Genomic DNA, 72,089 nt, shown 5'->3' with positions numbered 1-72,089 from the left:
TTCTATTAGAGAGAAGCTTCCTATTTCACACTCTAAGATTTATTCATTTAACACTATTTACTGAGGGCTTACCCTGTGCTGAATATAATGGTGGTTTCTAACACAGTAGTTAAAAACAAAATGCACTTTCTGCCAACACGGACGTAGAATTTTTGTGGGAACTACATGCAGCTGAAACAACAGGTTAATATCGTATTTTTCTGCTACGAAGCGTGGCTGGAAAGTTGTATGGTAACTGTGTCAGCTCAAATTATTTTTATAATTGACGTCTGTGGAAGCAGATTCAAATAATTTCCCCAAATCCAATACTTTCACTGTAATAATTTAAACTAAAGTCACTCTGGCTACTTTAATGCTACCTTCAATATTACTTTAGCACTGTAGATGCTAAGTTAATGAGTAAGAGGAAAACATTACTTTTAGCAACATAGCAGGTAAAGAGCAAAGAGATTTCACTGAGGGGTGCCTGGGTGGCTCAGTGGGTTAAAGCCTCTGCCTTTGGCTCAGATCATGATCTCAGCCTCCTGGGATGGAGCCCTGCACAGGCTGTCTGCTCAGCGGGGAGCCTGCTTGCCTGTCTCTCTCTCTCTGTCTGCCTCTCTGCCTACTTGGGATCTTTGTCTGTCAAATAAATAAAATCTTTAAAAAAAAAAAAAAAAAGATTTCACTGAACAAATGAAACTATGGCAAGAAAGGCAGAGGCTCAGGTAAACTTGGAGCACCACAGGATAATAATGCATTTCCTCAGAGCCTGTGGAGAAACGGATGCTCCTGAAGTCCTACTTTTCTCTGAATACATTAATGCCTTACTCAAAGCATACTGACTGTTTCCCAGTCCACATATCATAAAGATTTATGGAGTAAATGAATGAATGTCCATGGTACTTATCATGACCTATACTTCATTCTCCTTGGCCTGTGGTGACAAGTTGAGTATGCAACCAACCTAAGGCTTTATCCACTTTCATTCGAAATTTGTATCCTAAGTACATTCTTTTCACCATCCTTCTGTTTTACTTGGTCATTAAAAGCTTTGGAAAATAAAAAGTATTTTTTCTTTGATAAGAGAAATGGTCAGCGAACTGCAGACTACAGAGTTAATCAAGACTTTAAGTTCTATTGAGTCTGATGAGGCTGCTGCCTTCAGCACACACCAGCCCGTCTTATTGACAATGCAGCAGACTGAACCATTCAGAATGACTGACAGCTCCATTTGCCAGGCAGCCATCATGAGTGGCAGTTTCACTAGCACAATGTCCATTCTGAGTGGCATCTCAACACCAAGAATACCTAGTTTGATTGACAGCTTCATATACAAAGAAGTGGAGCCAGATATCTCTGAGAAGCTGAGGAAAGGATGTGGGAGAGTTATGTCCTTTGGGCCTTAGGTTCTTCCCCACCCTTTTTTTTCTGTGAACATTTCATCATGATTGTTAAAATAGCATAAATACACAAATGTAAAGAAGATGGAATTTGATTTATCACAGCTGCGGTTCAAATCAACACTGTTTTGTGTTGTGCCACATAAAATGTTTGCATCTCTCCAGATGATATGAAACACAATCATATTCTTAAGTTATTATTGAAATTTTAGGCATGCGTACTAAAAAGGCTTATTAACCGGCAAAGGAAACTGATAAAACCCAATGCTTTCTATTTTCCGTGTCTGTGGCATAATTCCCATTCTATTTTGGTGAACATTTTTGACTTTAGAGTTGTGTTCAATGCAAAACACAAACACAACAGGGACCAACAACAAAAAATGGGTGCCTGAAATGTTTGCCTACTCCACGTGAAAAACTAAAATGATTTACTTTCTAAAAACAGGCTCCACACCCAACATGGGGCTTGAACTCATGACCCTGAGATAAGAGTCCAATGTTCTACTAACTGAGGCAGCCAGGTGCCCCTTAGGAGCTGGAAGTCCAAATCAAGGTGTTGGCAGGTTTGACTTACAGATGGCTATCTTTTCATCTTGTCCTCACATGGTCTTTCCTCTGTGTATGTACATCCCTGGTGTCTTTTGGTGTGACTAAATTTTTTCTTTCTTCAAGAACACCAGTCAGATTGAATGGGAGCCCACCCTAATGGCTTCTTTTAGCTTAATCACCTCTTTAAAGGCCAGTTTTCCAAATATAGTTATATTCAGAGGTACTGGGGATTAGGCTTCAACATCTGAAATTTAGGGAACACACAATTCAGCCTATAACTGTCCCCTAACCATAACCTACACTTGAGCCAGAAATGCAGAATTCCTATTCCCTAAATAAAACCTGTATCTCCTCACCACCTCATTTCTGAACTGAGTATCTTTGAGATGAAATATACGGATTACATAGGTCTAGTCAACTCATTAATAGAGAAGAAACCCATGGCTTTCTGAAAAGAAAAATTGACTGACTTACCCAAGGACTCAGAGATGGTCAATCAGTGGCACTGTGAGAATTAGATAATGCCTTGCAAATAGGACAGGGGCTTTGTCCCAGTGGTAATATTTCCTCTCATTTTATTCCTTCCAGCTGAAATGGGGCACCCAGTCATTTTTACCAATTGGAAACGTACCTGTACAAAAAGATTCTGAATGCGGTATCTTTCAGATGAAGACCTTCTTGATTCCTCTAGCTAGAAATCAACCTTCTCTCTTCAGAACATTTAAGGCTTCGCCATATAGTGTTTCCCATGTTATAGTTAGCTAGGTATTTGTTTCAATCCCCCATCTGATATTGTAGGTTTTTAAAGTTGTGAATGAATAAAAAAAAGTGAGTCATTTGCTTCCCATGGCAGCACTTAATATCTTTACAATTATACATACAAGATGTTCCATAAGCATTTTTTCTTCAGGGGCACCTGGGTGGCTCATGGGTTAAGCCTCTGCCTTTGGCTCAGGTCATGATCTCAGGCTTGGAATCGAGCCCAGCATTGGGCTCTCTGTTCAGCAGGGAGCAGGCTTCCCCCCCTGCCTGCCTCTCTGCCCACTTGTGATCTCTGTCAAATAAATAAATAAAATCTTTAAAAATAAATAAATAAGTCAAAAAACATTTTTCTTCAGATTCCTTGTTGCATCAACCTTCCTATTATAAAACTGCCTCCAGTTTAAAAAAAAATGTAGTACTAGGGAGAAGCAGAAGCGCTTAATAGGTACTTCAGGAACTCCTCAAGTCAGGAACTCTCAGAGCTCCTTTTCATCACAGTATTTATCATTTTAAAGTTTAATTAGATTAATTGGATTACAACGCCCACCCCATCCCCCAAGAGGTTATGAGAACCTTCAAGATAACTGTTCTTGTTAATCTTTGTATCCCTAATATTCAAGCTACACATAGTGTTGCTTGGAAGTCCTGAATGAGTAAATGCATAAATGCAGAGACTCTTCTAGTCCCTGGAGTCCAGCATTTTGTATAGCTTCAAGTTGGAAATGCTTTGTATTTAAAGACATCAAGTAGGCACAGATCGCCATCTAGGGTAAAATGTACAGCAATGCTACCAGAAAATGGAACTCCTCTCCTAGGTTATTACATTGAATTTTTACTGAGCTGCGTTCACCCTTACAAACCTCGTCATCATTCTAAGATGAAGAGAGGATATAATATAACTGTCATTTCCAAATACTTACTATAAAAATTAATAAGTTATAGATTCTTTATCGTATATTTTTAGAACATTTCTTTGATAAAATAAAGTTAGTGAAAAATTCTCTGGATTTGGTGAAACCAGGATGCACCTTACACTATGCTTACATGCAAAGCAAATGTATATCCACCCTTTCAAATACTGTCCCTCTTCAAGCTGATTTGGCTCCATGCTGGTCTTGGAGCCCACTTAAACAAACAAACAAAGAAACAACCCTAACAAAGTCAAATAGTGTCCCTCTTGTTAATCTCATTCCTTTGACAGACCTTTTATGTCAATTAGTTTAGTTTTCTACCAACAGACACACACACAGTTATAGACAAGTTTTATCTAGGCAAGCACAGTCTCTCTTAACATCTTTAAACATTCTAAAATTTAAAAATGTTATAGGATGCCAATGACTTTTTTTGTTGAAATGGCTTGAAACTGGAGTCCGTGTTTATTTGTTTGTATACTTTTCTCACTGTCTCTGAAATTAAAAATAAGACAGTAAAGTCTCTGAAGCATTTTTACTGATAAGGTGTATGGTTTGAACAATCTTGCAAGCCACATCCTACCCCTGGTCATTTATTGATATTTATATAAAGAATTTAAAACATCCTACTATTAAGAGCTATCTGCTTAACATTATTCTACTGAAATATTATAATTAACTTATATAACAATTTAATACATGGCCCTAGATTTTAGAAAAATTTTAATCTATTAAGGGAACTCATGGTTTTTATTCAAAAATCTGTCAGGAATACTTTCAGGTCTGGCTGTAATGGAGTTTTAGGTATTGAACTTACCTGAAGCCACACACACACACACACACACACACACACACACACAGACAAACCAGGCAAAACAAATATATGAAGCAATTTTTTTCTTCAGGTATTAGGCAATAGGTGTCAAAGTGTTAGGAATCTTGAGAAAAGGAAAGCACATAGATGAATTCCACAACCATACTAGCTTTTTCTGCCTGAGACATATTTCAAATTGGCATAGCAAAAGAAATATTCAAAATAAGACATAGAAAGTAAAAAAGTCACACACAAGCACAAAAGAAATGAGCAGAACATCAGTGAGTTTGGGGGAAACTCTAAGCACTTTAATATAAAAAGAGGAAAGAATAATATCTGAAAAAGTCATGGCCCCAAAATTTTCAAATTGGATGAAAATTTTAAATCGACAAGTCCAGAAAACTCGATAAATCCCAAACAAAAGAAGACTACATCAAGTCACACTGTAGTAAAATTGCTCAAAATTAATGATAAAGTGAAGAGCTTAGATTCAGCATAAGAAAAAAATATATATATACTGCAAAACAAAGATTACAGTAGATTTGCCATGGAAAACAATGCAAAGAAGATGACAATGAAGTACTGAAAGAAAACAATGAAGTACTGAAAGAAAACAACAAAAACCCAACAAGCTGTCAACCTAAGTTCTATATCCAGCAAAAGTATTTATAAATAATGCCATAGACTAAATGTTTGTCTTCTCCTCAAGTTCACAGTTTGAAACCCTAATCCTTTAATGTGATGGAATTAGAAGGTGGAGCATTTGAGAGGTGATTAGGTGGTAAGAGTAGAACCCTCATGAATAGGACTCATATCCTTATAAAAGAGACCCCAAAGAAATCTGTCACTTTTCTATCACATGAGGACAAAACAAAAAAATGGCTATAACTAGACATTTGGACTCTTGCCAGACACTGAATGTCTTGGAGCCTTGATCTTGGACTTCCTTGCCTCCAGAACTGTTAGACATAAGTTTCTGTTTTTTATAAATCATTCAGTCTATGATACTCTGCTACAGTAGCCTGAATGGTCTAAGATGGGGGGGGTGCTACTATAGTGAATAACTAGAAATGTGGAAGTGGTTTTAGAGCTGGGTAATAAGTAGAGGCTGGAAGAGTTCTGAGGTACACACTAGAAAAAGTCTATGCTGCCCTTAATTGTCCATCTTCCCACAGAACTATCTAAATAATCATGAACAGAATGTTGGTAGAAATATTGATGGTACAGGCCATGATGATGAAGTATGAGATAGGAACAAAGAACATGTTATTGGAAACTGGAGGAAAGGCAATTCTTAATATAATAAAATGAAGAACCTGGTTGAACTGTGTTCATGTTCTAGTGTTTTGTGGAAGACAGAACTTGTGAGTGATGAAACTGGATATTTATAGGAAGTCACTTCTAAGCCAGGTGATGAAGGTGTGGCTTTGCTCTTCCTGACTTCTTATAGTAAAATGTAAAAGAAAAGAAATGGCTTAAACACAGAGTTGTTACGCAAAAAAAGGAAACAGAACTAAACACTTGGAAAATTCTGTTTACCTATATTGCAAAAAAATAAGAAAACTTGTTCAGAAGAAAACAGGGTATTGCCACCAAGCAACTATTTGATTAGGAGATTAGTATGAGTATGAATCATGGCCCTAGTCAGTACCTAAACAAAGATGTGCTATTCTTCCAGATGGAAAGATGATTCACAGTTCATCAAGGCTGCCTCTTTTATTTCTAAAGGAGGAACCACTGCCTCACTTTCAACAAAGTGAGGATAACTGGCCTCCTCCCAACTAGGGGAGCCAAACCCTGCCTAGTAAAAAGCTGTGGGCAAGATAACTATCCCAGTAGAGGAAGGTGGGGCTGCAACCCCAGTGTGCCTGGAGGGCAGAACATTGAGCCAAAGAGGAATATTCCTGAACTTGGTATCTCATACAGTTTGCCTTATAGTTTGAACTTACTGGGAACCCATTTCTCCTTTCTTCCATTCTCTTTTTTGTATTACTCCCTTTTGGAATGAAAATGTCTTTCCTATGCCTATACCACCACTGTATTCTGGAAGCACATAATTTGTTTGATTCCCTAGGTTCATAGCCAGAAAAACATTTCCCTCAGAATGAACTGTACCTTGAGTTTCACCCATATCTGATCTAGATGATTTTTAGATAAAACTGGATTTCAGCCTTTAGAGTTGACGCTGGAACAAGTTAAACTTTTGGGGCTGCTGGGATGGAATGTATTTTGCATTTGAGAAAAACATGAATTTGGGGGGTTCCAGGGGTGGGATGATATAGAATGAATATGTGTTCCCTTAAAATTTATATACTGAAGCATAATCCCCAAACTGAGGTGAGGCCTTTGGTAGGTAATTAGAATATAATGGTAAAACCCTCATAAATGCACTTAGTCCTTTTCTGAAAAAGACTGCAGAGAGCTCCCTTGCTCCTTCCTCCATGTAAGCACACAATGAGATGACATTCCTCTATGAACCAGGAGGTAGACTGTCACTAGACATCAAATCTACCATCAACTTGATCTTGGACTTCCCAGCCTCCAGAACGAGAGAAATAAATCTCTGTTGTTTATAAGCCACCCATTTTATTTTTTTTCTGTGATAGCAGCCTGAACAGACTAAGAAGTGACAGTATAATAAAAACATTTCAGAAATACCAAAGCTGAAAGAAATAATCACCAGTGGACCCACACTACAAAATATATTGTCACAAGTCCTTCAGGCAGAAGGAAAATGATACAACATATGAATCTGAATATACACAAAGGAAGGAGGAGCACAAGAAATAGTAATTGTATAGATAAAAATATAAAACTTTAAAATTTTATTTAAATTTATTTAAAAGATAATTGAATGTTTAAAGAATAACAACAGTGGATTGCAGGACTTACACATAAAAGATTAAAATGACAACAATAGCACAAAGGCTAGAAGTAGGAAATTGGAATTGAAATATCATTGCGAGGTGTTTTTATTACAGAGAAGATGAAAAAAATAACATTTCAAGGTAGATCGTGGAAAGTTAAAGATATATACTATAAACCCAAAACATCCACTGAAATAACAAAATGAAGAGTTATGGCTCTTAAGCTGACAAGAAGCCAATGGGAGTCACAAAAATTGCACAATTATTCTAAAAGAGTGCAGAAAAGAAGAGAAAATGAAGCAAAGAACAGCTGAAATAAAACAAACTGAAATATGGTAGATCAAAACTAATAAAATAAATAATCACATTAAATATAAGTAATATAACCATCCAATTAAAATGTAATGATTGTTAGACTGGACAAAAGACCATGGCCCAAATGAATGCTGCCTATAAGAAATCCATTGCAGGGGCTCCTGGGTGGCTCAGTCAGTTAAGGATTGGCCTACAGCTCAGATCATGATCCCAGGGTCCTGGGTCCTCTTGCTCTCTCTCTCAGATAAATAAATAAAATCTTAAAAAAAAAAAAAAGAAAGAAAGAAATCTACTGCAAATCTAAAGATAAAAATAGATTAGAAGTAACAGGATAAAAAATAATATACTAATGAAAAGAAGCCTTGAATGGCTAAACTGGTATCAGTCAAAGTATATTTCAGAGCTAAGAACATTGCTGGTAATAAATATGTTCACTTCATAATCATAAAGAGGTCAATTCAGCAAGAAAACATAAGCAAACACTGAAATATTTATGCACCTACAAACAGAACTTGAAAATAAATGAAGCAAAAACATATAACTGCAAAGATAAATTGTCAAATAAACATGTTGGAGATGTACCTACTCATCTCTCAATAACTGTTAGAACAAGTAGACAGGAAAACAGTATGGACATAAAAGACATTAATAACACTATCAGCCAACTTGTCCTAACTGACATTTTTTTTTTTAAGATTTTATTTATTTGTTTCATAGAGAGATAGAGATTACAAGTAGGTAGAGAAGCAGGCAGAGGGAGAGGGGGAAGCAGGCTCCCTACTGAGCAAGGAGCCCGATGTGGGGCTTGATCCCAGGACCCCAAGACCATGACCTGAACCAAAGGCAGAGGCCTAACCCACTGAGCCACCCGGGCGTCCCCTAACTGACATTTATAAACTATTCCACCCAACAACAACAGAATACACATTTACCAAGCTAGACCATATTCTGGGCTATGAAATAAGTCTTAATAAATTGAAAAGGATTTGTTATAAAAAGTATGTTCTCAGACCACAATGAAATTAAGTAAAAATTGATTTTTAAAAATTCCTAAACTCTGGGGTTTCAAAGAAAAGAAAAATGATATAATTTCTAATTATTTTCTAATCATTTCTAACAAAAAAATAAATAAAATCTTTAAAAAAAATAAAAAAAAAAAAAAGAACCTGCACTTGGAGTACACACAGGAGTTATAAAATCAGTAAGAAAAGGGTAGAAAATCTAACACAAAGATGGGCAAAAGATATATTGAGACACTTCTCCAAAGAAAATAAGTACTTAACCAATAAACATGAAAGTTTCCCAACTTAATTGGCTCTTAGAAAGATGTTAATTAAAACTACAGTTCAGGGACACCTGGGTGGCTCAGTGGGTTAAAGCCTCTGCCTTCGGCTCAGGTCATGATCCCAGGGTCCTGGGATAGAGCCTCATATCGGGCTCTCTGCTCAGCAGGGAGCCTGCTTCCCCCGCTCTCTCTGCCTGCCTCTCTGCCTACTTGTGATCTCTGTCTGTCAAATAAATAAACAAACTCTTTAAAAAAACAAACAACAACAATAAAAAACTACAGTTCAATTCTGCTGTACAAACAATGGAATGGTAAAAATTAAAAGAGCAAAAAAAAATATCAATCAGTGAAGATATACAGCAACTGAAACTTTCAAAAACTGGTGGTACAACCACTTCAAAAAACTTTCTGACAATATCTAATAAAGTCCGTTATACACATAGAGTGAGACCCATCAATCTAACTTCTAAAGTAACAGATTTGTATACGTATTTTTACCAAAATATATGGACAAAAGTGTCTATAAAAACAACTGTAAAAGCCCTAAGTTGAAAACAATAAATAACCAATACAATGATAAATATAGGATATGGATCCACAGTAGAATTGATAAATAATTGTGGTATATTCATCCAAAGAAATATTATACAGCAAAGACAATGAACTCTACTATTACCTGCAAAAATATGGATGAATTTCACAAACATTATTAAGCAAAAGACACAATAAAGAAATGAGTGCATACCATATAATTCCAATAATATAAAGTCCTAAAGCAGGCAAAATTAATTTATGGTGCTGCAAGTCAGGATAGTGGTTAGCTTCATCAGGCAGTGGGCAGGCTATAAAAGAACACAAAGTGTCTGATAATGTTTTGTTGCTTAAACAAGGTGAAGGTTACACAGTGTTTTACTTGTGTTTATTTATAATATTCATCAAGCTGGATACTTATAATGTGTGCCTTTTTCTTTACATATGTAATACTTCAGTAAAATTTCCACTAAAAATGTAGATCGGATTAAGTACCCTCTGCTTAGAACACCCCAATGATTCACCACTGTAAGTAAGTTAACATTTAAAATTATGAAATAATAATTAACCGTCATAATTTTATGCCAAAATATTGAAAAATAAATGTTTTCTGAAAAACATATAATCAATATTAATTACAAAAGAATTGGGGAATCAGAGTCTGAGCATTACAGAAGTCTAACAATGCTACCAATGATCTACTCTAGAAAAGATCAGTCCCTGAGAATGTGATGGATAAAATCATACCAACTGTTTGGGAAGAAGATTAATGCCCGTATTAAATAATCTGTTGCAAATCATGAAGAGAAAGAAAATTCTGCAACTTATTCTATAAGTTTGTATAGCTTAGATATCAAAACCAAAACAAGATATTATAACAGCATAAGCATCTGAATATTCAGAATGATACACACTTACACAAACACACACACAAAGAAAAACAAGGCCAATCTCAGTTATAATCATAGAAACACAAGTTTGAAATAGAATACTATAAATCTATTCTAGGCAAATAAGAATAACAGAGTAACACCAAAACAAGTATATATTATACTAGATACGCAAGAATGGTTTGGTATTGTAAAGTATCTTGATGTAATTTATATTACTAATGTATTAAAAAAGAAAAATAAATGTGACCCATTCAGTACAGGCTGAAAAAAATCACTTGATAAAATTCAGTAACCTTTCTTTATAATTTTCTCTTGGCTTGATAGAGTTCATTTGTCAGAAAGATATAGCATACCAAGAAGATTAATAAGGATAAAATTATTTAAAGCTTTCTTGAAAAAAAGAAGTTAAGGATGCACATTCAAGGAGAATAAACTGACAAGCTGGTTATAAATAAAAATTAAGTTCCACTAGGAATGAAGAAACTTTCTCAATATATAAAAATCTAATTTCCAATATATCAGTTATAGTTAACTAGAAACATGATATTAATAAGCTTAATGAGATATAAATTACTACAGCTATTTATTTAAGGTTTGTGGCCAGAGAGAGATGTTTTTTAATATAAGAACACTGGTATCAGGGTGAGCAAGCGGGAAATAGAATGTAGAGCATCTTAAAAGGAAGGTATAGAATAAAATACGTTCCTATGATACACAGAGCCAGCTTTGGACAAAATTATGAAATCCAAATGTGGACTCGGGCCTGTTGTCTAACCCCTGCTAAATTCCACTCCAGCTCCTGATGAATGGTGGTCTGATGCTGCTCCACATATGTCATGGTTGTTTTCTTCCAGATACTGAGGAGACCCATAAAATACTGCCCTTCCTGATTTCTGATCCTTCCGCAGCTCCTGCAAACACAGACTTCTCCATAATCCTCAGGTCTCAGGGCCCTGATCTCACTTTTCTAAGCTACAGGACAGCTCCTTTAGAAACTGCTGCAGAATAAGTAATAATGACTTGTAAATCTTTATTATGTCTCCACTCCTATGAATAACTGCTTATTATCGTAAAATGGAAACTTTATTTCAAAGGACTGAGTACTTCATGGAGTGTGTAAGTAACTAAAGTTAACATCTAAGGGGGCTGAGGAAATAAACTCTGGTTTCCTCTCACCTCATTTTCTTTACACACATTTGGATAAATAACAGTATATTTACTAAAAGGGTAAGTCAGTGAATGAACCAGCAAAAACAAAAACCAGCAAAAAACAAAAACAAAATGTTACACAAACCTATGTGATGTTTAAAAATTGTACTTTTTCACCCAAGGTGGGGGCTTGAAAGTAAGGAGTGGTCTGGTGGTGGTGACAGCTAAAGGGAAAATAAAAGTTCTGCAGCTGAGTTAAAAACAGTTCTGTGACAATACTTTGGGGATATATGCATCAAATTCTATGTCAAATATTCTCCTCTCCTCTTGGTCAGCCTGTTGAAAACACAGGACCACAGCCTCCATATGGACACATCTGGTGGATTTCTGTAGTGGGAGCCAGGAGCTAGCACTTTCCACATACAGGTGATCTAGGATCACCCTTTAAAAAATACTAGAAATGCGATTACTTCTTTGAACAACAGATGGCAGTAAAGCCAAAAGAAAGATACGATATCTTGTAGCCTCAGAATTGTTACAAAGCATAGGGGAAACTTGACTTCCGCATGGCCACACTTTTGAATATAAAAGCTTCTTTGAAAGGTTATTGGTTCAAAACATAATTCTTACTACACAGAACAATATCAGATTCTTTTACCTGATGATAACTTTTGCTTAGTAATTTAAATTTTAAAAAACTCCTTTTAAAAATACAGATCATTGAATTCTTCCCCTCTTCCATGAAGAATTTATTTACCCACTGAACTCCTCAAAACTGATATTTGATTTGGGCAGGTGTATTAAAATAATAATAATGAAGTGTGTGTGTGTGTGTGTGTGTGCGTATTTCATTATTTTATCTATTCAACAAATAGCTCTTAAGCGATTTAGCTTAAGCTAAATAAATAAAATTAATAAATAAAATTAATAGCTCTTAAGCTATTAAGCAATGTGTTCCCAGACAGACTGTGAGAAAATAAGACTCACATAATTCTGAGGGATATAAATAAGTCCAGAGATAGATAAGGATGAGGCATTTAATAAATTAGGTAATGGGAATAATAACATGATACCAGTTTCTTTTTGGAGAATTAAAGATGTTTCTCTGCATGAGGTGACATGAGGGTTGAGGCCTAATTTCCAAAAAGAGAAAGCCAAACAAAGGAGTTGGAGAGAGATAGGATGCAGGAGTATTCTCTGCAGAGAAGGAGCCCCATTATGCAAAATCTCCAAAACAAGAAACAGTTCAGTGACTTTGGAAAATCTCAGTTAATTTAATATGGTTGAAGCAAAGATTTAGGTTGGATATAAAAGAAATTTAGTCTAAATATTGAGACCAAACCCTGAAAGGTCTCAAATGCACAACTCAGAAATTTAAAAGTACTAAAAAGAAAGTTGGGTGTGGGGGGGGGGCGTACAGCTGGGTGGCTCAGTGGGTTAAATATCTGACCCTTGTTTTCTGCTCAGGTCATGAATTCAGGATCATGGGCACAGAGTCTGCTGAAGATTCTCTTTCTTTCCTCTCCCTCTGCCCTACCTTCCCACCCCCTCTGCTGCTTGGTCTCTCTTTCTTTCTCAAATAAATAAATAAAATATTTTGCTTGTTTAATGAAGGTTATTATGGTGGATTAAGGGAACAAAAAAAAAAGTTCAGTTACATCAATTGTATTATTTGCTCTTCATTAAAAATATAAGGTGGTCACAAAAGAGTTCTCAAATAGATTTCTTAGAGGGAGAAAAAAACCATCAGGAACATTAAGTGATTTTCTGCAAGATCATGCAGCTCTGTTAGAAAGGGCCAGGACTTCAGGGCCCTCTGTAAGCAAGGAATAGCCTTGTAGCTAACTGTGCTTGGACTGAAAGCCATAAACACCTGCATGACCCACTGAGCACCCACTTTGTGTCAGTCAAAGACTAAGTATTTTACATGAAGTATCTCTAATCCACACCAAAAATCCAACACAGCTATTAAACCCATCAAACAAATAAGGATATTAAGGCTCTGGAATTCTGAAAAGTGCAAAAAGTTATAAAGAATGGAAGGATTGAGAGAATGCAAACATTATTGGCCTTAAGTTTATATATATTTCCTCTTCAGCTGAGTCAAGAAAAATAAAATAATCTCTGCTCTGTTCTGTCAAAGCATCTAGTGTTCAGGTGCTTTGTGGCTGGGAAAGCACTGTGTTTATAAGGACTATATAAAAATGACAGAGAATTAAGTGTTCCTCTGGATTTAAAGCTTTCCTATACCTTGAAGTGACCTTATATTCAGACTGAAACATTCTCCTTTCATACTCCTAAACAGCTCATATGAAGGTTCATATTAATATTCATACTTTACAGATGAGGAAATTGAGATCCAGAGAGGTTAAGTGACTTGTACCTACACAGCTAATAAATGTCAGTCAGACAAAGCCAACTGCAAGACAGAAAGAATAAAGTGTTATTAAGCCAATTTAACAGATAGCATATAAATATAACAAAAGAAGATTATTTATCTTTGTAATGAAATTTTATTTTCTGGTTATAAAGTAATATATGTTCATTACTGAAATTTGAAAGGAAAGTGGAATTTTTACAGTCAAAACAACTAAATACTAAAGCTATAATATGAAAGGAAAATGTGTAGAGAGAATATGATGGACATTTAACCAATATTCTATCCTCCCAAACTTTCACAAAAAAATTACCACATCAACGCAGGGAAATAGTAGCAAATTAACAATGTATCTAGTGGATTTGTAATTAAAGCATCATCCTGCAAATACAGAATATATCTTTTCTAAAAAACCACAGAAAATACCATATGCATTAAAAAATTCTGAGTTATGTTGTCCAAGTTGCAATGAAACTTCAAGACTATAAATAAAATAAGAATAATCATCATCTGAATTAGAGAATAATGAAAATGAGAACAGTAAACCAAACCTGCACTGGGAGGGAAATTCATTGCTTTAAATGTTCTTTTTAAATTATTATTATGAAAACAGAAAACATAGGAAACATTCATTTTGAATTAATGACCTTCTACATATCACATGCCTGGAAAATATCAGAGAATGGTATTCAGAAAATGACAGAATTATCATAAACATCTCAATCATATTTGTGTGATATATTACAATTTCTTTGGTGACAAGTGACAGTAACTCAGCTCAAAGTAGATTAAATGTGTGGAATTTTTTTTAAAATCAATTTTGAGAGCTAATAGATATGATCAGAAATAAAGGAATCAGGGATTTGGGGGACCACAAAGACCTAAAACATGTACTTGATGCTTCCAGCTCTCTCCCCTCCTCGCTCTCACTTTTACATCTTCTTTTCATTTCTTCTTGTGACTGCAGCAGAATGGCCATAGAAAGCTGTAGATTCTTAGATCTGTAGATTTGTGACTTGAGAAGTAGTGAGTTTTTCTCATAAACTAGAATTAGAACAAGCCCATGGAAGAATTTCTAAGTCTTACTTGAGTCACTTAGCCATTAAAAAATGAGATATACTTCTGTCCTTCAGACAAGGGTAAGTTTTCAAAAAAATACTGGGAAGATCATTCTGGAAAGCCCAAACCAAAAGATTATATGAACTTCCCAGAAAATGAAGCTATGTGATAGAAAATGTAAGATTCCAGAAGCAGAAGCCAAGTTCCAATCCTTAGCTTGAACTGGAGGGGATGTTGTGTTGAGACAAAGAAAAGTATCAAAACCTCTCATGAAAATAGGAGAAAGTAAATAAAAATGTGACATAAAAATTTAAGTAAAAATAGAAAATAAAAATATAGGATATATTCTCGATAGACATATATACACATACATACATGTACATATATACAAAACCAGTAAACAATGAGTTTAATAATGAAATAAGTGATCCTTTGTAATAGCTGTTTAATAAATTAATTAATTTTCTCAGGAAAACACAATCTGAAAGAAATAAATACATCCAGAGGAAGAGATCAAAAAACAATTATTTCTCAAAAAGCTAGAAAACTTCAAGATGGGTAACTATCAACATGATACTGATACCATATACATGCAGAGTTGCTCTAGGCTTCATTTAAAGATCTGAGGCTTCAAATAATAGCCCAGATTTCACTGTCTCCTTTCATCTGTCTCTACCCTCCCTTTGAACTTATTACAAATGATTCCACTTAAATTTAACTAAGAAGCTCCCAAGGATGTCTCATGTGACTTTCTATCTAACCTAGGTCTAGTAAATTGCCCAGCTAGTAACTGCGTGGCATTAGCTATTTCTTTCCTTTTCTGTTCTTCTGTTGTTGTTGAGAACTGAGAGGTCCATTGGACTTTACTGTCTCCTAGCAGGGACTGGAGTCTCTCTCTGGACATCTTCCAGATGTCCCTGTGTCATCCAGGAATTACCTTCTGCCAGAGCCCAAAGAAGCTACGAATTCAGAAATAAAAAGCTAAATGTTTTCCTTTTTTGAAAGGAACATGCTTATAAAAGACACCAAAGTAGTGTTCATATCCTAATGTCTTACAGACTTTATGAAATAAAACAGCTCTTTCAACTTTTCAGTCTTCTTATTTATCATAATACTCACACATAAATTCAGATGGGATCTGGACAGTAGAATAAATCTAAAGGACAGATAATGTGCTTTCCTCCAAGGTGACTCTCCTCTGTGTCAACCAACACAAGACATCTCCTGATTTCAATTGAGGTGAGTTCACTTTTATTTGCTCCTATTGCCTCTAGAATGATTGTCTCTCAGATGCATGCTAAGTGTAAATTTCCTGCATAACACTAACCTGGACTTGAGTCTAGGTATTCTGATATTTGATTAATTTCTCCAGGCACTGGTAACAATCATGGATAGTCTATATTAAAAAGATAAACAAACCAGAGACAGACAAACAAAACTATGTGCAACTAGAGAAAACTGGATCATCATGAATTGGACTAGCTCTGTTTCTGACCCTTCTCTATTTTAGTACTCTTATTCTCATCGAAACTTTCCTTGGTTTAATATTGTCCCAAGTCTCCAAATGAAACTATCACTTGCAGTCTAAAACAACACAATACATCACTATTCTAATTCTATTCTGTCTCATTTGCTTTCTCAGTTGGTTCCTGTATGTTGGTCATCTGAGTAGACAATGAACACTGAACAGGCAGGAAACGTGTCTTACATGATTGTGACCTCAAATTGCCTAATATGGAGTTGCATATGGAGTAATAAGTGCTTGTTTCCTTTCATATCTAACTTACACATTGAGCCAGTCTTTCCCCTTTGCCAGGATTGGATATTGAAATTATTAATGTAAAAATCAATTTGTATTTGAAATTCCTCAAATCATATTTCTATTTTATTACTATGTAATTTTCTGAATATGGTAGAAAAATCTCTGTCTGTTAATGAATTCTGTTTCAAATACTCTCATTATAAAACTTTCAAATCTCATTAACTAAACCAGGCATTAAAAATACAAGGATAATAGAATAAAATGGGAAACTGTTGATATGATTAGATTTGGGTAACTTTCTTCTTTTACTGTGGGGAGAAAAGAATACGTACTGTCTGAGTAAATGATAATTTAAGCATAGGAAACATACTTCATAAAGTGCAAGGAACACACTTCTCTACATGTTCTGGAAGTATCAACAATTTTCTCAGCCAGCTGCAACCTAGCTAGAATTATGGATAGAAGAATAAAAATGTGGTGTATCTTAACAAGCCCATGCTGATATAAGCATTTTTGTAATGTGTATTTTCAATAGTGATATGGAATGAAAATATGCACCTCATAAAGATACCCTCTACTAATTCCAATCCTCATGTACAGTCGTCCAAGCCTTTATTCAGCTATACTTACTGGAAATTTAAACTTAAGTTTACTGACTGTTATTTATTCTAGACACCTCAGCACACTTTTCTGGAAATGTAGGAAAGAAATAACACTTAAGCAAATAATATAAATTTCTAAAAAGTTTTGGACTTTCCCCAAGTACTTTTCTTCTCTTTTAGTCACATACTATACTTCCTGGAGGCAGAAAGGAAACAAAACAAAACAATACAAAACGGATCTGGCATTTTTAAATCCATTAGAGAATCATAAAATGTTAAGAGCTGGAAGCAATCATCAGATCATTCTAGACCTACCTACTATATAATCGAGAGTAAAGGAAGCATAGATTTACGTACTCAAATCTGCTGCTAATTGAAGGCAGAATAATCAGTCCTTGGCACACACAGTTACAGGCTTTCTAACACTCCCCAGAAGCTGAATGTTCAATAAAATAATTAATCCAATCCTTAATATGCACTCTTTTTTTCCTCCTATTTTCATATTCCAATAGGGCCTATATCTCTCAGCCCCTAAATTAACTTCTATTTGTGCTTTTTCTGCCACTTCTTAGTGTTCCTATGGTAAGAACTTAGGTTTGAGAAGGAGCCCAAGGCGACCCAACACCTATACTCATCCTGCCACAAAGATACCACAAAAATATCCATGAGATCTTGACCTAAACACTGTACTTTTGGGGTGTAATTTTTTTTTAAACACACACACACACACGGAGAGAAAAATCAGGGAGAGGGATGTAGGTTCAACTTTTACTATTCAAAATGTAGCCCTAGGACCAGCAGCATTGGCAATACCTTGGAGCTTGTCAGAAATGGAGAATCTCAGGCTTCACCCCAGACTACTGAATTGGGATCTGCATTTTAACAAAATATTCAGGTGATTCATGTACACACTAAAGTCAGAAGTGCTGAGGGAATTTTAAAAAATGTTTTTCTTCCTGTTACATATCATTTATGCTTTTCTGTAGAGGGATGATTCTACCACATCAGTTTTTTCCCTTGTGAAAAGATACCACTGGTGATATACAGAGGCAGGGAAGTTTTTCCAGAGCCTTTTCCATCAAATTCCCTTTTCTCCCTCCTTGTTGTCATGGCTTTAAAGCAGACCTTTCTCCCATTCCAGTTCCATTTCTGTCCATATAATGAAGTACCACTTTCTGTTAGCTTTGTCTGCATGATCTCATCCAGCTGGGGGATCTTCCTGCCAGGCCAGCAAAGGACCAATCACATCATCCCTTTTGAGGACAGCACCCTGGGATGGTAAGTGACTGGGCAAAGGTTACCTGGCAAATGGTAGGTGGAAATTAAAATCGAGGGAGATGGCTTACCACCTGGTGAGGTCCTGAGACCATTAGAGCAGTTTGGGCATAATGCTGCTCTCATCTGTATTATATTTCACACACATTTCCTGCCCTGCAGCCATTGTTACCATTGTAATTACAGACTCATATTCAGCTGCCTTGAGAATGCTGATGGTTGTAAAAGAGAACACTTGCCACAGTGGGTGGGAAGGGCTGGGCAAATTGCAAAGCTCCTATTGTGTAAGACTGGAAATCTGTGATTTTGGCTGACTCCTCACCACAAAGAAAGACTACATATGTACACTGTGCCCCCATCAACCCTTCTTTGCTTAATTTTGTCATAAAAAGGTTAAGCAGAAATAAGCAGGCAGAAGATACTGAAGATCCAAAAGGAAAGCAAGCAGAAAACTATTTCTGGATTAAGAGTAACAGACTATATCAGTCAAGACTAATACCTAAAATTAGAAAAATGTTGCCTTACATGTCCTGACACGAAGCCTATTTTTAAGGAGGCTGTCTGCCCCCAATACCACTATCACTCAACCTGAAACTGGACTACAAGCATTCATTCCCTTGAATCAAGCAATCATTTACTGTTTAAGGGTTCTTAAAAAAAAATTCATTTTAAAACTGGGTTTTGTTTGATGCAATCTTTTTCTTCTAAGAAGAAACATACAAGAAAAAAAAAAAAATGGCTGAAAGGATAAGATACCCCCTGTCACTGGACCAGAAGAGCCCTCACCAATCAATCAGTGTTCTTCTTCCCACTGAGTCTGAACAAAGATCTAGATGCATAATATTTCTTAACACAGGAAAGCAGGCAGAAGGAGCTACCAGCAGATTAGAGGTAATTTGATAAGACTTAGAACTCCTTCTTGATTTAAAGAAACATTAATTTTTCAGAAGTTAAAGTTTCTGAATTGGGTAATGGCATTAAGTTGAGTTATGTAGTGTCTCTCCTATCCTCCCCTGCTACATTGCCCACACCTACACTCATCCAAATTTCAGTTAACTTAATAGCCTATTAAAAAGAAAGGAAAGAAAAAGAAATAACAGATTTTCTTTTTCCCTACATTAATGCCTTGGAAAAAAGAGGTTTTCTTGTTGTTTGCTTGTTTTTAAGATAAACTTCAACTAATATAAAATGGTTCAGTCACTTTAGAAAAGAGTTTGGCAGTTTCTTTACAAGTTAAATATAAATTTACTATGTAACCCAGCAATTCCACTCCTAGATATTACCCAAATGAAATCATTTTTTCAAACAAAAACTTTCATGTTAATGTTCATGGTAGCATTATTCATAATAGCCAATAAATGGAAACTACCTATATATCCATCAACTGGAGAATGATTAGGAAAAGTGTGGCACATCCTCCACACATAGATGCTATACAACAATAAAAAGAAATGAGCCATTGATAAGTGCTACCACAAGGATGAACCTCAAAAACATTATGTTAAGTGAAAGAAACCAGGCACAGAGACCACATACTGTACAGTTTCATTTATCTGAAATATACAGAAAAGGCAAATCTATAGAGACAAAAAGTAGGTTAGTGGTTGCCTAGGGCTGAGGATGGAAATGGGGATTAACTGTAAAAGAGCATAGGAGATTCTAGTGGGATGACAAAAATATTTTAAAATTATGGTTATGGTTGCATAACTTAGTAGTTTTACTAAAATTCAAATGGGTGGCTTTATGAAATGCAAATTATATCTCAATAGAGTTGTTAAAAACATTTCAGCTGAAAAGGACAGGGAAGTAACATAGCATTAAGTGAAAAGGGAGAAGTTAAATAGTGGGAAGAATGGGAAGTGTATATTGACAGCCATGACTAGCAGCAGACCAAATTTATTTTCTTCTCGATGGAGCTACTGTAGTCAAGAGTACTTGCCTAATTTTAGAAGGAGGGATATCCATGTGACAGTGCTAACAAAGACCTGAGTTAGGAGAGTGGCACAATAAGGTATGTCCTCTGCTGGTCTCTCACAGCTGCCAGTCATGCATGAGTCACTCCCAGGCCTAGGTCATGTTAGCCTTCCTCATGGATTCTCAAACATGAAATCAGATTTCTTAAAAAATGTTTTTCCTCTGTAATGCTCTCCCTCATCTTTTCTATCATTCCATCACTTCAAGACCATAGAATCCTTATTCACTTGAACGAAACCTTCCTTAGAAACAATCAAATACAGGGGACTGGGGAGACACCTGAGTTTGAATCTAGAAGCAACAGGTTTTGAGAACTCCATAAGAAAACAGCATGAGTGCCTTGTAGCTATGGGAAGAATAAATGGGAGAGGGTAAATGTCATCTTGATGACTTGGATGAGGAACTCTGCCACTTGTGCTACTGTAGTGGAATAGAAAAAAATCATAGATTTCAAAATAGTATTAGAGATTTTAAAATGGTTAAAATGGTTTAAATCCAGTAGATATGAGAGAAACCCGTACAACTGGTTAGAATGGGGGTACTATTAATTGTGAAAGAAAACACGCAGGGTTACCAGTTGTTAAGGAAAAAGATTATGGGGTCACATTTTCATACTGAGACAATAAGCCAGTAGAAATTCTCGGAAGACAGTTTGCTAATAAATATGTCTAGAATTATAAGGAGTATTGCTGGTCTAGAAATTTAAATTTGAGAATTAACAATATATAAAAGGAAAGTTGAAGGCATGTGGTGCCACAAAAAACATGAATCAGGAGAGAAAATCTGGGAGAAGTGATTAGTTATGTCTGAACTTTGTGCCAGTCTAAGGGAAAAAAACAAAAACCAAAAAACAAAAAAACAAAACTAAGAGAAAGTAGTCAAAGAATTAGGAGGATGAAAGGAGGATATGGTGATATGGATGGCATGTCAAAAAAGGAGTGGCTTGCATTGTTGAATACTGCTGAGAGAGGCTGAAAACTGGGCAATGCATTTTTTTTTTAAGATTTTTATTTATTTATTTAACAGACAGACATCACAAGTAGGCAGAGAGGCAGGCTGAGAGAGGAGGAAGCAGGCTAGCAGGCTCCCTGCTGAGCAGAGAGCCCAGTGCGGGGCTCGATCTCAGGACCCTGGGATCATGACCTGAGCCAAAGGCAGGGGCTTTAACTCACTGAGCCACCCAGGCACCCCTGGGCAATGCATTTAATAACAAGGAGGTTATTGGAGACAGCAGAGCCATTTTTGTCTAAGTACTAGGAGAATATGGATTGGAGAGGCAGAAGAACTGCATGATGAGTGGACAAATTGAGAAACATGGGTGAATAACTCTAGAGAAAATGGACTACAAAGGGATCTTCAGAAGCAATGGTAGGGCTGGAGGAAGAAGTGTGGTCCGACCAGTTAAGACCTCATTCTACCCCTGAAACAAATAATACATTATATGTTAATAAATAAAAAATTTTTAAAAAGACTATTCTATCTGGAAGTGATTGGCATATTCTTAAGAGCTAGTGGGCAGACCAGAGTAGATACGATTAATAGTGTAAAGCAAGATGTGGTAAGTTTTGTAATGAAATTGAAAATACTCAATTTAGATAGGAGAATGGTCACCTCCATTTTCAATATAAATGAGAGCAGGAAAAGTGATATTTGGAAATCTGGTCTGCAGAAAATCACTGGAGCTCCTGTCTGATGGGATCTGTTTTCTCTGTAAAGGAGAATGGTTAAGGTTTGAATCAGGCACTGGGTAAGAAGGGAGAGTGAACTGGCAAAAGAATGGTCATGTGTTTGTGGAGCACTGTTGACAGCCAAGTTGAGAGTGGCAATCATGATTTATTGGCAGTACAAATCTGTCTCATTGTATGATTTTTCCATAGCATCACTGAACTGTTCTGGTACAAATCCGAGAAAGTGAAGAGCCAGCTGCCTCTGGAGTTAGGATTTTGCCATTTGATTCTGATGTAAGATCACCAGGGTCTGAAAGTTTTCTGAAACAATGATAATCTTTCAGAACCAGCTTTGGGTTAAGAGTAACTTCTCTCCTTTTGCTTAATAGAAAGGGTTGATGGGTGCCAGCACTCTGAGGTTCAGGGGTGCCTCTGTACTTCCTGGTATTCCATCTCTGTGTGCCACTGACACTCCTTCCTGATCCAGGTGTTCTAACATGGCCACTTCCCTTGGTCCTGCTTTCAGCAAAGAATAGATTATATGCATTAAACTAAGGCTTCAAAGCCTAAGAATGACTCTATGTGTACTTGGGTTTGAATGGAGCAGGATTCCTTAATGCTTTTATGGAAAGGGGTCAGTGATGGTGAACACAAATATCAGGATGGGAACTTCCCTATGTAATGGGGACTATCACATAGACCATCTCGGGGACGCTTAAGCACTTATCGGCATTGCATATGGCACCTATCTCTCAGGTTACCCATGAATGATTCTATAGTTGCCTCATAAAAATGATACAAACGAGAGGTTCTAAAATATTTAGAATGAATAACTTTTGTTACAAAACAGCACACTCCCTGAATGAAGAGAAGAAACCATGATTTAGTAATAGGTAGCTATATCAAACTTTATTTCCTCTTCTGGCCTGAAATTCTTTCAAACCGATATTTTGTATACATTTAAGAGGGGGAAAATAGTGTGGCAAAACAATATATCAAAGTAGCAATAGATTTTAGATTTCACTGCACCCAGTCTTTCTCCTCATCCAAGTATCAAGCATCTTCAGCAGAAAGTTTTGTAAAAACTACTTCAACATTTCCCTTACTTCTTAAGACTATAAGGAGAAATTTAGGACTCGGAAATAAGTGAAAGAGATTACTGAACATCCTTTCACTGGAATGATGGAGCCCCTCTGGAATGACTGACTTGATAAGTGTCTTTGTCTTTGATAAGACTATATTTTACAACCATATTGAGATAAAAGGTACAGAAAACTGAGACAAGCAAATACATTTTGTCCAATGGAGGTTTAATTAGCTCTCCTACCCAGCGTGAAAAAAGCCAGGTTTGCATTCATTTACAAATTCATTTCAATATTCCTGGTCTATAATTGTGTTCTATGGATTCTCCTTCAATTGGCTGTAACATTGGGGTGTGTGTGTGTATGTGTTTCTCTCCTTTAACTAATGGGTTAAATGAAAACTTTGACATGTCATTTTACACATGTATGAAAGTCATAATTTTACCTTTTTCAAAAACTGACTTTTAAGAAAAGTCAGAACATTCCATTTTGGAACATCTCAACAACTATTAAAATCAAAAGGAGGCGCGCATAGGTGGCTCAGTGGTTTAAAGCCTCTGCCTTCGGCTCAGGTCATGATCTCAGGGTCCTGGGATCGAGCCCCACATCGGGCTCTCGCTTTAGCGGGGAGCCTGCTTCGCCCTCTCTCTCTCTGCCTGCCTCTCTCCCGACTTGTGATTTCTTTCTTTAAATAAATAAATAAAATCTTTAAAAAAAATCAAAAGGAAATGGAAACTTTCCCTCTAAAATCCTGGGTTTGTTAGTTTTTTGTTTTGTTTTGTTTTTTAAGTGTATCATTCATCTCCAACTCACTTGGGCTTTAGCCATTTTTTGGTTTCTCTTGAAACTCTTATCATCCATATACCCAGTTCTAATTACTAAATTCAAGTGACTCTATCTTTAACAAAATCATAATCCCTTTGACCTGATACTTTGCATACATCTAAGAAGAGCAAATAGTATCAAATATTTTAATAGTATGAGAGTAGAATGATATCTCCCATAGCTTTTAGGATATCTGTGGATTTTAATAGTCCGTGGATTGGTTAAAACATTAATGGATAATTTAATTAAAAAGAGAAGTTAATAAATCAAGATAAAGCCTAGCCACAAAATGAATAGTTTTCAGGAAATCAAGCACTGAAAATTGGATAAAACTAATTAGGACCCAGGGCTGAACCATCATGTTTGGGTTCTACTCGGGTCTTCTGACACTCTGCTGAACATTTAAAGATCTTAGAAACAGAATAAATTTAACCAACTTAGATTAACCAAACAGAACAAATTCAACCAACCAATTTAACCTTGGTTGGGAAAGAATGACCCTTGATTTGCATTATTTCCCTGTTAATTTATGGACACTGAGTAATTCTCTAAAGGAAATCAGTATGTGGTTGGAACAGGTTAGGAGATACGGAGTAACCAAAAAGAAAAATCAAAGACAATCAGAATTATCATACCCTATCTAATCTTCCATCTTATTCCTCATCACACTTTTGGCAACTCTAAACTGCACCCAAGTTGTCTCTGATACATGATCCCTGTTACTTGGGCTACATATTTTTGCCCACAATAGCCATTTTATTTGTAATGCACTTTCCTCAATGATTTTATGTTTAAATTCTATCCATTCCTTAACATTTTCCCTAAGTTCCTTCTCTTCAATGAACATTTCTTCATCTGAAATACCTTTATAAAAATCATATTGTAAATATTTGCATGTGTATACTATCATTTTTTTTAATGTACTCTCCAGCTGCACAGGGATTAGGGCTTATCCATTTTTCCTTCCCTAAGTTTAAAATGCAGTACGTATGAAACAAATAATTGCCAAATATATGAATACAGCAATAAGCAAGGATTCACTAACGTTATTCTACTAATTAGGAAAAGAAGTAAAAGGAGTATCCTATTTTTGTTTTATATTTAAAAGGATGGTATGTTCTTGTTTAATCCATTCTGTCCTCCCTTTTAGTACAAGACATTATGTCCAGCAATTAAGCAGTGAGAGACAATGAGTGAGATGTTTTTCTGTGCCATGCAGATGCAATTGCCAACAATAAGAATTAGCATTTTCCTTCCACCGGAGCCCTCAGCAGCTGCAAAGAGTGACTCACTGACTGGCATGTGGCAATGATTACATTATCTGGTGATAAGGGGGTCACAATTAAATAATGCCCTTTGCCAGTGTGTGTGTTGCAACTCCAACCCAGATGAGCAATCCTCCCCTTTCCCACTGAGCTAATGCAGATCTTGGAAATAATGGAAGACAGAGACTTCTGCCACCCTCTATCATTCCAGCAAGGTTCTGCTCTATAATAGGTAGTAGTAATTCAGTTGTAATTAAGCAAGGCCTGATATATTATTTCCTAATGAACCCAAGTGAAGTCATCTCCCACTTTTTCCCCATGCCTCTAATTAGGCAATAAGGACTATATCACAAGCAATAAAGATCACTTTGCTGGGCTAGTGATAAGGGATCAGAGAGCACACAGGAAGGCTCCAATGGCCCAGAGTGAAAGGCAGGTAGGCAGCAGTTCTAATGGAATATCTTCCATTCTTCTTGCCATCTGCTCCCAAATTACCTAGGTGGCAAGCACTGATGAGGAACAAATTAAACTGAAGCTAGAACAAGAAGCTTGAAACCATCAGTCAGAAGTCCAGCAATTTAAATCAGAGCTTTATGTGTGTTGGTTCACTGTATAATTATTCTGGTACTTTATGCATTTCTAAGATTTTTACATCTACTTTCTTTTATATCTACTCTTTTATATCTCTCTTTTATATCTATTCTCAGGAAAATCAAGGAAATTACAATAAAGGGTTTTCATTTTTCCTGTCTTAGGCACAAAGAGATCAGGATTCCAAGCCTTAAAGTGGAATACTCAGTGTAGGGAAGTTACATTGTGCAGCATAGCATTCACAGATGTCTACAAATGAACCCTTCTATCAAGTTCACTCCAAAGTTGTTTTGACTATATTTGCTTTCCTGTGATATCAACCAGGAGGAATGCTCTCCTTGCTTTCTCATAGATTCTTTGGTGAGGAAAATAGCAGCTTTCTTTACCTACCTTCAGTTCATCTAAGGCAGTGGTAGACAAACAAGGCTTCAAGTTCTTCATCTGTTTTTTGTAATATATGTGAAAAACTAGGCACTGTCTCTAGTATGCCCTTCTGATCTGGATTCTAGGGGAGTTGTTTTACAATGTTAGGTTATAAGTTAACTGAGAACAAAGCAAAAGTAATTTGTGCCTATAGACATGGAAATAAGTACTGCCTAGTGGGGGGTACAACCCATTTTCCCTCCTGTGGAAATGCCAGTTTTCCCTCCATTTATACATTCATGGCAATATTTTGATCTTTATGTGTCCATTCTTTGACCTTTTTGCATTGGTTGTAATATCTGTTTGGTTTCCTCATGTGAGTAAAAAATCTTTAACCCATATTTATTTTGTGTCTGTATAAGAGAGTCATTATCATACTCATTTTTATAATTTTCTCTTAAGAGTTTTACATATATACATTTTATACAATAATAGCAGAGCTGAGTATCCACATTAAAGACCGTATGGCCCATAAGCAAAACATTTTTACTATCTGACCCTTCACATAAAAAGTTGCAGATTCTCATTTAAAACAGATATTTAGCCAAGCCTCATATATCTGAGGGATCCACTTTTACACTTTTTTCCCCTGCATGTTCAGGTATCAGAAGAGTGGCATAAAAGAGAACAAGTATAATAATCCACCCCCCCCCCTTTTTTTTTTTAGTAATTTAACTAAAAGAGCTATTTTGGAATATGAGATCTGGTTTTGGACTAGTTGTTAAAAGACTTGCTATGATTAGCTGTGAGACGTTTAGCAAATTTTCATATTTCTGGGCTTGGGCTTTTTCTTATGTAAAATGGATGCATAATTTTTAGTCTCATTTTAATAATCTTTTTTATGTTTACCCTTTAGAGATTAACCAAGACTGAATTTTTTTTGTCCTTGCTCTATTTTTTGGAGGCAAATCAGAATAAATCAGATTGGATCACTCTGTCTCGAAACAGATGGAACTTTTGTTTAGAGCCTATTATAAAATGATGACACTGGGTTACAAAACCACATACTTCCAACCTGCCCCTACTTCAGAATGATTGGGCTGACAGACATCATGCAGAAAGGCAACAATGGTATTTTGAAAATGGTGTAGCAATGGGGTCTGAGCTAGACTTCAGACATTCTGGCAAGAAAATTAAAATCTGAATTTTATTTGCAAAACATGGCCAAAGAAATGTAGCAATTCACCATTTCAGCTTATCCATGTATGAAGCAGTGTAAATGTTGTTACTTCATCAGCTCAGACTCTCAGATCAAAGAAGTTTATTTTGGGACCCCTCTACTGTCACCTTGACTTTCCCTTCCTCAGCTGGCAGCTCCTTCTCAAGTCCCAGTATCAGGTACTCTTACACTATATTCTAAGTGGCAACCATACCACCCTTCCCCTGAAGTTCTTTTATTCAGTCCTGTAGGAGTTGTCAGTGTTTCAATTAAAAAATCAAATTCCTCTTACCTGACACACGTAAGCTTCATTCATCCATTCATTCACTTGACAATTACTTACTGTCTTAGTCCATTCAGGTTGCTGTAACAAAATACTATAAACTGAGTGACTCATAAACAACAAACATACATTTTTCACAGTTTGGGAGGCTAGGAACTCCAAGACCATGATGCCAGAAGGCTGAGTGTCTGGGGAAGACCTGCTTCCTCATTAATAACCATCGTTTCACTGTAACCTCACAAGGAGGAAGAAGAGAAGGATCTCTTTGGGACTTCATTTATAAAGCACTAATTCCACTGATGAGGGTTCTAACTAAATGATGACTGATTTCCTAGAGGCTCTACCTTCAAACATTATACATTTAGGTTTCTACATATATTTGATATATATTGAATGCACATCTATAAGCATCTGGGATACCCTGATGAGCAAAAACAAAGGTACTCATCCTTTTAGAGCTCATATTCTAACAAGGGGTATAACTATTATGCAAATAACTAAGTAAAAACAAATGTAAAGTTTCAACAGTGAAAAATTATACATAGAAGAAATAGAAAGGTCTATGAAAACCAGAAGGGAGAAATTTCACTAAGTATAAAGGTCAGCAAGGGTTTCTTGAAGAAGGGACTCTCAAGCTGCTGGGCTCTGAAAGATCAGTAGAATATTATTATGTAATAAAGGAGAAATTTTCTGGGGAAAATCTGAGGAGCTGAGAGGTATGAATGAAGGAATATGTTTAAGATGAGTCAAAGATGTAGACTGATTCTGACCATGACAATACAGAACTTCAGAAGCCATTTAAAGGGACTTCTGCCTTATTATGGAGAGTGATGTTACCTAAAGGGAAGGTTTCTTTGGCTGGCATATGGAGAAGAGAATAAGGAAGGCCAGAGTAGAGAACAAATGAGTTGCTCATTCATTGCATTCCCTTGCAATTCATTCATTGCAAGAACCAGCAAACACTATGTAGTGCTTGTTATGTGTCAGACATTATTCTAAGAGATCTACCTATCTTCATTCATATTCCACCATTATACAGATGAATAAATTAATGCCAAAAGAGGTTAAGTTACTTTTCCAGATCACACTGCTAATAAGTGGCAGAGGAGAGAGTCACACACTGGAAGTCATGCTCCAAATTCTAAGCTCTTAACATCTCTGCTTTGTTTCTTCTGGAAAATTTGTCAGAACAACTATAAAAGTTGATTTCAGCAATTTCAAAATACATACACATATAACATATAATAATATGTATACCAAAATACATATACACATATGTTCATGCATACAAATATATCATATTCATATGTCCCATCAGACAGTCTGAAGTTACAGGTAGAACCTTATGGAGCAGGAAAATAAGGAAATCAGAGAATGCTTTAAAAATACATATTGGGGGCGCCCGGGTGGCTCAGTGCGTTAAGTCTCTGCCTTTGGCTCAGGTCATGATCTCAGGGTCCTGGGATCGAGTCCCGCATAGGGCTCTCTGCTCAGCAGGGAGCCTGCTTCCTCCTCTCTCTCTCTCTGCCTGCCTCTCTGCCTACTTGTGACCTCTGTCTGTCAAATAAATAAATAAAATCTTTAAAAAAAATACATATTGAAGAGAGTAGATCAATAGTGAAACATCTTTACTGTATGGAAGAGGACCTTGGGGGTATATTTCTGACTGTCTCAATGTGAAACCTCAGAAAGCACTAAAGGCCATTGGGCCTGTAACACTTAGGAAAATCAATGCTTATTGCCTTCCACCTGAATTGGTATTTATGGTTAATCTACCCCAAGTCTCCTTTATGGGACAATGAGACCCAGGACTTACTAGCTATGAACTTTAAAAAGTTCCTTAAACTCGCTAAACTTGAACTTCCTCATCTCTAAAATTAGTCAATAAGATCTACCCCCGAAAAACTGTTGTGAAGCTTCAAAGAGATGATACATCTGCAAATATTTTGGTTTCTTCCTCATTGTTTATTTCTAAAATTGCCTTCATTACTGATTTCCTCCCTCCCTTTTACTACTTATCCTTCCTCTCTCCTCTTCCTTCTGTTGTGTATTCATTTCTTCTTTCAACTTTTTTACCAATTAATAAAGAGGAAGCAGGTGTGGATTCCTTAAATGTTTTGTTATTCTTTTCATCCAACTATTTACGTCTGTATTTCTTTATTTTTATCTACTTACCTATCGAGAGGCTGAAAAAACACAATATATAAATTCTCATGCTAGTACTTTGACCAAAACTAACTTATTTTAAAATTAATTACTAGGATCTTGAAAGTAGATTGAGAGACATACAATACCATGTTCCTTTTTTCTGCTTAAAAAGGAGACTAAAGGTACCCAAAAGGCTTCTGTCCCTTTATTACTATGGACACACTTCTTTCAATCATTTTGGTGTTTCACTGAAATAACACTTTTCAAAAGGCACTCTTTTTATCAAACAGGGCATATATTTTTTACTACTGCATTTCGGCTTTAGAGCTATGATATTCCAAATATGGCCTTCTAAGAAGAGAATGACCAATTTACAAGCACATTGGTGCTAAGAAGTGTTGCTTTGCTAAGGATCTGTGTTTTATTTACGTGAGTTCTGGCACTTCATCCTTTCCTTACTGACATAAGCACTGGCTAGAAATTGCTGCTGGGAAACCCTTTATCTTCCTGGGGCTTCACCCTTTTACCATGCATTATGCATAATTGAATTAATTATTCAAGACTGGATTTATGTTTTCACCAAGGCAAACACGCTGACCCCTTCACTAATCATCAAGTCATCTTGGAGAAAGCTTCAGCTGCTGACCTAGCCAGATGATGACCCTTGAGGTCTGAGTTTATTTTAGAAACAAGCCAAGATCCAGAGTCTATTCTGTCAGCTGAGTTGACCTTGAGCCCTGACCCTACTGCCTTGCTTTTGAAATATGCAGACTCTTCCACAGTGTGACATGAGTTCAAGAATTTGCCAAATAAAATAAAATAAGATAGAATAGAATAGAATAGAATAGAATAGAATAGAATAAAGTAAGCCAAGAGAATTTTTTGCTGCAAAATGTAAGTTCATACAATTATTGCAACTTGCTTGCAATGGGATATTAAATTCAGTCCCAACCCAAAAATGATATGTTTAGTAAAAATTCCTGACACATCACACTAGAATTTGGAGCATGGGAAGAGATCTACTACTCCTTATATATAGCTGAATAAGTCACACCACTAGTCAATTCTCAGAAAATATATTTTCAAATCACATATTTTATAAAGCATTTTTACCTAGAACATACAAGAAATCTTGCTATTCAGTAATAAAAAATCAAATAACCCAATCAAAAGTGGACAAAGGATGTGAACTCACATTTCTGCAAAGAAAGTAGACAAATAGCCAATAAAAATATACTCAATATCATTAGTCATCAAGGAAACGTGAATCAAAGCCCCAGAATGCTATACTAAAAATAAAAAAAGTGCTGGTGAGGAGGTGGAAGAAGTGGAACCTTCATGCCCTGATGGTGGGAATATGGAACAGTGAGGTCACTGTGGAAAACAGTCTGGCAGTTCTTCAAAGAGTTAAACAGAGTTATCGTACGAACCAGCAATTCCACTCCTAGGTAAATACCCCAGAAAATGAGAAAACACATGCCCTTACTAAAACTTGTACTTAAAGTTTCATAGAAGAATTATTCATAATAGCAAAAAAAGTAGAAACAACCCAAATATGCATTAACTGATGAAAGAATAATATATCCTTTGATATATTAGATGTATGATCTAATATATCTAATTGAATTTGATATATCCATACAATGCAATATTATTCAGCAAAAATAAAGGAATGAAGTAATGATATACATTTACAACATCAATGAACCTTGAAAACATTATACTAAGTTAAAGAAACCAAAGACTACATATTATATGATGCTATTTACATAAAATTGTCTAAAATAAGCAAATCTATAGAGACACAAAGTAGAATGATTGTCTAAGCCTAGGTGGTCTGGGGGAAATAGGCAATAACTACTAATGTATATGGGTTTCTTTTTAGGGTGATGATATTTTTGAAATTGATCACAGTGAGGTTTGCATGGCTCTGAATACACTAAAAGTAGTTGAATGTACACTTCAGATGGGTGAATTCTTATTAAATATGAATTTTATCTCAATTTTATCTTTATTACTATGGCACAAGGGATTTTTTTTTTCAAGGTACGCCTGTAATTTATTTTTCAGATTCCTCTATGGGATTAGAAAGTCTTTTACGTGTCACACTGCCATGTCCCCCGCTCTTGGTCCTCTTTTCAATGTATGAATTCTTCAAGCATTTTTTTCATCTCCTAATCAAGATCATTGCAATGATCAAACAATTTCAGAATGTTGTGGTGTTTGTGGCATTCCTTAATCAAGTTAGTTAATCAAGATGTTACATTCTTCAGTGTCCAAATGTGGAAATAAGTCAGGAAGAGTCTTTAGGAGGAGGTGATAGAACACAGCAGAGCAACCTGAGTCATGGCTACACCAGGAGGGCTGAAGCAACAGTCACCAGCAAAGACTCCCCATCTAAAGCCCAGCATGGGCACTGGGACCAGGTCAGCTCTGAGTGGCAAAAGCTCCTGTACCCTCCACAGCTGACCTCAATTGGCTCTGGCACAGGGATCTTATAGAATACTTTCACATGCAATGTATTCTTAGATTCTTCTAATTCTTACCTCACTGTTAAGGTTTCCCTGGGCTCTCTATCTAAATATAATACCTCCTACATTCTGTTCCTTACCTTGGTCTATTTTATTTTGCTTTAAACACTTGTCATAGTTCATTGAATCCAAGAGATTATTCATTATAAGACATATTCTGATATTAAAAGCTTAGATCTGGGGCACCTCTGGGTGGCTCAGTTGGTTAAGGGGCTGACTCTTGGTTTTGGCTCAGGTCATGATCTCAGGGTCCTGAGATTGAACCCCACATGGGGCTCCACACTCAGCAGAGTCTGCTAAAGTTTCTCTCTCCCTCTCCCTCCTTCTCCTGGCCCAGCTCATATGCTCTCTCTCTCTTTCTCTCTCTAATAAATAAATAAATCTCTAAAAGAAAAAATAAAAAAGCTTATATAGGTCTTAGATTGGCCAAAACACAGTGTGTTTATGTTTGTGTGTATGTAAAAATTGGATTAAATATACTAATTGGATACTCATTTGTAGTATAGTTATGAAAATCATTTATTTTTTGTCTGTCTCCTCCAGCTTCACCAGGAACATTGCTAAGTTCATTAGTCCAACCTCTTGGCCAAGAACAATGCCTGGTATGTAATAGGTTCTCAGTGAGTATCTGTCAGTTGAGTGAATGAATGGCTCTAGGTGAGGACAGTTCACCATCCTTAAGGTAGTATACTTACTGTCCTATAGGCGTAACTGAGAATAGACTACAGGTGGAGGGCAGTGATTTGGCAATATTTATGCTTGAATCCTCTGATAAATTATCTCCAATTTGCATAGTTACTGGTTAAAGAAGTCAGAACACAAGCATAGATCCTGTCATAAAAATTATATGAACTCTCCTTTACACCCTAGTCAGTACAGTGAGTAAATCGTCAGCAAAACTGATTAACTTTGAAGTTCAATATATCCCAAGTTAGTGCCCTATGGCCTCCAGGGATCTTATTCTTATTCACTCAGGATACTTTCGAGGCATGGAAGGCCATAGTGCATATATATTTGTGTGTATGTGTGTGTGTATGTATGATAGAGAGTAAGTCCAGCTTTATAGTAGATCACTTGTCTTTACAGGCACCTCTCTGGAGAAACTCATTACTGCTACGATGTTGGAAATGCAGTAGCTGGGGGTGCCCGGATGGCTCAGTCAACTGAGTGTCTGATTCTTTGTTTCAACTCAGGTCCTAATGGCAGGGTCATGAGATGGAGCAGGCATCCGGCTCCATGCTCAATGGGGAGTCTGCTTGAACTTCTCTCCCTCTGCCCCTGCCCCTGCTCTCTTTCTCTCCAAAATAAATAAATCTTTGAAAAAAAGAGAAAATGCAGTACCTGATGCTTTTGGTCTCATTTCATTCCTTTCTTCTCCAAATAGGTCCCATGTTAAAGTGAAATTAAAAAGGCAAGATTTTACATTAAAAGACTTAGTGTCAGTGTAGGAAGGATATTTATGAGGAAATTTCAGTGTTATTTCTGGCTTTCCTGAAATAATACCATATAGGCAAAAACAAGTGCAGAATATCAAAGACTGTTTTGATGTGTAAACTTGACTGTTGGCTTTCTCTTTCTTTGCTTTCTTTACAAGAATGGAATCCAAGTAATTTTTTCCAATTTCTTTGAGGGTCAGAAGACCTAGTGCTCTGTCCTTGAGCTATTTGTTTGCTAATTATTCAGACTCTGGATTCAGTGGGTTCAATAAAATCCACTGACGAAGTGAACAAGGAAATTAACTTTTCAGGAAAAAGCAGACAAAAGAATTTAAGGAGAAACAGAATGAAAAGGCAATCCTAGAGAGATGCATTGAAAAGAAAATTGTGCCTTTCCCTTGTTAGAATCCTTGAGCTTTATCTGCTGACTGTTGAGCAGAAGAGCATATTTCTTGCTATAAGACTTTCCTTAAACCTGTCTACTTTTCCCATATAGACAATAATATACTCTATTGTAGACACTCACTTAGGACACTTGCGAATTAAAGAAAAGGGGCTGTGGCACTGGGTACCTAGAAGAGTGAGGAAGAAGAGAGAAAGAACTTTCTGCACCTATATATTAGTGCTAAACTAAAAACAATTATGATACTCAGTGAAATTTGGAGTTAAATAATGGCATACTCCTTATAAAATCTGTATTTCTTTGGCTCAAAGAAGATGGCTCAAAGATGTCCTTGAAGCAGAGAGAAAAGTGGGACAAATTCTTGATCAGCATCTGACATTTCAACAGTTATCTGAATTTCATAAAAAGCAGGTGTCCTAGTTTAGGACAGACGCCATAACAAAATACCACAGACTGGGTGGCCTAAACAGTGGAAATTGAATTTTTCAATAGTTCAGGAGGAAGAAGTTTAATATCAAGGTGTTGGCAGATTTGGGTTCTTCTGACGTCTGTCTCCTTGGCTTACAGATGGCTGGCCTTCTTCCTATGTCCTCACATGGTCTTTGTCCATATGTGCATCATTGGTGTCTTTTTGTGTGTCTGAATTTCCTCTTTTCACAAAGATACTAGTCAGATTAAATGAGGGCCCACCCTGAATGCAAGTTGGTGCAGCCACTTCGGAAAACAGTGTGGAGATTCCTTAAGAAATTAAAAATAGAGCTACCCTATGACCCTGCAATTGCACTACTGGGTATATACCTCAAAGATACAGAGGTAGTGAAAAGAAGGGCCATATGTACCCCAATGTTCATAGTAGCAATGTCCACAATCGCCAAACTGTGGAAAGAGCCAAGATGCCCTTCAACAGACAAATGGATAAAGAAGATATGGTCCATATATAAAATGGAATATTATCCTCCATCAGAAAGGATGAATACCCAACTTTTGTATCAACATGGATGGGACTGGAGATTATGCTGAGTGAAATAAGTCAAGCAGAGAGAGTCAATTATTATATGGTTTCACTTACTTGTAAAGCACAAGGAATAACAGGGAGAACATTAAGAGAAGGAAAGGAAAAGTGAATAGGGGGAAATCAGAGGGGGAGATAAACCATGAGAGACTGTGGACTCTCAGAAACAAAACAGGGTTTTGGAGGGGAGTGAGGTGGGAGGTTAGGTGAGCCTGGTGGTAGGTATTAAGGAGGGCATGTATTGCATGGAACACTGGGTGTGGTGCATAAACAATGAATCTTGGAACACTAAAAATAGAATAAAATTTTAAATAAATGAATGAATGGATAGATAAATAAGTAAATAAGGACCTACCATAACAGCTGCATTTTAACTTAATTACCTCCTTAAAGGCCCTATCTCCTACCTACATTCGGAGGTGGTGGGCCTTCAACATATTAATTTTGGAGGGACACAATTTAGCCAATAACAGTCATACTCACAGTTACTGATTTCATGACATACTTCAACTATGGAGTTATGTGGTTCATGTTTTTTCTCAAAAATTATCCAAAATCTCTATATCTTCTTTTTTTGTAATTCTATCTTCTTAAATCAAATCTACTGAAAGTCTGAATGTAATTAATTAATTTTAATGAATTTATATGTATATTATCTAGTTTAATTTCCCCATATTTTATATATAGGTGAAAACCAAATTTCTATTTATAATGAATTCCATTATCTAAGGTTAAAAAATTAAAAGCTACTAAATAATGGCAGAATTTTCAGACTCGTTAATCTAGACTTTAATAAGCCTGTCAGTTTTTTCAATTGCTTTCATCATTTTATCATGCTGAGAGCTGCATTATCCAAGTTTCAATGAGCCTATAGCAGAAACAACTCATGAAGAGGTATCAGTGTATCCATGCTTCCTCTTGTTTTAAAACAAGAGGATTAATTCAAAAAATAAAATTGCCCTTTAATTTTCTTATGATATAATATCTTCTATGATTAAAAACATGTACTTATGTGTTGGCTTTAGAATTAGTATATGATAACTTAGAATGGCAGAGGTATTTTAAAAATACTCTGTTAATAATCCTTTCATTTGTTAATGTATAGAGCATAAGACATTGGACCTCTCCTTGGATAGATTATAATAATCACACAATAAACAAAATCATGTAACATTAAATGTAATCAGTATTATTTGTTCAGACTCAGTAAATAATATAAGGATAATTCAAGAAAGTGAAAAGTAGATTTAATTAGGAAAAAAAATCCATGATAAAATAGAGATTAAACTCTCATTAAACAGTCCTGTTTAATTGCAGAATAATTCTAGGACACAGAAAGCATGAATTCAAACCTCTGCTCTCTCAATTATTACTTATATAACTTTCACTAAGTGTCCCCAAATCCCTGATATTTGTTTTACTCGTCAAAAGTAAGGATAATAACAAAACCTACCCAGTAAATGTGGTCTTCTTGAATTGTGTTCCAATGATTTAAATACTCAGAATCCTATATGTTTTCAGACTATGAGCACACATTTTGAAAAGATACTAAATACATTTGATTTTTCCTAATTATCCTTTAAAAGGAAGAAGGTAAAACCATTTTCTTTTGTATCTCAAAAAGACTTCAAATTACTATATGGTATAGCAGGATGTTGACAATCATTAAAACTAAGTACTGGGCACAGCAGTGTTCATTACACTATTTTGTCTATGTTTATTTGTTTAAATGTAATCATAATAAAAATTTCTTAAAGAAATCTTAGTATCACTACTTAATTGCATAATAATATGAAAGCCTATTTATCCAATTTTACCATAAAATTATATTCTAAGTAATGAAGCTATGGCATCCTCCATGTGTTTTTTATTTCCTATAACCCTATCTTTATAACAGAGACTTAAAACTCAGTAAATCAAAATTTATGATTTTTTTTCTGTTTTCTGTATTTAAGTGACCTTTCTTCAAGATCTGATAGGCACATACTAAAATGATGGCCTTTACTCTGTATTGATGATTCATCTAGTTCAACATTGCTCTTTACCTTTGAAGTACCTGTGTTCCATTTAAAGTAGCCTGAAAAACAGATGACTGAATTTCTCAAGACAATTACTGTGAGAAGTATCTACTCTTGAAAAGTATTTCCTCATTATGAGTGGGGAAGAATTTTGTTCTACCATCATGTCCCTGATTCCCCAAAGCAGGAAGTTTGGGGAATTAAAAAAATGTAGTGCTTTATATATATGGATACATGTTTATATGTATATATGTATGTGCAGATGAGAAAAACCTTGGAGAAAGTTCTACCCTCCATCTATTCATTTATTTGTTCATTCTTTTAACATCTCTATGTTGATAAGCACTGTCCTAGGCATTGGGAACTCAATAGTGAACAAAACACTAAATTCTCTGCCCAAGTATAACATGCTAGGAAGAAAGGAAGAGGAAAAAATGATCAGAAAATGAATGTGTAGAATAAATGTCATGTCAGGTGGTAATAGCACTATGGAGAAAAAGAAAGCATAAAAGGGGAAAAGTGAGGAGGCAGAAAGTCGATGCTAAGTATGATAGTGAGAAAAGTGTCACTAATGAGATGATATCTAAGCAGATACCTGAAAGATGTGAGATTATGAATCATGTGCACACAGCCTGGCAGGTGTCTGTTCCAGGTGAGATAAGCACATATGAGTTTCTGATAGGGAAGTGGCCTGATCAAGAAACAGAGAGGAGCTGATCATGACTGGAGCAGTGAGTGATGCAGGAAAAGTAGCAGGATTTGGGTTTCTTCTCCAAATTAGAGGGAAGCCTCTGACTGCTTTTCAACAGAGGGATATCTTATTCAGCTTTAGTGGAGGAGTACATTCCAAGCCAGAAGGAAGAAGCAGACAGATTATCAATACATGGTTAAAAAAGATTTCACTGAGGCATTCTAGGTGACTGGGTTTATTGAACAATTGGGGTGATTTGTATGTAGGTGTGGCTGAAAGTATGATGAGATCTGCTGTGTGGCAGGTATTACTTTGAGTTAAATGTCCTACAATGCAGCCTATTTCAGTTAATTTAAAAAAGGAAGGGAACATCCAGGATTTCAGGTTCTGGGTAACTCATGCTTAGCCTTTAGATGTCATCATAACTCCTATTCAGGTCTTCTCCACCCCTTGTCCCACCTCAGGGATATATATTTCCCAGTTATACTCTCCTAATGCACCTTTTATTTTTTCCTTTATGGAACATACTACAATTTATAATTATTTATGTAAGAGGACTAATATTTTGATATGATTTCCTATTTTGTTTGAATATAAGATTTCTAAGTAACAGAACTCATATATGGTTCCCATTTGTGGGAGATAAAATATTTTGTAACAAGCAAAATGTAAAAGCAAAATATCAAAGTAATATTTAGTTTCTCACATTAAAAAAAACTATTAAAGCAGTTAAGTATCAATTGAGGAAGCTGTCCAGATGTCCTTAATATCTCACATTTATCATATAAAGGGCTAAGCCTAGGGACTCGGTGCAAAATGGAGAGAAGATCGCTCTCCAGAAGAGGATCTGGCAGCTGGGCCAGCTCTATGCATCTGAAGAATATCTCAGGGGAAGTAAAAGAAAAGTTTGCTCTTTCCCAGGTTCACGGGCTGGAGAAAGGCCAGCAAAGAGTCAAGAACATGCTGAGGGCTTGCCCTGCTACCTGTTTGTGCCCCCAGGAGGAGGCTGTCACATGTAGACCTGGAGAGATACCATATCCAAGTGAATTTGACAACCTATCATAACCAAGCAGAAAGAGGGCTTGATGTTTATTTCCACAGCTGTTATTATTTCCTCTGTTGCATGGATGTAGAATTGAAAGACAGCTGGCCTCTCACAGGGCTTGGTATGCTTGTGCAAATTGCCTACTCAGTGGAGGCCAGAGGACCAAAAGAAGAAAGGAAGTAATGGCTCATGAACATACTCAGTGAGAACCAAGGAAAAGTGTAATTGGCAAGGGGGGAGATGGTAAATAATTTTCTGGGGCACTGAGATGAGCCTAAGAATGGACCACAGGTTCACCAGTCATTGACTTCAGCATCAGAATCCAGCAGGTTAGAGGCACCTGGGTGGCTGAGTCATTTAAGTGTCTGACTTTAGCTCAGGGCATGATCTCAGGGTCCTGGGGATAGAGCCCCACATAGGGCTCCCCACTGAACAGGAAGTCTGCTTGTCTCTTTCTCTCTGCCCTCCCCCTCCAATCATGCTTTCTCTCTCTCTCTCTCTATCTCTCTCTCTCTCTGTCTCTCAAATAAATACAATCTTAAACAAAGAAGAGGAGGAGGAGGAACCCAGTATATGCCCTGGAACTCTTTTCATCCTACCCCAGGGACACACATTCCTTCCCTCATTCCTGTAGATTCCACCTTGGAGAGGACAACAGGAAGACATTATCTGAGGGATGCACAGTGTTATCAAGTTAGTGGATCATAATGAGTTCAAATTATATTGAACATTTAATTTTTCTACCAAGACAGTGGGTGGGAAATGCCAGTGAAAAAAATCAGAAATGTTACAGACAAAATTTTGAAAAGTACATTGTCTTTGCACATTCACATTGTAGATGAGGGAATTTCACTGTCCCACTCCATATGTTTATCTGTGTGATTATCTATTTAATATCTGTCCTCCCAGGTAAGTTTCATGTGAGGAATACTATATTTACTGTAATATTCCTAGTGTATAAAATGCTCTCAAGAGGCACTGAATTATTTGATGAATGATGAATAAATAAATGGATGAATAATGGAAGAATTCATAAATTAATGAAGGAATGTGAAAGGAACTTTACACTATATTTTTGATACACATGTCTAAATGTTATTGGACTACAATGGTGACCAAGAATATGAGGAGGATCGTGGTAACACTGTCTGCTTTACTGGAGTGTAAGGAGGTGGCTTAGATATCAGGCACCACCAGAGAGCAGCCACTTTGTACTCAAAACCCATGTGCCCTCATGGGGCACCTTCTCAGACTGAGTGAGACAGCTGAGACTCAGCAGGGAAAAATGCCATAGGAGTTGCTACGTTTAGCAGCTTTTGTTTTTCCACATTATTATTTTTTTATAATCCTTTACTTAGAATTAATAACAAAATAAAGCATGACATCCCTTTTGTCAGAACGATGAGCAAAGGGGCTGGATGAGCATCCTCACAATTTATCTGAAAATGTTATTATTTCAGGGGGATTTTTTTAGTACCAATTCTCCAAAGAAATAGTTTCAGCAATTAATTCATGTTTTCTAAATTTAAAGCACACTAATCAGATATTCATCAGGGGGGAGGGAGGAAAACCTTTTAAGAAGTTAGTGGCTTCAAATATAATGGACATAAATTAACTCTCAAAAAATCTCTTCTATAAATACATCTTTCAATCATGTATATATTAAGTGACCACATTTGTTTTTTAATTCTATCATCTGTTTACCTGAATGTGTATGGAACATGTATGTGTTAGTTCTAAATATGGATATTTTTGATACACATGTGCTTATATATATCAGCAAGTATTCATATAGAAATTATTCCAGGTCTACTCCATGCCACATATTATGAAAGATAGATACAATAAGACAAAATGATTTTGTCCCTACTATCAAAGGATTACATTCTTCCAGAGGAAATGGGCTCACATGCATTCTATAAACTAGAACATAATCAAATGCTAAAAGAACTGTTTCTGTAGAAGTGGGAGAATCACTGGGAGCTGATTCACTGGAGTAACTTCATGGAGGTGGCACTAAAAGTGAGCCTTGAAGGGCAGATTGCTTATGACGAGGATAGGGAAGAGAGGCAGACAGAATAAGTATAAACAACTGAAACTTAGTTTAATTTTTGTTTGTTTGTTTGTTTGTGGGCAGGCACCTGGTTGGCTCAGTCAGTTAAGCATATGATTTGGCTCAGGTCATGATCCTAGGGATAGAGCTACCTGATGGGTTCCCTGCTCAGCTCTTTTCTCCCTCCTCTTCCTCTGCTCCCCATTCCTGCTCTTTCTCTCACTCACTCTCTATCTCAAATAAACAAAACCTTTAAAAAATTTTGTTTGTTTGTTTGTGTTAAGGGCAAAGAATAGCATTTTATATTGGAAGGGCAGAGTACTGATATCCAAGAGAACCAGTATGTGGTTGTGATTTGGTAGCTTCCACTCACTAGGCAGCATCACAAGACCTCTTCAGAAATTGAACCAGAAAAAAAAAAAAACATGGAAATACATTCCAATTTGCATGGTAAAAAAAATAATTTGAGTTGATTCTAAAATCATCAATGTCATGCTCTCAGGCACTTAACAAGAATTAAGCTGCAGTTCTAGGTTTCCCAAGCACAAATATCAGAAATGATCCACCTCCCCTTTATTGATAGCAAAACTTACCAACTCCAATGCAGAGGTGTTTAATGCATGTGGAGAAAGAAAGGACTAATCATATGACAATCCCAATCCACAGAAACCCATCAAATTCCCTATAGACCACGGGAGTTTAAAGAATTTAAGTCAAGTAAGATGGTGCCTAAGGCAAGATTTAGTGATACCTGTATAGTCTGAACATACTTTGTTGATTTCAGAACCCTGAGTTATGAATAATATCTCATATGTGTGTAGCAAGTCAAACTTCTCATAAGAATCATAATAATCGCTTAGCTTTTAACATTTATTCTTCTGTAGAAATCATTATTTCCATTTGACAGGCAAAAACACTTAGACACACAGATGTCAAGTCATTTATTTAAATTTAGATGGAGAATCTATAATAGCACCCAACCTGGAACCTACATCATCTACTCATACTACACTCTTGCTATAGGCTGTGGGTTTTTTTGTTTGGTTGTTCTTTTTTCTATCATGATGACTATGGTCCTTCTAGAGTTGCTTCTAGTGTTTTCTGTGCTACTTATATGAATGCCTTTGCAGATTTTTTTTTTTTTTTTTTTTTTTTAGTGTGTACTTCTGTGGAAGATCCAGTAGTGTTCTGGTAAATGTTTACTAATGGACTCTATGGGCAAAGAAAATGTCAAGTACTGATTTGTAGCATTTGCCTATTTCTATGGCACAAGTACTTTCCGAAATGGCTAATATAAAGCTACCAATGTAATGTCACTGAAATCACAGTTATAAAGAAACTTAATGTAGCTGGCTCCAGTAAAACATGGGCTGAAATATTCCTTACTTCCTGTGCCTGGTTAGTTCAGTTCTAGATAAGCTAATATGATTCACCAGGACTGAGAAACCTGATTATCCCCTCAAGCTTTCATTTTGCCCAAGCCTCATTACAAAGAATTTAGTTATGTTTAATTTATTATAATACTGTATACCTGGCTTCAACCATACTAACTCTTCTATTTTCCCTGATTAAAAAAGAAAACCAAGATCCCATGTAGAGCCCTCCTGCAGCCTCATTGCTACAGCCAACCCATTAGCAAATCCTACTAATTTTATGATCCAATTTTTTCTTTGAATTCTTGTTCAATTACTATTTTGCTACTTCTAAATTGTTTTTTTTTAAAGATTTTATTTATTTATTTTACAGAGAGAGCGAGAGAGATCACAAGTAGGCAGAAAGGCAGGCAGGGCAGGGTGCGGGGAAGCAGTCTCTCTGCTGAGCAGAGAGCCCAATGCGGGGCTTGATCCCAGGACCCCAAGATCGTGACCTGAGCTGAAGGCAGAGGCTTAACCCACTGAGCCACCCAGGTACCCCTGTTTTTAAGTTTTTACCATGATGTCTTCATCAGTTCAGGCTGTTATAACAAATACCATAGAACAAGTGGTATTAAAAGCAGGCATTTATTTTTCACAGTTCTGGAAACTGGGAAGTCCAAAATGAAGATGTTGGCAGATTTGATTCAATAAGGGAGTGAAAACCCCCTTACTGGCTCCTCCCATGAGAAAGAGACAGAGACAGAGAACTCTGGACTTTCTCCCTCTTCTTATAAGGAAATCATTTAGGACTCATAAGGAAGTGCTCCTATGCTAGAGGTTCTGCCCTCATGATCTGATCTAAACCTAATTATCTCCCAAAGGCCCTCCTCTAAATATCATCAGTTAGGGGTGAGGGTTTCAACATATGAATCTTGGGGACATAAATATTCAGTCCATAACACGTCGTGCACAGGATCTTTCTTTGGCCTTTTTTCTCTCTAGAACCACTGCTTATTAATCATGCCTCATACTTTACACTGTGATGCCAGTCTGGCTGTAATGACCCAACGTATATTCATCTTGTTGCACTCCTTAGGGCTTATACTGCCAGGCACATACTCTGCACAGTTTTATGTCCTCTGCCTGTAGAATTACTCCTCTATCCTTCAATATCTATCTCTGGTGGCAACTCCTCTAGAAACTCTTCCCTGAATGCCATCCTCTTATTGCTGGCCAAAGTGTTGCTCTGTATTCTTACGCACATTTTGCAGATTCTTGACTTTAGAATATTACAAAAAATTAGATGTTTATAGGTCTCCTTTCCCTAATATTTCTTAAGCTGTTGAAGACAGACACAATAGAGTACTTACTTTTATACTTACAAGACAAAGCACAGAATTCAGCATATGATAAACAGTGCCATTAAAGGATAAAGAAGTATCTCAGCTTATGCATTAAAGTCAGAACAGTAATATTAGCTACGAGATGGAAGCATAACCTAAGAACTGGCAATTATAGCTCGATTTGATCACGATTGCAGCTTATTTTATCTGCAGATCCTAAAATATACCAGTCCATTTTCAGTATTTGTAAATTAATTTTGAAATGTGGATAAATGAGTCCATGGCCATATCACCCTTAACGCACTGATCTCTTCTGATCTCGGAAGCTAAGCAGGGTTGGGCCTGGTTAGTAATAGGATGGGAAATGTGGATAAATGAGAAGCAGCTTTAGGAAGTAGAAATGAACTGCCTTAATCTAGTATTTGAGTGCATAGTTCAGGCCCTTGCAAAAAGCACTGATGAAGATATGGCACTGCAACTTAAGTTACAGTTATATTGAAGAATTTTAGGAAAGAGGGTCAGTTGGTATGCTCTCAAGTTCTCAAGTGTCTCAGACAAAAAACTAGACAAACCTTCCTACTCCTAAGAAGAGGTCTCACATAAGGCTAAAATTCCTTCACTGCCATTTATAAAAAATATAATTTTAGATGAAAATATTGGTAGAAACAGAGTTGGAGGGCCATGTTCAAAGCAAGCCTTGAGAGGATAAGAAGTAGCAAGCACAAAACCACCAGGAACTATCTGACCAGAACACCATCAATATGGACAATACACCTAGTACTCCTCTACCTCTGCATGTACCCAGTATGAATTCTAACCTTCTCTTAGCCTTTGTGTTACCAACCCCAAGTTCAAAGTCTTGGGTAGAAACATCCAGTTTCCCATGACCTACTCATGTTTTCACATCATTTTGCTGAAAGTGGAAGAGAGATGGTTACTTTTTTATAGCTTCTCTAGTAGTTGGTTGGACTCTCTTTCCCCCACCAATAACAAAAATAATTGAGGATTCTTCCAAAATAGGAAGGAAGGATTAAATTCCGGTTGGTTAAAAAAATTGGCAAATAACTATTATGACCAATCTATGTGCCTGTCTATCATCAGCAGGTACTCTCTTTCCCCTACATACACAAAATTACTCCTTCCTTCTGTCCCTCAATACCTCCTCAAAGGGAATAATTCAGATCCACAAGTTACCCTATCCAACTCTTAAATCCATGATTTGGCGGTAAAGCATAGTCATCAATTTTATTCTCTCCTGATATTTCACAAAATATTGATTGAAGTATCAATATAATTAACAATACAACACTTTATAAAAATATAGTGACTAAATATATAGAAAAGTAAATAAAAATACTATGAATGAATAAATAAATGTGAGAACAACAGCAACAAAAAAGGCTACATGGGACACTACAGTCTCTGTGTTTGCAACTAGTCCCAATGGCACCACTGGTATTTACGACTCTTGTCTTCCACTCCAATTTAAGAATGCTTTGTTTTCAGCTAGTTCCTCAGCTGACTGGAGCACTTAACCAATGCTGTTGAAAAAAACTTTTATTTCTGAGGAATATGGTCTTGCCTATATTAGGTTGCTGAGTCTTCTACTAACTTAAATAAAACCTTTTTACTGAAGTATATAATACACAAAAAAATGCACATCAATGTACACTTTAGTAGGGTTTCACAAACCAACCCCACCATGAACCTAAACTGGGACTGAAAAACAGACTCAAAAGTTCACCAGAAGTCCTAAGTTTCCTGTCAGTCATTACTCCTCCAAATATGCCCACATACCTATGTAATAACTGTAGATTAGCTTTACCAGTTAGTCTTCCATTAACCTTTACTACTATACCTTGTAGTAGACTCCCTAAGTTCCATCCATAACTTCTCTCTGGCAAACGTGTATTGCAAAAACCTATTTTTGCTTGACAGTAAAAATCAATCACCCCAAATGATACAATGCTTTCTTTCTCTCTCTCTTTGCCTAGTTGCTTGAAGAATACTAGAGCACGTTGCTAAGAGTAAGATATTATACTTGCCACGTGCAAATTAACTGCTTCTGTTTTCTCTTTATCAGACTAATGACCAAACGCTTGTCACCACATGCTAGGGGCAATGCAATTTTCCTCTAGTAAGAAATTTGCTTTTGCTATTGGTGTTTATCATGTAATCCATTGTTATTCTTCAATGTTACATGTGTCTTTTTTATTTGGTCACATGAAGATGCAATGAGAATGTGTAGGAATTATCTCCCCTACCATCTTCTAAGTCTTAACAGTTGCATTCACCTCTGAGACTTCCCCAGGCACCTGAGAATTTATTATTGCAGTAGGAATGGACTTTCAGTGGTTCATGTTTTGCTATTTCTATAATCCCTCCTCCATGAAGTTGAAGACTCAGTTTAGTAAGCCTATTAATTTTTGTGAATAGGAATTAGTGTTCTCAGGGCCAAGGTGCTAAAAGTCCTGACATTTTTGATGATTTAATTTTTCTTGTATCCTTTCAGTCTAGGCATATTGTTAAAGGGTAGAAAAAAAAGAAGAATACAAATTCTGGTGGTGTTACATTGTCTTTTCTTAAAAGTATATGGACTCCTCTCCCTTCAAGGAACTGTGGAACTGTGAACTAATTCAGGCTTGAGAAATAACTGAGAAGCCCTAAAAATCAAAAAAGGACTTTAGTGGGCAGCTCATTGTTTTCTTCCCAGTAACCCTCATAATCATATAGTAGCCTCTAAATATACCTGTGTATTTGACAATTCTGATCATTACTCACACTCTCTGTAGTAGCCAGGATACTCTAGAAAAACAGAACCAATAGGATCTATCTCTATCTCTATCTACGTATTTATCTATAAAGAGATTCATTATAGGAATTAACTCACATTATTATGGAAACCGCAATCTGCCATCTACATGCTAGAAAAGAAGGAAAGCTGATGGTGCAATTTAGTCTGAATCCAAAGGACTGACGACCAAGGGGGCTAATGGTGTTAAGTCCCTCTCTGATTCCAAAGTCCTGAGAATTGGGGGGCCAAAGGCATGAATCAAGTTCGCAATCTGAATGCTCAAGAACAAGGGAATCCAATTTCTGATGGCAGGAGAAGATGGAGGTCTCAGCTCAAATAGAGTAAATTTGTCCTTCCTCTGCCTTTTGTTCTATTCAGGCTCTCAATGGATGGGTTGATACTAACCTGCACTGGTGAGGGCTATCTTCTTCACAATTCAATAGCTCATCTCTTCGAGAAACACCCGCACAGATACACAGGAAATATTTTACCAGCTATCTGTACATCCTTTAGTCCAGCCGCGTTAACACATAAAATAAACCACCACAAGTAGGAATTTTTTATAAAAAATATATTATTTGTAGTATTTTATACTATTTAGTTAGATAGCTGAGGAATTTTATCTTTTTTTTTTCTTCTGTTTTCATTCAGAAGCAGCAATTACCTTCTGCGGTAATTGAATTCCTCATGTCCCTTATACTGGTCAAGGGCCCAGCATCCAGAGCCTTTTCCTCAATGGACATTTGATTCCAGATGAATACAACTGATATTTCTGATACTCCTTTTCACACTACATATCTTGAGTTGCCAGATTCTCATTCTGAAAAAAAAATAATGGAATATTCACTCCCTTTTATCCCAGCTAGGCAAGAATGAAAGTCTGAGGCTTTCTCCATTTTCTTTACATGTCTGATATCTATATGCCTGTCTCAGTATTGATTTCTGTATCTATTTCTTGGTTACAAGTGACAGAAACAAATTTGCTTATCTTGGGGGCTTGGGCGAAGATGAATAAAAGAGAAATACATTAAATCAAGTGTAAGGATAATGAGAGATCACAGAACTGAACAAAGTTGAAATCTAGATGTGGATGAGGCTCAGAATCCAAGGTGATAGCTCTAGCAGGCTAAGAATAAAAAAGCAACCTTATTTCAATATAAACAATTTGGCCAAAATGCTTCCATCCTTTCAGCAGACCACTTCCAGACACAACACTGTGTTTTGTTTTGTTTTGTTTTGTTTTGTTTCACAACACACTATCAATGCCATTATTACTTTAAATGAATACTAAATATCTTTCGACTTTGTATTATTTACTCTGTATTCAATACTCTCTATAAGAGCATTGAAGAGGGGACGCCTGGGTGGCTCAGTTGGTTGGACGACTGCCTTCTGCTCAGGTCATGATCCCGGAGTCCCAAGATCGAGTCCCTCATCGGGCCCCCAGCTCCATGGGGAATCTGCTTCTCCCTCTAACCTTCTCCTCGCTCATGCTCTCTCTCACTGTCTCTCTCTTAAATAAATAAATAAAATCTAAAAAAAAAAAAAAAAGAGCATTGAAGGGATAAGACTGATTCATGTATTCATACGCTACCTGTTAAGGTCAAGCACAGAACAATCCTTTTCTTTTTTTCACTAAGGCAGCTCAATAGCATAATGAAGAGTATAGTAAAAATAATCAGTGAACTTGGAGACAGAACAATAGAAATCTTAATATAGACAAGATGAAAAAAAATAAAACCTTCAGGGAAGCCTTGAGACTATAATAAATGAACATTCATATTAATAGGCTCCCAGAAGAAAAGGAGGGACTTAAAAACAGTGTTTGAAGAAATGATAGCTGAAAATTTCCTAAATGTGCTAAAAGACATACCTACAGATTCAAAAAGCTGGCTGAACTCCTAATAGGACAAACTCAAAGAATTCATGTCAACATGTATTATGGTCAAACTTCTGGAAACTAAAGACTAAGAAAAAATCTTGAAAGCTATAAGAGATAAGTGACACTTTGCATATAAAGAAAACACAATTCAAATCACAGGTAATTTCTTGTCAGAAATTATTCAAGCCATAAGGAAGTAAAAATATTTTCAAATGTTAAAAGAAAAGAAATGCCAACCCCAACTTCACTATCTGGCAAAATTACCATTTAGTTATGAAGGGGGAAATAAATTCATTCTTAGGTGAAGACAAATGAAAAGAGTTTGTGTATCCTGTAGACCTACCCTGAAAGAATCTATAGAAGAATCTCTTGAACAACAACAACAATAAAGTATACAAAAAGGAATCTTGCAGTATCAAGAAGGAAAAAAGAAAATGGAAAAAAACAAAATTACAGGTAAACACAAGAAAGACTCACTTTCTTCTTGATATCTCTAAACTATATTCAATGTCTTAAATAAAAAAGGTTAACTTGGTCTCACATATGTAGAGAAATTTTTACTTTTATGACAGTTACATTATAAATGGAGGAACAACTGACTTGATAAATTGTGTATGTGCGATAGAATATAAACCACTATAAACAGGATACACAAAAAGATTCACTTGAAACACTAGAGAAAAAATCAAAACAGAATTTAAAGAAATGTTTAGGCAGACTATAGGAAGTCAGGGAAAATAAAAGAGTTAAAATACGAAATAATTATAAAACACAAAGCAAAATGTCATGCTTAAACCTTAACATCAATAATTATATTGTATATAAATGGTCAATAGAGAAAAAAAATGGCAATCCTAAGTGTGTGTTCACCAAATAACAACTATGTATTATGTGAATCATAAACTGAGACAAATGAAAACAGAAATACAGAAGCCCACAAATACAGTATCAAAATTTAAACTTCTCTCTCTTAACAACTGGTAGAACAACTAGCCAAAAGATCAATAAGGATATACAATAACTCAACAATACAATCTATTAACAGGATCTACTCTACAATTACAGGATACTTCATCCAACCGCTACATAATACATATTTTTTTCAAGTATCATAAAAAGTTTAATAATACAGACCATATCCAGGGCCAGAGAGAAGTCTGAACTAAAAAAACTGAAATTATACACAATATGTTCATTTACCACAATGAAATCATTATTAGAAAAATAAATCAAAATCAGTAACAGAAAGATAAAAGGAAAATCTCGTAAATTAAAAAATAGCTAAGTCTCAAGTCAATCATCAATGTCCCACCTTAAGAACATATAAGAAAGGAAAAAAAAAAAACAAAACTCAAAGTAAGCAGGAAGAAAAACAATAAAGATAAGAGCAACAGTCAGTGAATTCAACATGGGAAAATCGATAAAACAAAAGGTGGCTTAAGAAAAAATTAATAAAATTGACAAACCACTAGAAAGACTGACAAAAGAAAAAAATACAAATAACCAATACTGGGAAGGAAACAGGGATACTATTGTAGACACTACAGATATCAAAAGAATAATAAGGGGAACTTCAAACAACTGTACACACATAAATTTTACCATTTAGATGAAAATGATCAAATTTCTAGACTCTGACTCACACAATTTGAAATATATCATTTGAATAGCCCTAAAACTACTGAAGAAATTAAATTATATATATATGTATATAATTATACACACACAGACACACACACACACACACATATAGACATATGTATACATATAGATAGATGAGCTTGCAAGAATAAGGAGAAAAAAAGATCTACCATACAATGGTAGTGATAATGTAAAATGGTACAGCTTTTCTGGAAAATAACTTTTCAGTTTCTTTAAAAAACAAGAACAACAACAACAAAAACAACAACAAACAGCAATTAAGCATTCTTAACATTCAAACCAGAAATAACACTCCTTTAACATTTATCACAGAGAAATGAAAACTTATGTCCACAAGAAATCTTGTATTAGCATGTTCGTGGCAGCTTTGCTTCAAATATCCCCAAACTAGAAAATGTTTCTTCAATAGATGAATGGCTAAACAAACTGTGGTACCTCCATACCATGGGTACTACTAGGCAATAAAAATGAATAAACTATTTAATATTTAACAGCCCAGATGGACCTAAAGGTATTATGCTGAGTAAAAATATATAGCCAATCTCAAAAAGCCATATATTGTGATTTCATTTATGTATTGTTCTTAAAATTATGAAAATGGAGGACACATTAGTAGTTACCAGAGATTAGGAAAGATCGGGAGAAGAGAGTAAGTCTGACTGTGAAGCGCTAGTATGAGGGAAAAACTTTTTTTTTTTTTTTTTTTTTTTTGTGAGGATGGGGTAGTTCTTTGAATGCAGTGGTGGCATAATCTACACATGTAATGAACTGATTTAAACTCTACATACATGTTACACCAATGTCAATTTCCTGGTTTTAATAATATATTCTAGTTAATGTAAGATATAATTATAGGGGAAATGCAATATAAGTTATATGGGACCTGTCTATAGTATCTTTGCACGTTCCTGTGAATCTAGAATTCATTCAAAATAAAAGTGTTTGAAAAACTAAAGAGAGGAGTAGAAAAAGTTTTCTTAGGTGTGTTCTAATGTAGATATCAGTATTCACACTATAGCTTGGGATAAACTATTGCTTTAAAAATGAGTATACAATTGCAATCACAGGCTGTTATTAGATACCTATGTTCCATGCATATGTGTTTGTGTAAAAACTGGCAATTTTTTGGCAGTTTCTTATAAAACTAAGCATACTCTTGATATAAAATACACACAAACACACATATTTCCTTCATATAAAGTAAGCATAATCTTACCATATAATTCACCAGTTGTGTTTCTAGGTATTTATCCAACTGAGTTGAAAATGTATATCCATGTATAAACTTACACATAAATTTTCATAGCAGCTTTATTCCTAAATGCCAAAACTTGGAAGCAAATGAGTTGTCTGCTTTGGGCTCCATTGTGTTCCCCCAAAATTCATATGCTGAAACCCCAACCTTCAGTACCTCAGAATGTGACTATATTTGGATACAACATTAAAAGAGGTGATAAATTTAAAAGAGGTCATTAGAATGGGTCCTAATCCAATCTGAGTGGTGTTCTTATAAAAAGAGAAAATTTGGACACACAAAAAGACAACAACAAGGGATGTGTACGCACAGAGAAAGACAATGTGATAACACAGTGAGAAGCTGGTCATCTGCAAGCCAAGGAGAGAGGCCAGAGAAGAAACCAAACCTTCCAAAACCTTATCTTAAATTTCTAGTCTCCAGAACTATAAGAAAATAAATTTCTGTTACTTGAGCCAGCCAGTCTGTAGTATTTTGTTATGGAAACCCTAACAAACTGTCCTTCAGGATGTATAAACCATAGTACATTCATACAATGGAGTATGAATCAGTGTTAAAAAGAAATGAGCTATCAAGACATGAAAAGATATGGAAGAACCTTAAATATTGCTAAGTAAAAGAAGTCAACCTTACCATAAACTTAACATTGCTCAAAAAATAAAGTATCTTCATTCTAAAAATGAATTTATTATATGTGCTGCCAAAACAAGCACTAAAAAATGAATTTATATAAACTATCCTCTGCAAAATGTATTTACTAACACCACATTTATTTTATGTGGAATGAATTAGAATGTACAGCTGAATAATTTTTTTCTATGAAGAATAAACACAAGATTGTATAATACGCAGCCCAAAAATTCATAGCTTCAGGAATTTAAACTAATTAATTGAATAAGTTCCTATAAAAATTTTGAAGACATTTGTCTTTTCAAAGATACTTACTTTGTTCCATTCTCTGCCTTCATTTCTTTTATTGCCCTCTCCTTTCTCATTCCCTCCCTCCCTCTTTTTTTTCTTCCCTCCCTCCCTCCCTTGCTCCCTTCCTTCCCTCTTCCTTCTTTTGTTGAGAACAGAAAAGGACATTTATCTCTCTCCAGAAACTTCTTGTCACCACTCTTTTTTTTAAAGAAGTTACTAAAAAAAAAATTATTTATTTATTTGCTTATTTTGAGCAAGAGAGCATGAATGAATGGGGGAGGGCCAGAGGGGGAGAGAGAGGGAGAGAATCTCAAGCAGACTCTGTGCTGAACATGGAGCCTGAAGTGGGGCTTGATCTCACAACTCTGAGATCTCGACCTAAGTCAAAACCAAGAGTCAGAAGCATAACCAACTGAGCCATGCAGGTGCCCCATTATCACCATTTTTAATAGAAATTTCCCTCCTTGGTCAACTTGCCAGCTGCTGCTAGTTTCTTTCCAGCTCTTTTCCACTGAACTTCATTAGACATTCTCCTTTCTTTTAAGAAAATATTTTCCCCCTCCTCTTTCCTTCTCTTCCACTTTCTTTCCCCTTTTCCCCCTTTCATCCTTTATCCCTTTTCTCATCACTTCTTATCTTGTTCTCAATGAGAACAATAATATTCCTTTACCAGGATATGATTTTCATTTAATAAACAGGGATAAGAGTGAAAGTAAAAATTCCCTACAGAAAAGAATTTTGTGAATGACTGTCTCTCTGATGGTTAAAGTATCTCCAGACAAGAGGAGAAAAGTAAGTGTTTAAAAAAGTCTTAGGAGGAGAGTCCTAGAGATAAAATATGCTCTGTTCACAATTTTACCCACAATTAGCACTGCTCAAATATACATATTCAACACACAGATCCCAAACCCACATAAACACGAATGAGCAATGTGTATATACAAAATTACCTTTCACTCTGAGACTACATTATAGTCTATATATTACAGTCTATATAAGAATTTTTAAGATGCTGTATCCCATGTGACATTTTAGAAATCTATTTACTATTTAATTATATAGAAAATCTGATATGTGAAAGCATTTTTTTCTTGGGTCGTAACAACTGAAATTTAATAAATCAGTTAACATTGGTGCAACTACCCTTTTGATCAAAGTGGAATTTTCAGCTTCATTTAATTAGCAAGTAAAGAGTATACAGATTATTCATTTCTGGCTGAAAAATTTGGCAGAAAATATATGTATTAGAAGCAATATATGAGTTATGTTTGTTTATAGTGATACAGTGACTCTGCCTTTATTGAATTTTATGATAAATGGGAGTCACTCTTAAAATGTGTGACTGCAATGTGATTATGTAATTATTGGTAGAAATTCAGAAGACTATTAAATATAGCACATTAATCTAGTATATTCTTGAATAGTGTTTCCAGTGGTGGTCATAGATTGTTCAAATCCAGACATATCTCTCCAATTCTTGTCAACAATGCTCACTCTTGCAAATAAGAGGACAAAGCCATAGTAGAGATGATGTTAATGTCCTAGAGCTGCGAATTAACAAATACACCATCATTAATATTGAGATTCCCTCCTACAACGCTAAAAGGTTTAGTGAATCGACTGTAGTGTTCACATGTGAGGGTACATTATGATCATCTGGAATCTAGTTACCTAAAATAGATGTGGCACTAGTATATATGCATTAGTTGGGAGTGGGAAAAAGAGGGAGTAGAGATAGCCAATGCCTTACTAAACTCTAAAATAAAATTCCAGGGAGAATAATTCTGAACAAAAGAAGAAAGAATGCTCAGGAAAGTGAAAACATCCTAGTCTAGAATCAGAATCTGTGGAGGAAGTTATGGAAGAATGGCAGAATACCTGACCAACTGAAAGAGAGTAAGAACTCTACATTAAAACACAAAAAGCCTGATATATCTTTGCATAATTCCTAAGAGAAAACAGGTATGACTAATTTTATCAGCACTACTGATGCTTTTCCCCTCAAAATAATTTGCTAGCGCATGAACTACTACTCTATCTTATACTGCTTACTGATCCTTTTTCTGTGAACCAGCTCTCCAGCAGTTCAAGAACGGCTTCCCCACTGATTTTGTCCTTCCATATAGAATTTGGTTTGGATACATGATATTTTGGGATTGACTAAAAAAACTATTATCACCTTTCCTTCCAAAACTGTTTTCCTTCTAATAATAAGAGGCAAACTGTAAAATCTTCATGTCATCTAGTTCTATAGCTCCCTTCATTTGTGAGTTATGTGATCAAACTGAATTCATTGAATCTATCCGATATTTGTTTTAAATTTAGGGTTTTCTTGGGGTGCCTTTGTAGCTCAGTCAGTTAAGCGCCTCACTTTAGCTCAGCTCATGATCTCAGGTTCCTGGGACTGAGCCACACAGCAGGCTCTCTGCTCAGCAGGGAGTCTGCTTCTCCCTCTCCCTCTGCTCTACCCCCCAACTCCTCATGCTCTCTCTCAAATAAATAAATCTTTTAAAAAATTTAGGGTTACCTTCCCATCTTTCAGCAAAAAAAATGAATAAATGAATGAACATAAAAATAAATCAATTTCAATTTCATTTAGATTGAAGTAAAATATTTATGACAATTTTTTGGCATCATTTCTTTTCATGATATTTTGTTATGAAGTATGGGAGAGGAACAATTTTTCTTGTGTATTTCACTAAAGGAAAAAAAATGTGATATTCATTGTTTGCTCCATACAACATAATATTTGGAAATTATTATTAAGAAACTGAATTTCTCTCTAAAATTATTTTAATTATGCTTAAAGAAACTTTTCCTTTAGTGCCTTTCTGCTAGGGACAAAAATAGTTTATTGAAGTCTTAAAGTTACCTTTTTTCCCCCCTTTAATATGAAGTCTTTTTCATAGTGAACAGAACTCTTATTTGGTTATTATTTTCTTTGGGCACTTTAAGGATAACATTCCATTGTCTTCTAACTTCAATGGCTTCTTTTAAAGAGCTTCTTTTAAGTCTGATTGTTGTTTTCTTTCAGGGTGATAAACTATTTCAAGTTCTCCTCTAGCTGCTTTTTTTCTTTTTTAAAGGTTTTATTTATTTCTTTGAGAGAGAGAGAACGAGCAAGCACAAGCAGGGGAGCAGCAGAGGGAGAGGGAGAAGCAGACTCCCTGCTGAGCAGGGATAAGCCCCATGAGGGGCTTGATCCCAGGATTCTGGGATCATGACCTGAGCTGAAGCAGGACACTTTAACCGACCGAGCCACCCAGGCACCCTCTAGCTGGTGTTAATATATTTTTTTGCCTTAAGAAATTTATTTTAGGAAGCTTTGGTATGAATGTGGCTTTTCTTTCACTTATTATGCACAGAACTTTTCAACCATTGTCTCTTAAAGTTTTAGCCTCATTTTTTCTTCATTCTTTCTGAAATTCTAAACATCTTTTAACCATATCATCTATTTTCCCTTATCCTCTGTATTTCTTTCCTTTAGTATCTTCATACTTCTTACTGTTTTCTTTCTTTTTTCTGATCTTTCAATTTACCAAGTCTTTCAGCATAATTAGTTTGTAACTTTGGTTTTTATTTTTCAGTTAGGTAATTGTTATTTAGTTCTTTTTATAAAATTTTCTATTTTTCTTCCAAATTTTTTCCTGTCTTTCATCTAACTAAACATAATAGACACGCATCTGGTAACTACAATTTCAGATCCCTCAAAGATTTAGATGATTGTTGCTCTTGATTTTAAATCATGTTTCTTGTTTCTACATGAGTATGGTTATTTTCTCATATGGTAAGTAGTATATCTGAAAACAATGTAGAAATAAAAATATAAAAATAAATTAAAGTATGATGATGTCATTTTACTCCAGAAAAGATGTTTGTTTGTTTTAGGAAAAAAGACAGGGGTACTGTAATACAATTTCAGGGATAGGAAGGTGATTCGAAGCTGATCTTTAGTTATTTCAATGACGGTATACTCTGATTTACAATTTTTGATAGGCTGAGCCTTTTAAGGACACAGTATGTGGTGTTTTTACCAAATACCGACATCCTTGGAAGGCCATGTTTTAAAAGTCACCCTAACTCTAAGATGTTACTAAAAGCTCTGATAAACATCTCAGATTTTACCCAAATCTTCAAGATTTAGTAAGATACATCTAGTCAAAAAGCAATCCCAAATGCCAGGCTATCTTCTTTGTATCTCCTTCTTCTGGATGTTGACCTGTACTTGTCATTGTATTATCTTTATTTGATATGTTCAATTATATAAATATTTGGCATTTTGAGTAGGTTTTCCACTTAATATCAATGGGAGCTTTGGGTTTAATAACCTCATTTTTTTTTATTACCAGAGGTATGCAATCTGAATATTCTGTATTACTTTCCATAATTTATTTTTACATTTCTAACTAATTCCAAAATGATTTTATTATAATGGCTCTACTAATATCCAGCATAGTAAAACTTCCATTGGAATTCTGATTTTCAATATACATATCTTAGTTACTACTTGGCATTTATTTAGGACAATTTAACCCAATCTTTAAAACCTGTTAATATGTAAAGTTTAAGTGCAATATTAGAAAAAAAGAAGTAAATGGTACAAATATTGGCTTAAATATGTTCTGTATATTTTGCTTTGCGTTTAGAGTTATACACCTCTAAAGACTGATAATTTTAGAAGTATTAAAATTTCTTAGGCTGGGCTGCCTGGGTGGCTCAGTGGGTTAAAGCCTCTGCCTTCAGCTCAGGTCATGATCCCAGGGTCCTGGGATCGAGTTCCGCATCAGGCTCTCTGCTCAGGGGGGAGCCTGTTTCCTCCTCTCTCTCTGCCTGCCTCTCTGCCTACTTGTGATCTCCGTCTGTCAAATAAATAAATAAAATCTTTAAAATAAAAATTCTTAGGCTATTATGATTGGCTGTAATATAAATGCACACAAATTGATACTTTATAGTATTCTAGTACAAAAACATCCATCTAGAAATAAAAATCCCACCCCCTCTAAAATCCAATTAGAATTAACTGGAAAAGTTGTAAAAACCGTAAGAACCTTAAGAGTAAAATCCACAGGACCCAAGTGAAGAAAACTAAGGCCTTCCTGAAAGACATAAAATGATCTAAAAATATAAAATTAATATAAAAAGTAGCATATTCTTGAATGATTTCTGTTTAATGGTGAGAATATTAACCCTTCACCCATCATAATGGTTGCAAGTGTGTTTAGATTCTTTTATTCAGTTTACCATGTTGTTTCTTTGTATCATATAGCACTTTTTTACTTCAAATTTTGATGTCATCTACTCAGTCCCATTTTGAATTATGATGCCATTTGTTTGTTCTGGTCCATTGATCAACTTTCAGGAACTCTTAACAATACTGTTCAACCCAAGGCCTTTGGCACATGCTATTTCTCTGCCTTGATTGTTTTTTTAATTCTCACTTTAACTAATTAATTGCTACTTAACCTTCAGATATCATCTTGTTTTTCACTATTTCATAGAAATATGTGCTCTAGGAAAGAGGAAGAGCTAGAGTGACCAAAAATAGAAAGATCAAGTTAATGCAAGATAGAGGGGACAGACATACAAAGTTAATGGGGTGTTATGTATGTGAATAGCCACCCCTTAGTTGTTTCTTCTAAGTAAGTAAATAGGTTGAAATAAAATTTACAAAGGATATTGCTGACTTGATTTCAAGACGAAATCTAGAAGAGTCTACCTATTTGAAGGATAGCTAAACACACCACCCTAAAATATGCCTGTAGGAGTTCAGAATATGTTAGCCTGAAATGTGTACCATTAACATATTGATTATTTTGAGCTGAAAGTGCTTGAGAAACTGTAAATGCAAGGAGAGCCTTTCCCTGAACTTCCTTTTATCTGCCTAAAGACAGTTCTGTCAACAGCAGCTCAGTGACCATGAATCCCCTCCCTGGGAGTTTCATCAGTCAGGAAAGGATGACTCTTACACAGGAGAGGAGACTAGAAGTTGATGCCACACCCAGTGGAACTTTGTCACAAACTCCCTTTGTCACAATCCTCCCATCTACTCTTCTAAAGGTCCATTCATCTTCCCTAATAATCACTTACCCCCTAAGACACCTATATTCCCCCTCCCCTTTCCCTATTAAGATGGTATTGAGTCCTGAATTCTACACCAACTCAGGGAATTACTCATTTTTCCTTTGGTATCTCCAATATACATAAAACATAAATGTTAATAAACTTCTGTTTTCCTTTTGTTAATTTTTATTTAATTTTTATTACAATTGTTAATTTTTGTTAATTTTTAATTAATTTTTATTACAGGATTCTCAACTAAGAACTCAGAAGAATAATGGGAAAATTATTTTTCCTCCTCTATGCCATCCCACTATTAATCTGGAAATTTAAGGGCAGCCAAAGCCACAGGAAATAATAACTAGTATTTATTGAGACCACTGCCTACATATAAAGTTCATTCAATCTTTACTATTATCACGATAATGCAAGCAAAAACAAAACAAAAAAACAAAAAACTGAAAGTACAATGGATAGTCTAAATACATGTGGCTAGTAAGGAGCAAAGCTGAAGGTCAAATCTAGGTCATTTTATATTATGTTGTTCATCACTCCGATTTAATCTTTTCATGCCAGACTCTTCTTTCTTTGCTGATCTTTGGTACATCTGACATCACACACTTCAATTATCAATGTTCTTAAATATAAAGTATATATAGCCAACTAAATTTTTTAAGTTCCTAGAAATTTTTCAGGGTCAAATTTTTGAAAGACCCAAAACCAGAAGATCCAACCTATTTTTTCATAGCACTTAAAACTCTTAGACATTCAGGGTGCCTGGGTTACTCAGTTGGTTAAGCATCTGCCTTCTGTTCAGGTCATGATCCCAGGGTCCTGCGATAGAGCCATGGATCATTGGCTCTCTGCTCAGTGGGGAGTCTGCTTCTCCCTCTCCCTCTGCCTGCCTGTCTGCCTACTTGTGGTCTCTCTCTGTCACATAAATAAATAAAATCTTAAAAAAAAAAGCTTATACATTCTATGAAGCTTATATAAGAGTAATATAAAATATTAATTTCATTAAGATAAATATCAAAGCATCTAATTACGTGCAAAAATGTTTTCTAATGATTGTAGTTAGGAGAATAGAATACAAATAGCAGATACTTATAAATATTTGTACCATTTATATATATTAATAAAATCCTTAACACCATTAGATGGTCACCAAAATTATCTTATTTTATAGCTGAGAAAACTAAGACACAGAGATCCCAAGTAAGCTTCCCGTGAAGTCACATAACTAGTATGCAGTAGAGCTGAATTTTACTCATAGCAGTCTAGCTTTAGAATCTGCTCTTACCACAACCTTCCTGTCAGTCTGGGGAGACCAAAGCGTGTGAAAGTAGAGTTAGTAAAATGGAATTTCTCTCTTCCCCCACTATCACCTCTCCCAAATACCTAGCCCAAATCACGCTGTGTTTTTTGTTCATTTAAAATTTCATGTCAATAGAGAAATGGTTAATAACACAGGGTCCAGAGTCAGACCTATCGAAATCAAATCCTTGTTTAATCCCTTGAAACTTTTGAGACCATGTGTGATACTTAGCTTTTGTGTGCCTCAGTTTTCACATCTGGAAAATGGGGATTAAAAATAGGGAAAATAGGGGATTAAAACAATACCTCTCTCCTTGGATTTATTTATTTAATTTTTAAGATTTTATTTATTTATTTATTTATTTATTTAACAAGAAGAGACAGTGAAAGAGGGAACACAAGCAGGGGAAGCAGGAGAGGGAGAAGCAGGCTTCCCACCTAGCAGGGAGTGCAGGGAGGCCCATTTGGGGTTCAATCCCAGTATCCTGAAATCATGATCTGAGCCAAAGGCAGATGCTTAATGACTGAGACACCCACATGTCCTGATTTAAAGCTTAAGTAAGAGAAGAGTCTCTGAGCATAGAGTATGTCTTTAATTTCTCTTACCAGTTACTTTTATGACCCTCTAGACACATGGTTTACATAAAATAAGTGTGTAGAATGAAGGCAGGTTTGCATGGAGGAGAAGGAATTTACATCCTTGAATGAGGGAAAGGTCTTAGGTTTTGTTTATGAATCAGCTATTCAGATTTCTGATTTCTCCTAATTCCTGCTGCAGAATGGAAATCATCACTTGGTTTTCAGAAAAGGAAAAACATAAACTGACCTTTCCTTAAAACAAAAACAAACAAACAAAAAAAAAACAACCAACAATACGAAACAAAACAAAACAAAAAACCACTTCTCAGTTTTCAAAATCCCCTTTCTCAATATGCATTGCACTTAAATGGCCCAGAAAAATAACTATTATCCCACCAGCCGTCACCATGTTATTTGCCTTTTCCCACTTTATTGATTTACCTTTAATGCATAATTATCCAGTGTGTTTAACATTACTAATTCAGAGCCAGCTTAACTTCCAATTGAATGAAGATTCTTGCATTATTCTCTTTTCCGACAAGCTATTTCTCTCCTCCCTCTTCTGATTTCCTTAGCACTGGTTACGCTAAATTAGAACGTGGGAGACTTTCACTTGTTAATGTAAATGAACTGTTCCTGTTCACATTTCTCAGGCATCAAGCACCCATTTGTTATTACGGCCACTTTTCCAAGCACCAGGGTGTTTTATGTATTAAAGACAAAACCATCATTCTCCATTTGCCAACTAAAATGGGATACTGAAGGATACCAGGACCTGATGGATTATGACTGAGAAAGACACCAAGCCTTCTGGATAAGGATGGTGAGACAGGCTAAAATGAGATAAAATGACAATAACAACAGCAAATCAAAACAAAATGCAACACATAAGGGCTAGGGATCCAGAAGCATGGGGAAAATGCCACTGAGTGATGTTCCTCAGCTGGCCTCTGACAACTAAGAATTTGTTAGCAAGAAGAGAACATTAAAAACTCACTAAAAACTTGAGATGCCTGGGTGACTTAGTTGGATAAGTGCCTGCCTCAGTCTCAGGTCATGATCCCAAGGTCCTGGGATTGAGTCCTGCATCTAGCTCCTTGCTCAGTGGAGAACCTGCTTCTCCATCTGCCTGCTGCTCCTGCTGAGCTCTCTTTCTCACCTTTCTCTCTCTCACTGACAAATAAGTAAGTAAAATCTTTAAAAAAAAAAACAGAAAACAAAAAACCTTCACTAAACTCTGAAAGCAGGAGAAAGTTCAAATCACTCAAGTATCTCATGCCAGCCCTCTTTTTGCCAATTTGATCACTTCTTTCTATTTAGGGAAAACATCAAACTAGCAATATGAGGTATTTGAATCTACCAAGACTATAAGCTTCTGTCATCGGCTTCAACCTTGATTATGTTTGATTCTTTCAAAGGAATTTTCATTTTAATTGAGGTATAACCAAGACTCTCCCAGACTGAAAGGAATGGAATGGTATTGGTAGGCATTTAGTCTGTTCCTGCAGCTTCTGGTTATGTAACACAAGAGAAAAGGGAGGGATGTTGTTTTTTGTTATTTTAAAGATTTTATTTATTTATTTGACAGACAGAGAACACAAGTAGGCAGAGAGGCAGGCAGAGAGAGAGGGGGAAGCAGGCCTCCCACCAGAGCAGAGAGCCCGACGCGGGGCTCGATCCCAGGACCCCGAGACCACGATCCAAGTCGAACGCAGAGGCTCAACCCACTGGGCCACCCAGGTGCCTGGGAGGAATGTTGTTTTAAAGGACATTTAGAATATGGCAAGGCTGCTGACAATTTTTCACTTCAAAATAAATAACTATCCATATAATCTTCACATTTGTGTGTGTGTGTGTGTGTATGTGTGTTTATAGCAATGACATGAAAGAATTAAAACGAATGCTCTACATGTCCATAATGGAAAGCAGAAATTCTTTGGGAGAGACTTTTTCTTTCAATTCTGCCTATTTTGAAGACTTTCATAATTTATGAAATGATGTTACATACATTTGCCTAATAATTACTCTTCACATCTAAATAATCAGAATTGTTATCTTTTTAAACACGAAAAATCTGACAGAAAAGTGAATGGCAAGCAAATAACTGCTTCTAATATACATTGACTCTGAGATCAGCTTGAACCACAGGCTTATAGAGCCTATGCCTACTTTCTATTCATGATTCTTCTGTGACAATCAAAACTTTTAGATAGACTAACACAAAACAGAAGCACAAAAGAGAGCAAAAGGTATGAAAAGGAATACCCTGTTTCCACTAAAGATGAACAATGGGAACCACTAATGAAATTGGGGCAATAAACTGAGAATAAATAGCAGAGAAACTCAAAGCAGTGCTGAGCTCAGGCCTACTACTTGCTGACTTACCACACTGGCATGGACCCATGAAGCCAAGAGCAGCAAGGCACAAGGGCCTTTGTGGATAACTTTCTTGTCAAAAGCTAGAGTCTGGTGACTGACAATGCAGACCATGTCTCAGTGGAACCTCTAAGAAAACTATGAAAACAAACAAAGATGATCTGAATAAGAACAAATAGGGGCTATTTATTCAGAGCTTGTTAAAACAAAGATGTCAGTTGCATTTTGTGGAGCTACTCGAAGGTATACAGGGGAGTGAGAAAACTTCATGGTAGAAACAGCTGGGGATATGTGATATTTTGGGGGAGACTGACTTTCTCTGGATGGCCCTGAGTTGACATCAAGGACAGATAATAGGAAGACTGGCAGTTGTTGACTGGTAACGTCCTATTTTAGGCCAATTTTTGCAGAGGCTGTGGTGTAGTTTTTCAGCAGAATGCTGTAGAGGTTGCAGTTCAGAGTTTTGTTTTCACATGTGGGTGGCCATTTGAATATTCAGTCTCTCAGAATTGTCAAGTAATTTCCATATTAAAGTGATGAACAATATTGGACCTAATGACAGTTAAAAAGTAATAATAAAACCCAACTCTTTTTGTTCCAGAAAGTTTAACACAACGAATCATCCTTGCCTACAGGACTTAGGTAAGACTTATGGATCCTCGCCCTGTTTACCATTGAGAAGGCCAATGACTTTCCAAATTCCCATCTTGTGCTAAATGATTACCTGAATTGTCTGTATCCACTGACCAATCTGGACAAAATAGCTACTACCTTGATTTGACTAAAACTTAGTTAAGCTTCTCTCCATCATCCATCCTGTGAGAGTCACTCACACTGACTCTAACGCACCATATAGTCAAACATAAAGTGACTTCAGGGAGAAATGTTTCTTCATCAACTGTGGATCACTGTTCCATCACACTTTCCCACATTCAGTTCTTTTTTTTTTTTTTTTTTAAGATTTATTTGACAGAGATCACAAGTAGGCAGAGAGGCAGGCAGAGAGGGGGAGGGGGGAAGCAGGCTCCCTGCTGAGCAGAGAGCCCAATGCAGAGCTTGATTCCAAGACCTGAGATCATGACCTGAACCTAAGGCAGAGGCTTAATCCACTGAGCCACCCAGGTGCCCCATCCACATTCAGCTCTTAATTGACTTGTTCACTGCTCCTGGTTCTCTTTCTGACTGACCTTTGAAATGCTTGCAGATCTCATGGCTGAAATTCACTTCCTTTTTCCATAGTCCTTCCCCCATCCCCTTTGCAAGTCCCTTTCTCTCCTCTTGCCATATTCAATTTGAGTACTGCCTCTCCTTACCTAATTCTGCATTTCTTTTATTTGACATTTTGCAGCTTAAAAATCCTCAGAATAACTTAACTCCATCACAGAGAAAAATCTTCATTGTTCCCTTATCTTTACAATAAAACTAAAAGCTTTTGATATGACAGGGAGGTAATCTATCCAGTTTATTATCTGAGAGCCACTTCCCGTCAGTTCAGGCATCCAGCATCATGGAAATGCAAGTGCTTCTCTGTCACATGAACTTTCCTCCTCCTGATTTTTCCTCTGTATATGTTCTTATCACTCACTAGATCATCTTCAAAGTATATATGGGATGCAGTTCTTCTCAAAATCTTCGCCAGAAAATGTCTTTTAGATTTTGCTATGTAGTTAGAATGTTTTATCAATCAGTAGGAGATGGCAAAGGCAGGAACTGCAGGAGGGATGATAGAGGATTGAGAGGAATTTTTTGAATTACAGATGGTGGCTATCATAGCTCTGATTTTGAAGGATAACTGGAAATCATTTAACACTAGTTGTATTTGCTAGAGGCAAAGATCTTTAACAGAGTAAATCCTATAAAGTGGCAAAATAAATACAATGAGATCACAGTGTGGTGATAAGAGAACAACTCAAAGGAAAACCAAATGACAACATAATCAGCTTAAGTAATGGGGCCAAAAGTCTATTCCTTATCTGGAAATATTATAAATTCTCTGGCCTTTGGTCAAAATTATTGCTTTATCTCCCACCTTTGGTACAATTTCTCTATTTCTTGTTCCAAATCTGTTACAATATTATCATTAACATGTCACAAATGTATTGGTGCTCTTCTAAAAGTAAACTCTTTATCAATCATTTTATAAACTATGTAGGGAAAACAATCAGAATAAAGCTGTAGCAGAGCTATTTACTAATCTAGTTACAGATGCCATACACATAATAAGAGCAGACATAATTAAGTATTGACTTTTAAATATACTCTGAGATTAATCCATGCTATAAATTCTGTATTTTTTTTTTACTATAGGCTGATTAATGTCAAAAAATAATTCACAGAAGAAAGCAGACTTTGAAGGATGATACGATGTTAAGAACTAGAAACAGTGGAATTTATTTAGGTAATACCATAAGGTGTAGCTGGAAAACTGAGAGGCGCCAGCATGTCTAGAGATACAAAGATAAAAAATGAAAAGTAGATCCAAAAAATGGATAGCAGTATCTCATTGTCAGGAGCCCCATATCTCTGCTGTCCTTAACTGTAATATATAGCTCTTTATCTAACATATCATCCTGGAAGCTTAAGTCATTTATTTTCTTATGTTGGCTGTAAAAATGTTTAAGACTAAATTTTCTTCCTAGTACTATTTGAATCTATACCCATTTGTTATGATATATAGTGCTTTTACTTAATTGCAATCTTAATTTTTTTGATCCAAGATGTGGTTAGGTTATAAAATTCCCAAATGTTTCAGAAATTTTTTTCATTGTTATTGTTGTTTTCCTCTGTTAACTTTTAGTTAATAAGTTTGTGCATTGAGTCCAGAGGTTATATGTTATGCTATCATTACTGTTTAAAACTTACTGAATTTTCTTTTGTGGTCTAAATGTATTTGTGTTTTTGTTTTTTAAAGAATGCCATGGAGACTTGGGAAGAGGGTAATTTTTTTCTTTGCTGATTAAATAATGCTATCCTTTATGCTCTTTATATCCTGTTTCTACTACTGTTTCTCTGCTTGAACTTTGTTTAATCTGAGAAAAAAATGTTCATCTACCCCTATTAGTGTTTTCTATCAGTATTTTCTTTTCACTAATTTCCAGAAATTAGTGCTTTAAATGTTCCATGCAATAATTTGATATATGAAAGTTTAGGAACATAGAAACATTATTTTGGATTACTTATTTTTATACAACTTATATAACCTAAAAGTTAACCTTTTAGGATCCAATCTGTCATTTATTTTTAGTATATATATATATATATATATATATATATATATATATATATATATGTACACATATATGTACACGTATATATATATTGCAAATAACTGAAATAATCTTATTTTATATAATGCAAATAACTGAAAAAATCTTATTTTAGCAACTACTTGAAATATTTGCTTTTTTGCCATATAATAATGTCTTATTTATACTGGTAACATTTCTGGGCTCTCTTCTATTCTACTGAGTTAACCGTCTATTTTAGGACAGTGCTCTGCCATTTGGATTAATATAACTTTAAAATATATTTTAATATTTGGTAAGGCATAGCTCCCTTTTTAATTATCTTTTTTTACCATGCTTTTCTGCCTTTTATCTCATATTTATATTTAGGTAAAATTAGAATAACTTCATCCAGCTGCAAAGAAAATTCAGTGAGCTGATATTTTTATCAAGGCAAAAACTTTTTCTCAGACTTTGGGTTCATCCTGAGTCCGAATTCTGTGTGGAAATAAATTAAAAGAACCCAAAAGAGAACAAAGGCTATTACTTAGAGCTTGCTATAAGGCAGTCAGCTACTATCACTTGCATTTGGCAGAGACTCAAAGCGGGCAGAGGAATGGGAAAGCTGTATAGCTGAGGAAAGTCTTCAGTTATACCCTAACTGGAGGATGTTGGCATGCACTCTTAGTGGGAATGTAAACTGGTATAGCCATTATGAAAAACAATATAGAGGTTCCCTAAAAAGTTAAGGTCCAGCAACCACTTCTGGGTACATATCCAAAAGAATCCAAAGCGGCATCTTGAAGACATATTTACCACCTATGTTTATTGAAGTATATTAACAATATCCAAGAAGTGGAAGCAACCCAGGTATCCAGCAATAGATCAATCAATGAAAAAACGTGGCATATACATACAATGGAAAATTATGTAGCCTTAAAAGAGAAGGAAATATTGTCACTTGCTACATGGATGAAACTTGAGGACATCATGCTAAGTGAATTAAGCCAGTACCAAAAGAGCAAATACTCTATGATTCCATTTACATGAAGCATCTAAAGTAGTTAAGTCACAGAAACAGAAAGCAGAAAGGTGATTTTCAAGGGCTGGGAAAGGGGGAGAGATGGAATTACTATTTAGCGGACATAGAGTTTCAGTATTGCAAGATGGAAAAGTTCTAAAAATCAGTTGTATAACAATCTGTTGTACAACAATATAAATGTACTCAACACTAGTGAACCATACACTTAAAAATGGTTATGATGGTGCATTTAACACCATGTGTTTTCTACCACTATAAAAAATTATGGTTTTATTTATTCTTTACTAAAGTCCCTTACCAGCAAAGATACTGAGTTCTATAAAATGCTTTTTTCCATATCAAATCAAGGGTAGAAGTATTTTCCTTTGAATATTAATATGGTAGATTCCATGACTATAATTCTTCCAATAATAATGCCTATTGCTATCCCTGGAAGAAACATAAAACAAAACAAAAACTCAGTTCCTTCCCCCTACCTGCCCTTTCCATTCAATCTCAATTAATAATAATTTCATTCTTTCAGATACTTAAATCAAAGTCATCTGTGTAATTGTACTGGTTCTACCTTCAAAATTGAGCACCCCTCATCTTTGGCACTATTACCATCCTTGGATGGATTTTTTTGAATGCCAATTCAGTTTACTTAAAGACTATGGTCATTTTCTTTTAAAAATTTTTGTTGTTGTTGTTAGTTTACATGTTTTCCCAGAAAAAGTTCCTTTCAATTTTCAAATATGTTTACATAAAATTGTCCATAATACTTTTTAGTAATTTTCAAGAAGAATCTCTTATCACTACTTGCTTACCCCCCTCCCCATTTCTGATATTGCTAGTGTATGTGCTTGCCTTTCCTCTATTATTTTTTTTGTCAATTTTGCTAGAATTTCATCTTTCACCAAGCTTTTGAAAAACCATTATTATGTTCTCTTGATTTTTGAATTTCTACACATTTTTTCACAAAAATATAGCATTTTAAAGATTATATAGATTAATACTAGAAAACACTCAGAACCTAGAAAAATGCCTAGAATTCAGTAGATACTAAAGAATGTTTTAAAAATAGGTACGCCTAGGTGGGGGAGTCAGTTAAGCCTCCAATTCTTGGTTTTGGCTCATGTTCTGGTATCAGAGCTCTGGGACTGAGCCCCACATCAGATGCCCCACTCATCATGGAGCCAGCTTCTCTTTCTTCCTCTGCTCCTACTCTTGCCCTCTTTCTCTCTCTCTCCCAAATAAATAAATAAATAAATAAAATTTAAATAAATAAATAATTAAGATGGAGCCTCACTGGGGCTCCACATTCAGTATGAAGCTTGCCTTAAGATTCTTTCTCTCCCTCTGCCCTCCCTTGCTTTCACATGCACTCTCTCTAAAAAATAAAAATAAATATGTAAGCATAAAAAATAAATTTTGTAGAAATTTATAAACTGATACTAAAACGTTTTAAAAATTTATTTGAGAGATAGAAAATAGGAGTAGGAGGAGGGGCAGAAGGAGAAGACGACTCCCTGCTGAGTAGGGAGGCCAATGTGGGGATCCATCCCAGGACCCTACTAGGATCATGAGCTGAACTGAAGGAAGATGCTTAACTCACTAAGCCACCCAGGCACCGGATACTAAAATTTATATGACAATTTGATGGGCATTAAATAGTAAAAATGACTCAAAGGAAGAGAGTAAGAGCACTATAAAAGGATTTGTCTTACATGATGTAAGACCTTATAAAATGCCAGCAATTAACTGTTGGGGTACTTCAACAGGGACATAATACACAGACCAATGAATGGGTCAGAATAGAGACTCATGACCATCCCATGCACATATGAGAATGTGGTCAATGACACAGATGGTATTACAGATCAGAGAGTAAGAAGGAATTGAACAATTGAACAGGGATTTTGGGCTATCATATGGAAAAATACTGGATTCTTACTCCAAAAATATACAAAAAATAAAAACAAAAATATCTAGAAAAATTTACAAATATGAATGAATAACACTTAAATAAAAATTTAGATAATATTTTAATGTTGTTATGGTAGAGAAAGCTTTCATATACAAATAGAGAAGTCATAAAGAAAATAAACAACCATGAAGAAAAGATAAACAACTTTAAAATATGTCACTAATATATTGGGAGATTTGAAATTAACTTTTGTTGTTGTTGTCCAACAAATAACATAAGGAGAAGACAAGTCACAAACTGGGAGGATTATGTAGTGCTTTCAACTAGGATATTAATAAAATAAAAAAGACAAATATCAAAATAGGAAAAAAATTAGAAATATGAACAGGCAATTCACTTATTAGAAAACCAAAACAACCCATTGTGAAATGTAATTTATTTTGATAACAAGAATAGAAATGCAAATGAAAACCAAATGCTATACCATTTGATATCCCTTCAATTTTCAAGAATGAAAACATCTGTAATTTTAGATGGGCATATGGGTTCTCTCATTCACTACCACTAGGCACATGAATCAATTAAGTGCCTGGAGAGGAATTTGGCACAGTCTAGTAAAATAAGATTTCTACCCTTCAATGAAACTTTGTTTATATTGGCGTAAAAACTGGAAAAATTATCATTGGGATTTAGTTAGTTATGGTATATTGACTTTTTGGAGTGCTTTAAAATGGTTAAAACAAATCATTACATCTATATATATCAATATAAAAAAAATTTAACACTAGTTAAAATATCACAGGTACTGTGGTTTGTTTGCATCATTATCATTTAGAGACCACAGTAAAATATTTAGACATGAAATGGTATGATATTGGAAATTTACTTCAAAATAATCCATTTGGAAATGGGAATTGGATAGAAGTAGGGATGAAATAAAACGATGAGTACTCTATGTATTAGCAACATTGGCATTTCTTTTCTCAATTTTTATATATGTTTGAAATTTTCCATAAATTAAAAGCTAAAAAAGTGAATAATTTGTAAAGAATACATCAAATTTACATAAAAATTTTAATAAAGAAATATGATTTCATTCTACAAAGATTTGGGACACTGGAGCTAAATTAAATTAGCGTATCTTTAATTACATATGAATTTCTAAAAATTATTATCCAGACCATACAAGTGAAAATTGCATACAAGATATTGTGAAAATCTTCCTACAGCTATGAAACAGACACATGGATGTGTACCAAGGACAGAGAGACCAGACTTCTTACAACAGTGGTGTCCTTCTAGACAGAAAAGAGATAATTCTTCTTTACCTGTCCAGAAATTTTGTGATTTTTTTCAGCTAATAATGTAAACAACATGAGGTTTTGTTTGTCTCCATAATCATTCAAACATGATAGTCCCAAATTCTTCAGAAAGAATATGCTGAAATTACTTGTTATAATAGTAGTTTATCTTCTTTTTTCTAATATCTTTATAAATGTCTTTTTCAAATGCCTTTATATCTGCCATCACAGAACATGTAGAATCTTTCTAACATTGTTTAAATCTTATGACTTCAAGACGATATATACCTTATCAAATGCATTTTTACGCACTTAAAACCAGGGACTTAATGAGAACAGACACTATTATTCATCATGGGATGATGGTACACCTCCTTGTTGTCTTAAGGACTAATAAGGAAGTGATTCTGTTCTTTACTTCTAATAATGGCATTTATGGTGATGTATGTTTATGAGTATGGAGGTAGTGGGGGAAAAGAAAGGAGAGAGAGAGAGTGAGAATAAGAAAGACGTTTCAGTCAATATTATAGACATCTTACTATAATTCAGCCTAAACATTTTATTGGCCACAATCATCTAACCTAGCTATAAATTGTCCAGTGAGAGAGTGGAAGAGACTGGCCTGACCCAGAAAAGGTAGTGTAAAGACAATATTGCTGGCAGAAGCCTCTGAGTCACTACCATCTTTAGGGGCACATTTCCCTTGGCTTGGTTGTATGAAAGGAAATTAAGCCCCTAGGGATTTTTTTAGCTTTTTTCTTTTTCTTTTTTCTCTTTTCAGCTGAGAGCAACAATGGAGGATGATTGAAGAGCAAAGACCCAAAGACTCTTCAATTTTCCAAACTGCTTTAATTTGATGGAGAAGGAATGCTACATTTTGTTAAATTATATTATGATAAAGAGAAGCTGGTCACTTCTCAGCATGAATCTAAAAGCAAATTATTTCCACAAAAAAGGGACGATGTATTTAACTAGACAAGTAATTACCTTGTGGTGCTACTATCTCCCCTGCCTCAGATTAGAAAAGAAGAATTCAATTATCACATCATTAGATCAAAAAATAATTTTAGTGATACATTCCAAGTGAACTAATTTATTTCTATGCAGGTCCAATGAATTTTTGGATTAACGTTCATGCATTTTGCTGACTAAAATTTTCAATTAATGCTTTTACTTAAAAATCAAAATTGTACTTATTTAATGTTCATTTAACATTTTCAATATTAAATTTTTCTTAAATTATACAGTTACATGTATTTAGTTTACAGCATAACATAACTGGGTTTCTTGTTAGTTTAACCAAATTACTGTATTACTGTATGTCTAGATAATTCCATTTTGATTTCCATTACTTTGCAATAAGCAATACTTACAAATATATAGCAAATATATATTTGAAGTATAACTACATGGTGAGGGGAAGAGAGAATGAGAAACAGATATTGTTAAGAGTGTAAATGGCCATAATTACACTTTTTTGTTGTTTTTGGCTAAAACTGTTTATGTTTTATCATATTTATTTTTATGCTTCTATTAAAGAAGTTATAAGTACAGTGAATGTCTTCTCTTTTGATATAATTTACTGAGGTATAAATGATATATAAAATCTATATATTTAAGTGTTAAATATATATCTATAAACTATACACATAAACCTTCTACATACTGTATATACATAATATATCACATTATATGAAATTATATTTTACATATATTGTATGCAACATATAATATATACATTATATAAACAGTCTTGCCAATAAAAATCCTTCCATACCCATTACAGAAAAGAAAGAAAACACAATTTATATGTCAGTAAGAATTATATATTTGTATGAATGTAAAGATAGCATAAAAGTGTCTATAAAGAGTCTGGACAAAATTTCATGACATTTATACCACAAAATAAATAGTAAAAACAGTAAGAACTTCTCTAATC

At 35.4% G+C, this 72,089-nt stretch overlaps 1 pseudogene; it reads right to left on the bottom strand.

Annotated features, from left to right (window-relative positions):
• Positions 1–32,009: 32,009 nt before the first annotated feature.
• On the bottom strand, positions 32,010–62,791 carry LOC116868834 (annotated as a pseudogene).
• Between the last annotated feature and the right edge of the window lie 9,298 nt (positions 62,792–72,089).

This window comes from Lontra canadensis, unplaced genomic scaffold (assembly GCF_010015895.1).
Source record: "Lontra canadensis isolate GAN:19392208 unplaced genomic scaffold, GSC_riverotter_1.0 scaffold17, whole genome shotgun sequence".
NCBI classification, from domain to species: domain Eukaryota; kingdom Metazoa; phylum Chordata; class Mammalia; order Carnivora; family Mustelidae; genus Lontra; species Lontra canadensis.
This window is presented reverse-complemented; position numbering and strand designations above follow the sequence as displayed.